The 72089-nt window shown below is 41.4% G+C and overlaps 2 protein-coding genes and 1 pseudogene across 3 annotated transcripts; all 3 read left to right on the forward strand.

The window, feature by feature from the left end:
• Nucleotides 1-4968: 4968 nt before the first annotated feature.
• On the forward strand, nucleotides 4969-6819 carry cimip5 (ciliary microtubule inner protein 5; the record flags this gene model as incomplete). The annotated part of the gene is made up of 4 exons (XM_080423592.1): nucleotides 4969-5027; nucleotides 5462-5543; nucleotides 5646-5747; nucleotides 6664-6819. 4 exons carry the CDS (start codon nucleotides 4969-4971, stop codon nucleotides 6817-6819), a joined length of 399 nt encoding a protein of 132 aa, XP_080279718.1.
• Nucleotides 6820-18320: 11501 nt separating this feature from the next.
• On the forward strand, nucleotides 18321-29934 carry LOC308082409 (adenosylhomocysteinase B). The gene is made up of 11 exons (XM_080424147.1): nucleotides 18321-18485; nucleotides 22130-22320; nucleotides 23020-23095; nucleotides 23323-23475; nucleotides 26156-26268; nucleotides 26560-26767; nucleotides 26901-26988; nucleotides 27189-27306; nucleotides 28194-28316; nucleotides 28686-28757; nucleotides 29019-29934. Exons 1-11 carry the CDS (start codon nucleotides 18458-18460, stop codon nucleotides 29148-29150), a joined length of 1302 nt encoding a protein of 433 aa, XP_080280273.1. The 5' UTR covers nucleotides 18321-18457; the 3' UTR covers nucleotides 29151-29934.
• A 37822-nt stretch (nucleotides 29935-67756) lies between these two features.
• LOC308081982 (kelch domain-containing protein 3-like) lies at nucleotides 67757-68826 on the forward strand (annotated as a pseudogene). The gene has a single exon. The product of its transcript is annotated as a kelch domain-containing protein 3-like (transcript).
• The last annotated feature ends 3263 nt before the right edge of the window (nucleotides 68827-72089 follow it).

Raw genomic sequence — 72089 nt, forward strand, 5'->3', positions numbered from 1 at the left:
GGTCAGGTTATTAGATGTGCTCTCTAGCTGGTCTCTCTCAATGATCAGGTTGTTATTGGATGAATTATCTGCAAAGGGAAAAAATTATGATGATTAACATTGTTAATACTTGCTATGCTCATGATGAGGTGATGACAAGCATCTGTATGGAAAAATTGCTTTGAGATGAAGAAAACTGTGCTATTATTATTAAAATGTAGGCTACAGTATATAACCACATTCTTTATCACACTTTGCAGATGCAAGCAATAATAGACACAAAAAGATACAGTAGAAAAGATTAACTCAAGGTTTGGGTTAATGCTGTGTTGACCTTTGTAGTTCCTAAAGCTAGAAAATATGAGGAAATAAAATCTGTAAATGAGTGATGTGTTAGTTTTGTGATATGGAATACTCACAGTGCACGACCAGACCTGTGATCACACCTAGCTGTATAAGACACAGCATCCCCAGACACACAGCAGCAACTCTGAGAGGCCTTCTCACTGTGTTAGAGCGTTGTCCTGCAATGGAAAGTAGGGGTGCAGCCACTGAGAGGGAAATAAATAAAAAGAGTCTAAAAGCAATGCTAGCTACAACAATCCAAAGAAAAGTGCTTTGAACTGACTAACATTCTCCAAAAGTACTTTTGTATCTTTACCACTTTGAAACAAAGAAATCACCATGACAACGATTCACAACTTTGTCAAACTCACCCTGAGACTGTCTTCCTGCTGTGTTCTGCCTCGTGTCCTCCTGTGGTCCAGAGACGATGTCGATGTCGTCCACACTCTCATAGATGTCGTTGTCCACGATCTCCCCCATCTCTCCCCTCTCCTCCAACTGTCCACTGTCCTTAGTGTCCCTCCTCTGTCCTCTGTCTCCATCTCTATGTCTCACCTTCTTTGTCAAATCTGGCATGGAATAAACATCTGTAGCCATCTTACTAGGATGAGAGACTTGAATTGACTACAAATAGGCAACTATGTTGTATATTTCTGTAATGTATTGATTAGCTATATCAAAATGTCAAAAATCTAAAGTAGTGTAAATGAGTTCACAAAATATGACCATGTCTGTGTGTGTCTGGTTGACACAATGCCAACCAGACAGAATGCAACAAGGAAGAACAACATGTAAAACCACAAACAGATGCACACCGAAACTCACACACACTGCACGGGTGCACGCGCGCGCTCACACACACACACACACACACACACACACGCACACGCACACACACACAATATGTGTGGAGAGAGAAGCAGTCAGTTTGTAGCTATATATAAATTATACCACTGGCTTCTATTTCAAATGACTTGTAGCTTGTCGCTTTGTTGCCTCTGTAAACACATCAGCTTTCCTACTCTCTGTCTTCTATAGGCTACTGTCTCCTTCTCAGCTTTCTGTCATATATTGTGGTTATTGATTGGCATGTACTGATACCTGTTGGAAGGACCACTTACATGCCTACTACTGTACATGTCTCAGTAGTTGTATAGACCATATTCACACGGCGGCCATATTGCCATTAAGTCAATGAAATGCCACCCCAGCTGCCACCCCAGTTGCCACAGCCACGCAATGTTAAATTCCAAAATGGCCGCCGTGTGAATATGGACTATGGCAGTCTGGCAGTACATTACAGAACTTACCACGTTGCACCCAGAAAGAGCCTCTCCATCTAGGCCTATTACTGTTATAACTTGAGTATATGTTATAGGCAATACTGAAGAAAACGCTTTTCTACTATCTCTCTTCACTGTCTCCATTAATCCATTCATAATTTGTTGTCTCCATTAATAATTGATTTGAATGAAAACATAAATGAATAAAACAAAAATGTTACAATGGGTTTGGAAGGAGGGGTCTGGTACCATTGATATATGATATTGATAAGATATTTAGATATTAAATAAAGCAACAAACTGTACTTAAAGTATAATTTTTAGGGATTAAAGGACATGTTTTGGAAACACTTGGAAACAAATACGTACATGCATACATATGTAGGTGCACAACAACACACACAGTGCAGAGGAAACAAAGTCTATACCACAGAATGTACGTGTGAAGATGACAGGAAGTGACAGACACACTTCTGAACTCTAATGTTCCACACACAGTGCAGTTACAACAGTAACCATAGCAACAGACATTTAGCTAATGATGTATAGATCAGTGGTTCCCAAACTTTTCTGGACCAGGGCCCACTTGAAAACATAAAAAACTTCCATGGCCCACCCATCTGACCACTTAACATGGAAGCTAATAGGCTGCCATGTTAATGGGTCAGATGGGTGGGTCTCATGCATTTTCAGAGCATGTTTAAATGTAATGATCAATCAATGATCGTGTTCCGGCTTGGATCAATGGAACTACCGTAGTATACTTTGACTTCTTATTTATCAGAGTTATATAAAGTATAAGTTTACAGTACAATACAAAATATATTTTTTTGGTGATAAGCATCAACATTCACACACATCTGTTCCTCACTTCCAAATTAAAGATGTAAACATTAACTGTGTCCTTAAAGCTAAATTAATTGCCACACTGAGCCTTAATAGTAGGTGGTTTGTATGAACGTGATTATGTGTACAGTTTTTGCTTCTGTACAATAAAAGTTTTTCCTCAGTTTCTCTACTAATTACTGCTGTTTAACTTCACAAAGCAGAACACTAAGCTGCAGTTTCATCAATGAAATTAAGAGAAATATCACAGATCCAGTTGTATTTGTGTGTACGTGTAGGTGAACATAACCTATTATATCATCCTTCTTGATCACATTTTGCAGTTACTGTATGTTCAGTATTGTTATTAGGCAGTCCACTTGCCAGTATGCCCTGCAGAACAAACAACAACAAGCATTTTAATCACATCCACTCAGTCACTCACATACAGTGACTTTGATAGAATTACAATAGAAAAACATCTAAAATGTCTCACTGTGTTGTTAGACCTTTTTTTCAATCCTCTGATGAATTCCTGATGATTTATCAATGGGGTGAAACATAATTAATGAATAAATCAGATATTTAGGTTTTCACTACAATCACAGAATTACATCACATGCATCGATGTGAATAGATACTTGGACACGCACGCACGCACACACACACGCGCGCGCGCACACACACACAGAACAGAACAGAACAGAACAGAACAGAACAGAACAGAACAGAACAGAACACGTCAGCAACAGGCCACAAACGTTGCACAATGCAACATGTTTTTTGAGTGGTGCCAGTGGTGTCTGTCTGTCCGTCCGTCCGTCCGTCCATCTGGTATGTTTGCGCACGGCCTCAACAGCTGCAGCTGATTGCAACACAAAGATGCAACCAGTTACACTAATCAAACACAATCAGGAGTGCAGGCACCACTCACTTCACAACTGTGTGTGATTTTTTTATTAACTTGATATCTGACTAATGTTCCGTAAATTAAATTACATTTACAGTACATCTTCAACACATGTACTGTACTTACTATTTTTCAAAAATTGCCAGTGATGACACTACTGTCTCTCCCACGGTGTAGGAGAGACAGACTGTCTCTCCTACACTGTCTCCCTCTCAGCTTTTACTGTCTGTCTCCAAACAGTTTCCCTTTCAGTTTTCCTACTGTCTGTCTCTCTCCACTGTCTGTGGGAGAGACATCACTGGGATTGGTATTTAAGATAGTCAAAGAGACATTTCCCTCAGTGCCCTCAATACCCTCATACATGTCAAACTACTTCTCCAAAGTGAGTGACACCCACAGCCACAACACTAGAGGGAGCGACCATGACCTGATACCACCCAAATTTAGAACAAACATGGGAAAGTTTCTCATTCTACTGCTCTACCACCAAAATGCGGAATACCCTGACACCATCCATTAAAGGATGTGCAACACTGGTTTCTTTCAAAATTGGCATGAACACATCTAAGACGAAAAGGGGGAAAAATGAAATTTTCCCATCTCTTTTGTACATACGGTATAGTGTTTATATATGGTAATTGATAAAAAGAAAGGTAAAAACATAAGAAAAGGATGAAATACATAAAATATTTAAACAACAGCGACAATATTAAAACACAGTACAGCTACAACACAAAAAGCTGTTACGGGTGTGGTGGTGTGTTGTGCTCATGTTTCTTGTGTCTCTCCAGGTACTGCTACCGGCCCACCCCCCCCCCCCCCCCCCCCCCACCCCCCCAAGAACAGACTTGGTCAGCAGACCTCATAGACCTTGTGGGGTTTTTGACATGTAAAAGCGGAGATATATACAGTACATTGGTGCCTGCCAACCCATTTAAAGATTTAAAAGCAAACATTAAAATCTTAAACTGGATCCTGCAACAAACAGGGAGCCAGTGGAGATACATGTATAGTAGGCAAGAATCAGGGAGATGTGATCATACTTCCACATCCCACTTTAACAGGTGAGCAGCAGCGTTTTGCAGTAATTGTAGGAGTGACGGGGATCGGCTTGGCTAATGGCAACATAACGTGCATTACAGTAGTTGAGACAGGTTGAAATAAAAGCATGGACACGAACTATAGTAATACACACGCACGCACGCACGCACGCACGCACGCACGCACACACACACACACACACACACACACACACACACACACACACACACACACACACACACACACACACACACACACACACACACACACACACACACACACACACAATATTGATGTACTGCAGACACATGTAGGTTTCTTCCCTTTCATACAAATAAAGAGAATTTGAACCTTGACTGAGAGAGATCTTTTGGGTATATCGATTAAATTCCTGCTTTGCCAGTGTGCAGACACACAATGAGTTACTTATAATCCCAGGAAGTGATACATTATGGGTGGTCACACAATCCCATCTCCATGGCGACGGTAAACAGATCTGTCAGTGTGAATTACACACAGGTGAAACATTAGCCACATACTGAGAGAGAGACAGAGAGAGAGATCACTATCACATATCACATACCGATGTCCACCTCAGCCCAAATACCCAAACCCACCAACCCTGTGGCTCAGGATGAAATCTGGTATGTTTTATATATTCTAGTATTTCTTACCATTCTGATCACTATCATATCTTTGGATTCAAACTGAATGTTTACAGAAGTTGATATTGAAACAATGTATGTCTTTGACACCTGAATCACCCTGTATACTGCCATGCTCTGGAAACCTGACTTGATGTTTGGAAACAAGGAAGGAACAATTTTCAACCACATATCTTCTTATAATACTTGATGTGGCAAGATTAGATCTGCAATCTTCAACCCATTGTTAGCTTGTACAACGGTTCTGGTTGGCAAGTAACAACATTGTGCGAAACAAAAAAACAGTAAATAATAATAAATTAGGCTTTAATACTATATAAATGCCAGTATTATTAAACTATGGTTTCATTTTGTGTCATTTTTGCGTGTGTGTGTGCGTGTGCGTGCGTGTGCACGTGCGTGCGTGCGTGCAGGAAGGTACACGTGCAGAAAGAGAGGGAGTCAGCCAAGATCTGGCCCAACAAGTGGGGCTTTCTCTCTGACGTATACCAAAAGGTACACACTACACACCCTTGTGTATAGAAAATATATGACATTTATTACATAATTCTCTATTATATCTCTATTATATATATTATTATACACATTATTGTTCAGAACCAGCGTGAGAGTGCCAAGCTGAGGGAAGCCGCCGTCAAACTAGAACTTCCTCATCATCTCCAGACACAGCCTCCACCACCTCCAGAGGAATACATTCATGTATGGAACACGTCTGTCTGTCTGTCTGTCTGTCTGTCTGTCTGTCTGTCTGTCTATCTGTCTGCCTGCCTGCCTGCCTGCCTGCCTGCCTGCCTGCCTGCCTGCCAGCCTGCCTGCCTGCCTGCAGCTTTGTCTTTTGATTTCACTGTCTATCTATCCATCTGCTTTTCTATAGTCTAAACTCTAAAGAGTCATCCACACCAAGAATCATAACTATTTTAATGGTTGTATTTATTTTTGCTATGCCTCTACTTTTGCTATCCCCCTCTTTATGGGCGGTGGGGACATGTTTTATCCATGCATTTGGTCAGACTGAATTAAATGCATGCATTTTCTTTTGGGAAATGTAGACTGTCTGATATGTTTGATATTTATGTTTGATTTAAAAATGTATGTTAAAAACACTTTCTAACAGTTTTCTGAAAAACGTAACATCTAAATCAGTGGCGTCAGTTCAGCAAAAGCTAAGATATGGCAAGGTTATTTTAATCCCAGAGATTAAAATAAGAGAGACCTAGGCTATCCTATCCGAAAATAATTGGGGGTCAAACCACCCAAAACCCCTGAAATGCATAGACAACTATGCATTATACCTATTACACAATACAAACACAATGGTCTTACACCTGCATTAGGCTACTATTCATGATTTTCTTATTTAAAAAAAAAACATACCCAATTGACGCCCCTGATCTAAATTAACACAGATGCTGTCCCGGACTGAAGGGGTAGACCCTGGTATCTCTTTTTTGGATAAGATAGCCGATCTACAAGCTCACCACTCGCTGCGTTGTGACGCATATTATGACATGCCCAGAATAGTATGGGGACACTAGGGTTCATGTGTGGTTCCAAAGTCCTAAACATGTCTGAAAGATGTTTACACACAGCAGCTGCTCTTTCCACTTTCCTCCAGGTTGACCCTTCACCTCCCGTACCGCAGACCACTCAGGCCCAGATTGGCTGGCGTTCCACCCAATCACGACTTCAGTTGGAGAACTACGGCATGGTGCACCATGGGAGAAGTAGTTTCCTGAAGGAGATGGGCTGGCCTAATGACGCCTGCAGCTGATTGGACAACTGGGCTCAAGATAACCTTCATTATGGTTCAGCTTTGAAAATAGCCAGATTATACAAAGCAGTTAGATTGGTAAAGCAGCCAGTAGAAATAGAGGCATGGCAGTGAGGTTTGTTGAATGATGACCACAGGGTGGCACTGTAATGCAGGAGATAAATATGTGGTTGATTGGTTTTCAGGATTTAAAAGACAGTCATCAGCCCTCTTTTCTTTTTTACAAGAGGCATCAATATACATTTTTCACTGCAGTCATATTGACATATTTAAATAGCAGGGTAATGTTTCATCTTGTTCAGGTTTTACCAATGATACATTACAAGGTACAAAGAGATGTCCAACACGTTTCAGACAGTTAAAGGTAGAAGGGCTCGGTACTCAACAGGGACAACTTGAATAAGAAAGAAAAATATCTGAGCACTTCAGGAGAGACTACCCAAATAAAATACTGGAGCACTCGACTGGTCTGCACGTATTTATTATTTTGTAGTGGTGACTGACGTTTCGATTGAGTCTTCCTTAGAGTCAAACAGAGGCTATAGCTAAGGCTCTGTTGCATTCAGGTCAAACATACTGTAGGGTGCTGCTATTGTGCATGTTGCAATGTAGCAGAGGCTTAATTAGTATCATTAATATCAGTAACACCTGTAGAGATAGTAATATTATTACATACTGCTTATGTCAATATATGGGATGCTGTAAAAAAAATAAAAAAATCTGCTGCAAAGAATTTCAGGATTTGGGTCCTTGTATCTTATTCTGTAGTATCGTTCCTGGTTCCTGTTCTCCTTGTTGCCTGTCTTGTCTCACCAGTCCTGTGATTAGCATATGTGTTCACTTGTGTCTTGTTTAGCTGTAGCCTATCCCTGTGTTGATTGTCAGTTGTGTTCACCTGTGTCTGGTTATCCCTGTGTCTATTTAAACCTCCCTGTTTTTACATGTTACTTACCCTTTGTGAGCTATTCACCATTTGATAAAAAAGAGTGACAGAATGACTGATTTACTTGATTAATGATTACCCAAAATGTATACGTACACTGAGTTTCCAATATTTATGTGGCCTGACTAAAATATTTAATTCTAAAATGTTAGCCCAAGATTTTGTAACCCATTTTTTCACCCAGTGCCAATTGTCTAAGTAATCCTGGGCGCTACACTCCCTCTGCCAGCCTAGGGAAAGCCTAGAGCCGAGCTCATGCCTCCTTCAATGCATGAGAGCTAGCAAGCCGCTTCTTATCAGCTGACGGGGGAGGTTCCCTGGTTAGAGTAGCGTGTGGAAGGAACATGTTATTTCAACCAGTTCCTTTCCCCTCCATCAGGTGCCCCGGCTGACCAGGGGGAGGCAGTATAGAGACCAGGATTACTGCATGTTTTTGTGAGGCTACCTACTGTACCCTAGGACACACGGGGAGAACATGCAAACTCCACACAGAGAGGCCCTTTCACCAACCCCACCTAGGGTATGGTGAAAAAAGGCCTGACTAAAATATTTTACAATAAACTTCTTCCGTCTTTTATACGGGAAAAAGGTTTTACAGGGAAAACACTATTATATAAAGACATTAAAATGGGACTCATGCTCCTCTGTGACTCTGGCTGCTGTAATATTTTGGGAAAAGCTGTCTTGTTTTGGAACACAACAGTATAATTCTAGAAGACAGGGAAGCCCTTCAACTAACTTAAAGCTCATTCGCAACGAATCAAGGATATAATTTTAAATCCTTCATTGTCTCTAGGGCATAATGTTACAAAATTTAAACATTAGAAAGCAATGCAATGTAAGGATGCTGACCGATTTCGACCCACATGGGCCCTTTTGTCTAAAAGGTCCGACCAAAAAAGTCCTTGCGGACTTGTTTCCGTTGGGGTCCTTGAATTAATTTCATAGACATATATAGTAGCAACCAAACAGTTCAAATCAACATAAAAAACAGAGAAAAAATACCATTATGTACAAAAAAAGCATCATGAAAAATAAAATAAAAGTATATACATAAAAAAAGGGGGAGGGGGGTCATCTGTCTACAGGGAAACTGGTACTACCTCCTCTTATGGCCTCCAGAAAGATGAGTTTTTAGGGCTGTTTTGAATGAGCCCAACGAACTGCATTTTTTGAGGGATGGGGTTAGGCTATTCCATACCTCGGTGGCCGTGCTGTAGAAGGAGATTTGCCCATGTTTGTTTTATGGGTGGGTGGTACCAGATTGTTGTTTACGCTCCCTCTAGTTTCGTGACTGTGGGTGTCACTAACTTTTTGGAGGTATTTTGACAGATAAGCGGGTATAGGGGGCATTATATTATCATACTATAATTTGAGTAACCTCTGTCGGTCTTGGTTCGTCTGTGCCCGATCAAACTGCGCATGCGTCGCATCCGCGACACACACGCTGGCTCTGTGTGTGCGCATGCGTCGCATCTACAGCCCCACAGCGTTACACTGTTGCACACACAGAACACTCGCCTCCGCGGCCATGTATGCACGACGTTGGGGAGGCACGTGTCAAATCAAAATGTACATTATTTGTGTTCGCGCGACGGCCGCGTATGTGTGTTCGCGACGGGGGACAGCTCTGGCCGCATGAGGGCGTGTGCGTGTGCGTGTGTGTGTGTGTGTGTGTGTGTGTGTGTGTGTGTGTGTGTGTGCTCGCGACGGGTTGCGTGCGTGTGTGTGTTGGCGACGGGGGGCGGCTCCGGTGGGGGGGCCGCAACGGGACACGCGAGAGGAGGGGGGGGGGCCTACGGGACGGGACGCGCAACAGGACGTGCAATAACCCCACGTGTGCAACTACTTTTGCCTGCGCACCTCACCGGGTATGGTCTAGTTATATAGAACCTGAACCAGAGTCAACAGCCAGTGGGCAAACGGCCACCATTGACTGACAGGGGGAGCTAAGCTAAAGAAGGGCTACACCTTTATCCAATATAAGCTAGAGGCAAACACACAGCAAACATGCAGCATGCAAATGGGAAAGGAGCACCACCGTGAAGAGAGGTGCATGCATTCACGTCAATAAAACAAACCTTCTGGGACAGTGGACTAGTAGCCCTATCGTGAACCCCTGCAGCAGATCGGCTGCAAGACAAAACATAAATCAAACACTGAAATAAATAGCTCAAATAACAATACTAAAATCAACCCTAACAAAACAGCAGTGGCGATCTAAAGGATTGGAATTTAAAATAAACATTTAGTAGCCCACACTACACAGTCAAATAACCAAATTATCAAAATAAGTTAAGTTTACCTGAAGGTGCGTTGTCATAGCCCCTCGCCACATGAGCTCATCATCCTAATAATATATGGATCCATATAAGAATATGTGCGGGTTCATGTATCCTGTTGGCAGCAGTGGCTCCGGTAGAGGGTCCACTTGGGAAATAGAAGGTTACCGGTTCGATTGCCGGCTCGAACTGTTCCATCCTGATGAGCAATTTTATACCTTCATCAGCGTGTTTGTTTGTGTGTGAATGTAATGTACATTGTAAAGCACTTTGGATAAAGGCACTATATAAAGGCACTATTTACATGTATTCTCGCTCTTCAGTTTTTGAATCATTATGATAGGATTGCAAAGAGACAGGAACGTGTTGGAACATAGTGATTATGTGGTCGACACCCTATTGCATCAGTGTGGCCTTTCTGTAGACAGCTGATTTATGCTCCTTTGTATGACAAAGAATAAATGGGGGTTAACTGTGATCTGTGATTATGACAGTTTCAACTCCTGCCACAAAACACATCACCAGTAAAGATATGGCAGTAGGCAGTGGTGGAATGTAACTGAGAACATTTAGCCAAATACTATACTATACAATACAATTGAGAGGTACTTGTACTTTACCTGAATATTTCCACCTCTTGCTATTACTTCCACTCCATTACATTTCAGAGTGAAATATTGAGCTTTTTGCTCCGCTACATTTAACAGATTTAGTCACTACTAGTTGCTTTGTTTTTATAGGTTAAAGGTAGGGTAAGTGATTTACTTCGGTTAAAATAAGTGTTAAATATCTCTATATTCTGATAGTACTCATTGCTATAGAGTGTTTGTTCAGTAAAAGGAGTCTCCCATGTCTCTCCAGCTCTTATTATAACAGAAAATGCAATTTCAGTGCTCTCTCCTGATTGGCTTAAATGTTGTCACCTACCTGAAAATGTACTATATTCTGTGTACTAAAGAGCTGGAGAGACCCCTGTGACCGAACAAACGCTCTGCAGCAATGATTACTATCCAAATATAGTACTTTAACTTTTTTTTACAAAAATAAAAAGATATCACTTACCGCTCAGTCATTAAAATTAGCGCAACCCTTACCAGCTTCAACATTAAACAGATAAGCATATTAATGATCAATATAGCCCCAATATTCATATTCATATTCATATTCATATTCATATTATGTAATTCTGAAATTTATATTTTGCATAATGACTACTTTAAGTATACTTTGATGCTAATACATTTGCACTTTGACTTAAGTAAGGTCTTTTACTTCCTTTACTTACTAAAGTATTTTAACACTGTGGTATTGATATGTTTAGTTTTATATGTTTAAGTCAAAGATCTGAAAACTCCTTCCAGCACACAGCAGACTGTGTAGTTAAATATAACACTGTTGAAATGGATCTCCCTGTTGGAATGCATTGAAGTTATCTGCTGTAATGAGAATAACATAGGCTTTGGCTGGCAACATAATGCATTTGGTTAAAACTGAGGGTGAATCTTTGTTGCCAATCTTTGTTGTTTGATCATGTTTGATCCCTGCTTCTGGTCAAACTGAATTAAATAAATGCATTTCCTTTTGGGAAATATAGACTGTCTGATATGTTTGATATTTACATTTGATATAATATCACAATTTAACAATTTAATTAAAAATGTATGTTACCCACATTAACCCTGGTGTCACTATTTTGGGTAAATTAAGGCGGCTTTCCATATACATGGACTTACCTAGCCCCACCCCACACCGCCCACCACAGCGACGGTTTCCACTACAATGAAGTGGGTAGAGTGGTGTGTAAGTGGTACTAAACTGGTGCCTAAAAAGTACCCAGTCTTGGGTAGGTCTGAGCTGGGCTAAGCAGGGCTAAAGCTGTGATAAAGCTGATTGGTCGGCTCACAGCTGTGTCTGTCCACTCAGGTCTCTGTAAAATGTAAACACTACGGTAGCAGTGTTGCCATGTCCACTTATTATAAGCGACATTGGGCTTATTTTTCTGTAAAGTTGCTTGTAAATATTGGTAGTACTTTTACTCCACTACAATTATCTGAAACCGTATTAGTTACTAGCTACTAGTTACTTTTCAGATATAAATGATTACATTATAAAACATACATTAACCACTTAAGCCCTATTTTATACCTAGGCTATTTGAAAATAGCCGATCTACAAGCTCACAACGCATCGCATCATTGTAGATCTGCTATTTTCAAACATTTTAGTACTTACTTTTGGTACCTTAAGTACATTTTGATACCAATAGTTTTTGTACTTTTACTCAAGTAATTCCAGACTTTCACTTGTAGAGTGCTTCTACATTGCAGTATTGATACTTAACTTACTTAAGTAAAACATTTGAGTACTTTTTCCACCACTGCTTGTTTCTAAAATGTAGTTGATTATTTGGGGCTTTTTTCCATACGTTGTTGAAACCAGTGGTTCTTAAACATTTTCATGTCAAGGACCCCCAAATTAATATGTATTTGTCAACATTATATATGTATATATATTTTTTAAATAGCAGATGCACACACTCACAATGCGTAGCATCGCTACGCGTTGTGAGTTTGTAGATCTGCTATTTTCAAATAGCCATAGATAGTCGCTTCTTTTGGGATTGTTTTCATAGACCTGATTGCTTATTTTTTTCTGCTAAACCTGGCAACAATGAACGTGCGACGATACACGCTAATAATTTTTATATAAGTGATGGCAACGTGTTTAGACACCACACAGGTCTTCCCAACAATAGCGAAGATTAAAGTCAGGGTGAACATGGCCAAATAATAACTTAAGAGCCAAACTAGCTCTGAGGAAGCACGCTAGCATTTAGGCTAACCCTGTAGCCTGAGGCTAAGTTGGTGTGTTAAAGAAAGGGGCGTTGATTTCCTTCGGGAGGGGAGGGGAGGGGAGGGTGGGGATTTTGCGAGTGGGGACTTTTGTGCAATGGAAACGCAAGACATTTTGAAGCGGTGCGGTGCGGTTCTGGACTGTACTGGACAGTGTCGTGCTTAAGCTGTGATGGAAAAGCGGCTTTAGTCAACATTTGTCCAAATCTTTCAAAATGTTAAAAAAATATTCTATAAGATCTACAACAGATCTACAAGCTCACAACACGTCTAATTTAGCTATTTGTCAAGTTAAGTTACTACACCATCCCCATTTTCTTTTCACAAATCGACCCCTGTATGAAACGTCACCTCACGTTGGAAACCCCACACTGTGAGGGGGAATACCAAACGGTGTACTTGCTGGTGCTTCTAAAGGTGAGAGGTCAAACTGTTATCTATTACAACATGCCATGGACATGTCACCATTCACTGACATAGGAAGCGTGTCTCGTCCAACCATGTTCCACTAGTCTCGCGTTGCCAGACAACTATTCCACAATCTCCGGATGCTAGTAGAGTCTGGAACTACACCTCCCGAAATCTGATAAAGGAAGCTGTCATCTGTTTGTCATTTCCTTTCACGAAAATATATTTAAAAATATACTATATTCTATTTTTTATTTTCCGTTTCTGATAAGCAGCAACCTATATAGCCTTCGATTATTTTGATTTAAATTAGGGCAAAGTTGTGCGACTGTAAAGACGAAGCAGAAGCGGGGAAGAGGCGTCACACCCGCTTTATCCTCTGATCATTTTCAGACCCTCCGTGCTCCAGACTGACGGAACCATTTGAAAATTGTGGGAGGCAACAGTCTGGCTCATGAGACTCTCTACACTGAGAGAGAACCTTTGTCTCGTTCTGTATGAGCAGAGTCACAAAGAAGAGAGAGAGAGCGAGAGAGAGAGAGAGAGAGAGAGAGAGACTGTTCAACTCTTCAGAGACTGTTAAATTACATGTTAGAATAGCTACTTCACATTATTCAAATAATTTAATCTATTAAGATAGCATATATATTGTTTAGTTTATTCAGATGCTACTCGATGTTCAACTGGTATCCTATAGTTTCTTTGTAGCACTCAAACCCAAAAACCCTATACCTTGACATACGACAAACAGTGGAAATAGACAATTTCTCACAACGCTATTTCTGCAATTTCATTTGTTTTTCAAAGACATGCCCATAATAGGGATGCCAGGTTGAAAGTGTTTTCTCTGTACTCTACTTACATCACTGTCACCCTGTCGTTTGTTGACAAAGGTTTGTGGCCTTTACTGCACTTTGTCAGTCGATCTGGATATGCCTGCTAAATGCCTCGTGCGTGCATGTGTGTGTGTGTGTGTGTGTGTGTGTGTGTGTGTGTGTGTGTGTGTGTGTGTGTGTGTGTGTGTGTGTGTGTGTGTGTGTGTGTGTGTGTGTGTGTGTGTGTGGAGGCGTTGCTTCCTTTACCCATGATTGTTGTCCGCTGTGTTCGACAAGTATGCCATCTTTTGTTTTGTATGTAACAATGCTCTGCTCTACATGCACTTTGTAACTGGCTGTTTTCCCTTCATCTGACTGCACTGGCAGTGTTTATGTCCTTTGTACATCCTGTACTTCTTATCATGTGGACATAAATAAATATCTCAAATGTGTGTCCTGGCTATATTACAATATACCTCAAGGCCTGGTCCAATACAGCCACACATAAACAAAAATAATTGTCAAATTCCATCTGTATGTGTTGTTGTCTTAAATGACCTTGTTCTCCACTGTTGCCTGTAGGCTCTGGTTTGAACCAGGTCACCTGCCTGTTGGCAGCAGACTCAGACTTTGATCCTTTAGGATTTTGGGTGTAAAAGTGCATGAGTACTAGACTATAATCCTCCCTCTTACCAAACCTCTGGTGCCTACTTGGGTGGAATTTTAAAAATGTCAGAGTGCAGAGTGTTAGTAATGGCACCGACTCAGTAAGGAGGCTTTTTTGTTCGTTGTGATGAAAATTAAGGAACACAATCATAGCAGTCACAGACCTAAAAAGAACCAGAGTTAATCACATGAATCCTAGCGTCCCTATTCTGGGCATGTCAATATGTGAACATTTGGCAAAAACAGGCGAGCATTCTCTGACAATAGCAGATCTACTGTATAAGCTCACAATGTATTGCTATATGCTGCATTGTGAGCTGCTATATTGGAGATTTGATGTAGAGGGGTAAAAACGATGGGACCAATATAGTAATAAAGCATATAGGTTTTATATCGTTAATACAGTATTTCATTTCTAACCCAGAGCCATGCAAAGAGAGCCATACAACTCCTCACACTCCAATCTAACCAATTACCAATCTAAATTATCATTATTTATTTTACAGCAATGAGCCTTTCAATAGTTCCAGCAACTTTGTGTGCATGCACCTGGTATTGATCCACATATATGCTTGTCTTTGATTAGGCTTTGAATGTGTGACATCACACCACGCAAACACGGACATTATTGCTTTTAGAAATGTGCCACCACCAGGGTTTTCATGGTTACGTTTCAAAAACATATTAACCACACAAAACATATTATGATTGTTGGTGGAGTGGGTCTTTAAAATGTTTTACTGTTTAAAATGTTATGCTATTTTTTGGGCCAATTTCTAAATTTCAAGAGAGCAACTCACATTAACACTGCCATTAAAACAAATATTCTTTTTAATTTGACACATTCTTAAAAGCATGCACGTTTGCATACTCCAGTGCTTTTACTCAAATGTTACTGAGCACCTTTCACTTCAGTAGTGGAGTAATATTTTACTGGGAGTGTCTAGTGACTTTGACTTTGACTTTGAGTTCTTTACTTACTTTATCCACTACTGTACGTATCTCATCCAGCCCACCATCTGAGAATGATCCCGTCCAGTTCCCTTTAACATATGATATTCACCATTGAATGTCAACTGGTTTACATGTTGTTGTTTTTTTTCCAGAGATCTTTGCCCCGAAGCAGACCAACCCCAGGTCCACTCCCCAGGGGTCACTGGAGCTAAGGGTCAAAGCCAGGGTTGAGCAAGGAATGGCATGTCTTTCGATTCAAGAGTCAAGATCAGTGCACGTGACGAGTACGTAGTACGATTGATGCTACCTGTGCTTACCATACTATTCATTTGCATTACTCTCATTGACAGTTTGTGCATGTGTACTCAAGGTGTTGCTCAGAGTCAGGATGCAAAATACAGAGTGACCTGAATATTATATCAGCTGAGCCAACATCTCCTGAGGGGTCTTATTATTCCAACTCTCCTGTATGTTCCCAGGGTCCTATGTTCCGCAGGTTGCATGCCTGCACCATTGCCAACCTACTGTATGTTTTTTTGGGGAGCGCTCACAGCAGTGAGGCCTTGAGGCTCATGAGGCGAGGCTTGGCCATGGTGGATGGAATAGGTTATCACATGAAACAAAACGAGCACTCCCTCCACACCACACGCCCTGTGGAACATAGGACCCTGGGAACATACCGTAGGTATGTTCCCCTCCTGAGACTCTCCTCTCATCTAATATGGGACCTTGGCTTTAGTAAGATAAGCTCATCCTTAAGTAGGTGGCTAATCCACCAACACGCACGCACGCACGCACGCACACACACACATGCATGCAGGACAGGTGCTGCGGTGCACATACAATCAAATCAAGTTGATTGGTGTAGGGTAGGCCTTAATCAGTGCTAGAGTCTCAAAGGGATTTACAGGCCCACAACTAATTAAACAAACAACAGCCCCTGTCTTTAGACACACAGTAAGGCATGAGACCCCCCCCCCCCCCCTAAAAAAGAAGAAACCTCAGGATCATCAAAAATAATTTACAATTGTGGGAACCATGCACACAGCACTTTTGAGAACCTCAAGTGTACTCTGACCAATGCATGAGCAATGTTTACCCAATGTACATACTGTTATTATCTTTCTTGCTGCTACTCTTTAATATTCTTTATTATTGTATTGCAGCTATTCTTTATTATTTGTTTATTACTATTATCGCTGCTGCAAAGTTGAATTATCGCTGCTGCAAAGTTGAATTTGACTCTTAAGTATCCATTATCATTATGTAATTTTGAAAAAAAGGAGACCCACTTCCATGGTGGACACGTGCCGACTGAGCATACGCTCTCTCTCTCTCGGTCTCTCACACACCACCCACACACACACACACACACACACGCATGCACCCACGCACGCACAATGCTTTACAAAGGGCATGTTTCACTTCCAGTAGACTTGTTGCCTCTGACTTTACCTGGAGTGAACTAGACACAGCTGGGGACAGCCACCTTTAAACATACCTTCACCAGAAAACACACAATACATTAAACACACTAGTTAATAAACTCAAACACTCACACAATAAACACACATGACATGAAACACAATATTTAATAAACTCAAACTAAAAAATTTGCAGAAGTGCTTTCCAAGGCTGGATAACAGTTGTTCTAACTACAACTGGGAGATCTCACACGCGCGCGCACACACACACACACACACAGTCACACACACACACACACACACACACACACACACACACACACACACACACACACACACACACACACACACACACACACACACACACACACACACACACACACACACACACACCCCCACACCCCCACACACGATCTCATTCACCCCCCCCCTACATATCGCCTTGTCATTGGCTGACCCTCCCCACCCCTGTCCCGCCTTCACCAATCGCTTCCATCTCATACGGGGCAGGGACTCTGTCAGCCAATAAGCATTATTTGACAACACCAGCTCATGAATTATTCTATAAAAAAACACACGTTATGCGAGGCAGCTTTGTCCCATCGTCCGGAGGGATGAGTGCGCTTTGATTGGCTACTTGATTGTCAGGGAAACCGCTGGCATTGAAAGCATAAGAAATGGCAAAATTAAATGATGGAACAATTTCACAGTTCTAAATAACATTATTGAATACTCATTTTCCATATTTTAATGATAAATAAATAAATATTTATTTAGTGATTTGAACAGCATGTAGCTATCAATTCTTGTATTTTCTGTATGAAGTTTATATGAATCAAATAAACTACAGTGAATTGTTTGTGAGGAGTTTTACGTTAAACAATTAAGCCCTATAGAATATTATACTTTTCCTCTTCTTTTTTATAGCTTATTTTGGGAGCTGTGTTGTGTTATTTTCACAATTTTTGAAAAAAAAAGTCTGAAACAAATTAGAATAAAAAGGAAAAGAAAAAAAAGAAGATCTGTCCAAATTCTGAACTCCCAAGTTCAACCAAAAACAACGAGCCAATCACAGGGCGCAGGAGCAGGAGGCCGTCCCTCCGGACCATGGGACGCAGACAGAGCGGTGCCGGGTTTTAGAATAAAGCGAGTTGACATGTGAGCGTTCCTCCCTCTTTAGCCCAGGCACTGTACACACACAGCCGCTTCCCTCCTTCCTTTTCCTCTCCTTCCCGCACCGGACCCGCACTGCAGAACCAGCACCAATACTACAGAAACCACCCAAGAACCAACCATGTCCGAGAAACTGCCCTTCAAAGTCGGTCAGTATGAAATCCCTCCATGCGAGCAGGTTGCACTTGCACATATTAAACCCATAGTTGCGACGGTTGTCTGTGTTGGCGACAAAGAACAGATCTACAAGCAATCGACATGTCGCCTTGCGATGCTTCGATTGCTTGTAGATCTGTTCTTTTTGGCCGAAAGCGAAACGCTCGTGTTGCTTGCACGCAAGCACGTGGTGAAGGAGGAGCGGTGTTATTATATCAATGTCCCCTCTTTGTTGGTTTATGGTTTGTTATCGTTGTAAAACATAATATTGTCCAATTAGGGACGGATTCAAGTCGGTTTAAACCCCTTATCGTTTAATAAAGTTATCTGTAAAAGAATGAATCAAACCGCTCCTGCAAATCTCATCTTAAAAAGGAAATAAGAGGATATTGGTCAATGTAGTGTATTTGGGCACGGAGATCCGTTGCGTTGTAATGACTAATGCTTGTTTTGGAAACTACAATTCCCATCAGGCTTTGCGACTGTTTTTTTTTTCCTTTTCAAGACTGACGGGCACAGGCAGCCACTCAAGTGTGCAAATAATACAATGTACCAGACTGTACAGACACACTGCAAGAGCACGTGGTGTACTAATCCAAATACTCAATACTGGTTATTGTTTAAACAGTTTTTTTTTAATTTGTATGTGATCTCTAGGAATTAAAAAGTCTTAATTTCTTAGTTTCAACTTTAGTAATCTCTCAAGACAGATTTGCAGCCAGCAGCAAATTCAAAGGAAAACTTTTCCCTTTTTTCCCCTTTTTTTCCCATGGGTTCTCAGATTGCAACTTTAGCATAGGCATTCTATTCAGAAGAATTTGATAGAAAACACTGCAATAATTTGCCTCTTTGCATTGCTGTGTTAAATTGATTGATTACTTTATTAACAGTTTGCAAAACAAGCACAGAAAGTACAGCTCTATACAAAGGGATGCACTATGGCTTGTTTCCATTGGGGTCCTTTGTATTCAATTCATTGAAACATTTAATGACGGACAAACATACAATACTATGCAAAAACATCATATAAACGAGTAGTAATCAAACATAAAAATATGTACAGTAAACCGTGAGGATTAGCTCCATATGTGCCCTCAACCATCTCTGTAGCTGCGGGACTTTGTCACATAGGGTTTCCATCCAGGACTGTGGGGGGCTGGGAGAAAAAGTTGTATTTATTCTTTACAACGTATCACACATTTGAAAGAATTGACAGGATGTCTAGGGATATCTGTAGTAAACATTGGGTGGTGAAATGATATTTTGCTGTGAAACGGCTGTTTTAAATTGAATTTGTACAGCCTGTGCCAAATTTCACACAAACACGCTCCCATTCAGAAGCAGTGTCCAGGCAGTGAAGAAAAGCAAGTTTTGAATGGGAAATTCTGCACAAGCTGTCAACAAATAAATAAATAAAAAATAAACGCTTGTTTCTTAGCCGAATGTGAACGATTGTAGAATACACTGATTTTGATGCTATATTAACACATTTAGCTGTGGACCCCCTGCAACCCCCTCAAGGAATCCTTGGGGTACCCGGACCCCACTTTGAGAACCACTGGGTTAAAATTACCGTATTCGCCTAGTCCTAGAGGTCAATGCTATGTGACTTAGTCCTGGAGTAACAGTGATGGATGAGGGCTACGTGAGGATGTACTGTCTGTTAGAATTGATGCCTTCCATTATTGAGATAATTGATCAGAGAATTGCCATCCATCTACAACTATGACTATACATCTTTGAGGAATGGCATTGTACTTATGATGAAAAAAAAATGAAATGACTTCGCCTGTTACATTTCCATTACCTTTTTGTTAAAATAGATGACTGGAATATAAGACAAATGAAACAGTTGGAACAATGGGGTGACTCCAGCTCATGATCAACATGTATCAGCTGGATCAACCCGGATCAGCATCCAGTCTGTCCGTTCTGAGTAATGGGTAGTTTACTAGTTTTTCCAGTGTATCAGAGTAAAGGCTAAAGAGATCACTGGGAGGCCAAAGTCTACATGTGTCCCTGTCACTGGCTACTCTCACTGTGTCACAGTTCAACTCTAGCGGTGTTAAACAGGTCGAGTGCAGGATCATTCATTCGTGCCACATATTTACTATAAGCAGTTTATCATTCCCTTGTTTCTCTGCAGCGCATAGCACACATAGACAATGATGGCCCTAGAGGTCTTAGGGTTGCATGAATCCTCAAAAGAAACAGAATTGCAATATTACTGTAACTGTACTTTGCAAATCGCAAGAGGCTGCAGTTTTATCCTTTCTTTGCAGACAAACAAAAATGACAATTTTAAGTCCCTTCTAGGATTATCCCTGCCCTTCTATTCCCTTTATGTTCCATGTATTCATGCATGTAGTTTTAATGTTCCATGTATTCATGTATGTAGTAGCACTAGCTATGTGTTGCTTTTAGCTACAGAGCACGAGGGCGGTAACTCTGTCAGTCTCATATTGACCTCACTGACCTGACGTTTGGCTTCCCTGATCCAGTCCCTGTTTAGTCGTTCAGGTTAACGCCGGTTCAGTGCGGTTGGCTAACCTGTGTGTTAATGTGTGTGCACTCACCCGCATGACACACATGCACGCAATGTGTATTTGCTCTCACTGTCTGCTACTGCAGAGTGTACACAACTGGCTGAAGGGAATGATGTAAGGGCAGCAGTTGGAGATTGAAGGCTGTTCATAATTTGTCTGTCTTTTAGTTGACCATTAATCTTCATACAAAGTGGGATTCATTATTTAATTTAGTTTTTGGCATTGAGAATTGGAACAAATTGCATTTCTCTTTGCTATTTAGGGTTTGTAAACAAACAAATGTCCAAATAAATGACTGAGTGAGTCAGAGTGACTGGTATCAATAATCAAAATAAATGTAGCTACTACAGCCAAAACGAGTCCTATAAGTTTTACTTTGAAAATGTCTGAACATTTAAAAATACAAATAAAAATGTTGCCCTAAATGCAAAAGCGGTATGCCAGAGAGTGTGGACTACCATGTAGAAATAATGACGGTGTAATTTCATCAAGCTGTGTTTTTTTTAAATACAGATGAAAGGAAACGGATGGAAATGGATTATGCAAAAAAAAAATGCCATTAAATAATTGCGACGAGGCTCTTCGCCCCCCTTTCCTACTGTGTCTGTGTTGTTTATCCTCTAAAGTAATTCAATGTTCTGTAGGGACTCAACCTCACTCTCACCTGGGGCCCATACAGATAACAGATGAAACGATGATATTTAATTCTGTCTGTCTGTCCTACTATCTTATTTACACAGACGTATTTCACGGGTTCTGGTTTCCAAACGCTGCGGCTCGGTTCCAGATAAGGTTCTCAGAACCTAATCTGGGCCCTGCTCAGGAGGTGGCACTTATTCGGGGTTCTTGGAATCCAGAACTCAGAACTTATACTTTCAAGATTTCTCTAAAATGCCAAAAATAGCAGATCTACTGAGTTTAAGAGTTTTTCTTTTTTGAAGAATGGAAACTTAAACAATTACAGAACTTCATGGATTCTGTAACATTTCAGGTTCTGATCTGGGTTACCCTTTGTAGTAGATAAGAGCTTTTTTGGTCTGTATGGTCAGTCAGAAATGCTAATGGTCTTGACTCTCTCTCTCTCCCCGTAGCTGACATCAGCCTGGCTGAGTGGGGGCGTAAGTCCATCGACATTGCAGAGAATGAGATGCCAGGTCTGATGAAGATGAGGGAGAAGTACGGAACGTCCAAGCCGCTGAAGGGAGCTCGGATCGCCGGCTGTCTGCACATGACCCTGCAGACTGCCGTGCTCATCGAGACCCTCACTGCCCTGGGAGCTGAGGTACTGTGTGTGTGATGGTGGAAGTAGTTTGGTGGCTGTTGTAAAATAATGATTCAATATCAGCAGATTGTTCTGAATGAAATTACAGTTCATGAACCACATGAACCTATTCTGTGCATGTCAAAATAGGCTAACATTCAGCAAAAATGTATTAACATTTGGCAAACACAGCTCATCTAAAAGGTCACAAAGCGTCAAGTTGTGATATGTTCTGAATGAGCTTGTAAATCAGCTGTTTTTGCTATCTGATGTAGAGCAATGTACATATAGGGTTTAAGTGGTTAAACTGGCAAATCAAATAATTTATTATGGAGATATGGAACCTAATATTGGAGCTAAACCGATATATTGGTCTAGTCAATATATGGGCCATTATTTAACTTTTTTGGCGCCATCAAATTGGCAATTATGTAGCCGATGATTTTTTTATTTTGCGCATTTCATTACATGTGAACATTTTCAAAAGTTTGCAAAAATCTTAAAAAATACAAGCTCACAACAACACATAGTGAGTTTGTAGATCTACAATTTTTTTCCAGAATGTTCGTCTAATATGACATGCTCGGAACAGTGACGCTAGGGTTCATGTGGTTACACCAAATTTATACTCTAACATCGGTTACTCCAGAGTTTAAATTAGATGGTTGATTCTGTGATTCTGATTTGTGTGTGTGTGTGTGTGTGTGTGTGTGTATATAGGTCCAGTGGTCCAGCTGTAATATCTTCTCAACTCAAGATCATGCTGCCTCTGCCATCGCCAAGACTGGCGTCCCAGGTACTCTCATACTGTGTGTGTGCATGCATGCATGCGTCTGTTAGGACACATCACTGATTTCGAAGAGGTGCTATGAATGCTAGTTCTTCAGAGGTGCCACCGACGTCAATCAACAAGAAAAGAGTCGCCACTCACACCAAATATGTACGGTATTTATTTAGCAGAACAATAGTAACAATCCTCATCCCTCCATTCTCTGTCTGGTTCTCCCTCTCCTATGTGTGCAGTGTATGCGTGGAAGGGGATGACGGATGAGGAGTATGTGTGGTGTATAGAGCAGACCATCTACTTCAGAGACGGCCAGCCTCTCAACTTGATCCTGGATGATGGAGGAGACCTCACAAACATGGTGCACACCAAGTATCCTAAACTACTGGCAGGTAATAAACACAGACACACTGTCAAACGTGCGTGCGCAGGTCCACAGAAACGGGTGCCTGACAGTCTCTGCCTGAAGGCTGCAGATGTTACCGGAGCTGTTCTCCGAACTCCACCAATCAGAAACATGCTGCTATACTTTAGGATTGTGGGTAGTGTAGTATTTTGTCCATGACATGACAAATTAAACGGATAGACCACATACAGACGTGTAGCTCCAGGAGCATATATAGCGTTGTTGTACTACCATGTTGCTCGTGTCTACATTGGATTGTTACATTACACCTGTGATAATACAATCCTCTATCCATCCTGTCTTCAACAAGGGGTCCGGGAGCCCTAGGGGGTCCTCAGAGTTACTACAGGGGGGGGGGGTGCGCCAAATGTTTGTGTGATAGCTGATGGGAACATTTATTTTACATTCACCACTTGAACAAAATATATATTCAATTATTAAAGGTGCACCGTCCCAATTGGAGCCACTAAAAGCGAAATGGTACACAAATCCTACAAATGGTTTCCTAAGTGGGTGCCGTCTGATCTCGCGAACGTCTCATGCGAGAGTGTGTTGCTGGGACAGAAAGGTCGATAATAAAGTAGATTTTCTCCTGATTTGTCCCTCTGAAAAAAAGCCATTTTAGTTCAGTGGCCATGGGGCTAAAGAATGGTCAGATGCTGTGCTCACACATTCGCTATTCGATTGGAAATAATGGACTCAAACCTCCTTCCGGTCTCCTAAAAAGGCGGCCACTACTAAGTAAACCGGAGATGGCATGTCTTTCTGGGTTTTTTTTTTGTCTTGATTTGAACCGTAGCATATTTATTGAAGGGGTAACATTTGCTGAAAATGGCAGATTTACAAGCTCATAACGTGCGATGTGTTGTGAGCTTGTAGATCGGCTATTTTCAGTGAAGAGATTTGGTGTAGAGGGGAAAAAATAGCAGACTAAGTACAGAGCCAAAAGTCACGTTTACAGAGTATTTACGTTTAAGTGGTTAAATGTCTGGAAATGCACATTAACCTGTGTGTTCTCGCTGTGTCATGAAGAGGCATACAGTATGTGTAGGGTCTATGTACACTGGAACCCCCTCAAACACATGGAGGACTCGCAGATAGAGACAGACCCGCACACTGATGTGCATGTCTCACTCAAACGCTCACATCCAAGTGTGTTGGAGCATGGAGTCATTTACCATTAGACTAACATCATATAGAGCAGTGGTTCTCAAACTTTTCTTTTTAATTTCAAGGACGCCCTCCTCACAGACTTGTAAGGGTCCATTTAGAACCCCCCTCATGGAACCCTGGTGTGTGATTTGGTGTTTGTGATGGTGGTGCTCCAATTTGATTTTAACAGATTGACATGTCCCTGTTGTAGAGTAGGGCTGCCAAACGAATATTCGATATTCGAATATTGGGAAAATATGTATATTCGAATATGAAAATTAATATTCGAATAAAAAAAAAATATATATATATATTTGACAGGGACAATACAAAAAACAATGTAGTTATACAAACAAAATATATGTTTTATTGGATCCGAGCACTTGATACATTGTTTTTTGTACTGTTTCTGTCAAAAAGAAAAATAGATTTTCTTCTTTTTTTATAATCATAATCATAATATTCGAATATCTGCACATTTTAACACATTGGGTGCCAGAGGTTTATTAAAATATTATACGTTGAGTGCCTGCATTTCTTCCATCCACTTGCGTTATACGTTTCGTGCTGTAGAAGCCCCGACGCGGAAGTGCATGTAAACAAAGCGTGCGTGCGAGACGGCGGAGGGTCCCGACTAACGCCTGGAACAATAATATTTCTAACGCGATCCTCCATTGCAGCGTGATCGCCGATCGAAAACGGCTCGTTTCCACCACGTTAAAAAGAAATGGAGATATTAAGCTTTTAGTCAAGGAGTTAACATTGAAAACGCTGACCGGAAGGATTTTTGACATGGAGCCAGATCCAGCCTCTTCTTCTCAGAAACTCCTTGGGTGATGTCAAAGTTTCGTTTTAGCGCCCCACGTGGCCCACATGTATAAAAATAGAATTGGGTCAAAAACGGTCCGGACCGTTTTCGGCACTTCTCGTTTGGATCCTCAAAAACGGTCCGGACCGTTTTTGGCATTCAATGTGTTAAGACCAATATTCGAATATCATTTCTGAGAAAAGTTGACAGCCCTATTAGAGAGACAGAGCTGACTGTAGGGCTCGACTGTAAGCAATGATATATTATATAAACGTTATAATATATTTATATCAACGTTTTTTATGTATTGTGCAACTACGTGGCATATTTGATGTCTAATATGTAATGAAGCCTTCACAAACAAGCTGCCGTAGGCAAGCTCCGAGTGGTTGCATCTCTCCTGTCTGTGTCTGCCTGTATGCTCTGTGGCAGTAGTCTCACAACACAAGCCACCCTCCAGGAGTTAGAAACCCCTGTGATGAGGGACCATAAATGCATCCTATCACAAGGATTAAAACCCACCGCTACCAGCGCTGACGGGCGGGGTCTAGCCTTCAGAACTCACAGTTCAATGGCAGAATGTAATGGCAATTGTTTTTTTTTCAGTTCCACCAATCCAAAAGAAAATGGGTTGGACTCTCTGTGAAGTATGTAGCCACCTTAAGTCTGCTAAATACCTACATTGGAATTATGCTGTTCTCTGCAGGTATCCGTGGCGTGTCGGAGGAGACCACTACAGGTGTTCATAACCTGTACAAAATGATGAAGAAGGGAGAACTCAAGATTCCAGCCATCAATGTCAACGACTCCGTCACAAAGGTAACCACTCCATGTCAAACTATTGTCTTATTGTTAGTCTCATTGTCTCTTATCTGTCCTACACCGTCTTCCTCTCAGTTTTCGTGTTCGGTCTCTGCTACACTGTCTCAGTTTTCCAACTGTCTGTCACTCCTACACTGTCTCCCTCTCAACTTTCCTCCTGTCTGTCTCTATTATACTGTCTCTCTCTCGGATCATAAAATTAGGTGGACTGACCATTGTGGAAAAACTCCTGCTGCTTTTCACTTAACTTTGACAACCTGTATGTCTGTCTCTCTCTCTCTCTCTTAGAGTAAATTTGACAACCTGTACGGTTGTAGGGAGTCTCTGATTGACGGTATCAAGCGTGCGACTGATGTGATGATTGCGGGGAAGGTTGCAGTGGTAGCTGGGTACGGAGATGTGGGGAAGGGCTGCGTTCAGGCACTGAGGGGCTTCGGAGCCCGCGTCATTGTCACAGAGGTTGACCCCATCAACGCCCTGCAGGCGGCCATGGAAGGTATTGTGTGTGTTTGTGTACCCCATTGATGACCTTTTTCTGTCTCTTTCTCTCTCCCTCCCACGGTCCTGGTTGCTTTGTCTCATCATTCTTTGTGTGTGTGTGTGTGTGTGTGTGTGTGTGTGTGTCTCAGGTTATGAGGTGACCACTATGGAGGAGGCCTGTAAGGAGGGTAACATTTTTGTGACAACTACAGGATGTGAGGACATCATCTTGGGAAAGTAAGGCCTCATTTAGACTGTGTCGCAAGCTGAAAATATCAGATCTAAAGGCTCACAATGCGACGTGTTGTGAGCTTGTAGATAAACTATTTTCAGCATGCTACACCTTTGTATAACGGAGTATAAATTAAGCATTAGAGACTCACATCACCTATATACTGTATTACTAGAGCGTGCGTGTGTCTGTGTGTGTCCTGCAGTCACTTCAGCCAAATGAAGGATGACGCCATTGTCTGTAACATCGGACATTTTGACTGTGAGATCGACATGGCCTGGCTGAACGATAACTGTGCTGAGAAGATTAACATCAAAGCACAGGTACTGTCACTCACTCACTCACGGTTTTATTCTTGAACCTGTGACCCAGGACAGAACTTAGGTTTTGGAAGACGTCTGTCTTGCTTTTGGGGCAGTTATTATAACCGATTGGTGCACCCATCCAATGTGCTTAAATGAGTGGGGATGAAGTGTCTTGCTCAGGGAGACTTTGACAAACCCATCTGCTGGGTGAATGCAGAAAAGTAATTTCCACCTTGGGATGATACAATACTTCTCTGCCCTCCAGTGGACAGTGTGAAGAACTGCTGCCAATTCATTCTCTGGTCCATTGACAGTGACCTGTGTACAACCATAATTCTACTATAAAATGAATAAACCTCTGGACACATTACCATGTGAAGAGAGTGACGAAGCCAATTTTTAACTTTTCCCAAATTTAAGCTGTTTATTTGCTTTTGTAAACAGTCCTCGAGAACTGTGGTCGGATAGTCAGATGGACGGTGGGTGGAAATGACGGGTATGGACTAGTTCTGTTTCTCCATCAGTTTGTTAACATTTGGCACAGTGGTTCTCAACCTTTGGGCTGTGAATGTAAGTGGGCCCCCAACTAATTGGCAAAACACTTAATATTTCAATGATAATATGACTAATTTAAAACAAAATCGTATAAAAAAATAAAAGAATCTTGTCTTTACAACTTGAGTAAAAATGAGTTTTCGTTGTGATGCAGATAAATAGGACCTTCATGTTAGTTCCATTGAGCCAAGCCGGAACACAAATAAACATGCTCTGAAAATGCATGCGGCTGCTGTGTTAAGTGGTCAGAATGGTGGCCTGTGGACACTATTGAGATTTTGAAGTGGGCCCTGATCCAGAAAAGGTTGAATCACAGTTTTAGAGTAAGTTGTCTATTGTGTCGTGTGCAGGTTGACCGTTACCGGATGAAGAGCGGTCGTCACATCATCGTGTTGGCTGAGGGCAGACTGGTCAACCTGGGCTGTGCCATGGGACATCCATCATTCGTCATGAGTAACTCCTTCACCAACCAGGTACTGTGTGTGTGTGTGTTGATATGATTGTCCTCACAGGACTGAAAGATGAGGGAAAACCCAGGGAAGTGAGGAATTTAAAGGGGCTGTTTTTAGCTGTAGGTTATGTTTAGGTTAATTCACCTACAGGAAGATCGGCAGGCAGGGGCCATGCGGCACTTGTCAGCAGTGGTCCCTCAAAGTGTTAAAGTTTTCCAACAGAATGTGTAGACCTTGTATATCTGTATTTTTTTTTTTGTTTTTGTTTGCTATTGAAAAAATTAAAGAAACGCCTATCACATGCCCACAATGGGGACAGGATAATTGTTTCTATGTCTCATACACCTGTACAGGTAACATTTGATTAGAACTATCTTTATTTGTCCCCAGGTGCTCGCTCAGATCGAGCTGTGGCAGAACACAGACAAGTACCCGCTGGGAGTCTACTTCCTGCCCAAGAAGGTCAGTGGTCACGCCACACGCATCACTTCCTGTAGAAATAAATGTTTTTAAGGGCAGGGCAGTGCTGGTTTTCATTCTCTCTAATCATTTCAAATGGAATAAGTAATATGGTAGGCTTTAGAGGTTTCCCTCAGTTTACCTCCCACCCTCACTATGTATATCTCCACCCTTTATATATTCACTCATCTAAAACACTACTGCTCTTTCTCTCTCTCTGCATCCCTCCATCTCTTCCCCTTCCCTCCACATGTCTCTCTCTAGTTGGATGAGGAGGTAGCAGCAGCTCATCTTGACAAGCTGGATGTGAAGTTGACCAAACTGTCAGATAAACAGGCCAAGTACCTGGGTCTGCCTCGCGAGGGACCCTTCAAACCCGACCACTACCGCTACTAAACCTGGCTGGGTGTTGGGGGAGAGTGTTTATGTTTGGAGACATACTGTACCACTCTTGTGTAAGGTTTCAGGTTAAAACTTAAAATCAGTTTTGTTTTTGGGAGTCTGAAGTTGTGATTCTGTTGTTTGTATTTGCTGATGTTTTCCTCTGTTCTTCTCGCTGATGTCTGGCCCCTGATTTGTAATTAAGTTGCTTGCAGTGCCCCGCACCATGAATAGACGATATACAAGCTCACAACGCGTCGCTGCGTTGTGAGCTCAATGCGTGACACCGCCACACAACTTGAGTATAAATCAGGCTTGACTGTGGCACCAAGTGCTGCTGTTTGCATCTCCTGGTTGCTCTTTGTCGTCATTCCTTCTGATTTAAGCAATATCATTTTTTTTTAAACGCTGCCTGATGGCTTTTGTAGTCCAGTTCCCCCTGTCTCGAGCCTTGCAGATGGTAGGTAACAAACCCAAAGTGCTGGTATAGTCTCATCTCAATGTCTTAATTACAACACATCACTGCTGCCAAAGGACTCTACCAAAGCACATTTGTTTTTGCCTGGCTTTAAAAGGACTGTTTCTCTCTCTCTGATCTGTTCATTTCCTTTTTGTAAGACTTGAACTTGAACAGACAGGAACATGGTAGAACATGTGTAATGGTTTTGTGTTGTCGTTCAGCTGAACTCTGGCCTGTCACGTTCTTCCGTGGTCGGGTTCAAAACGGAATGAGGTGCAGATGGCTAACATGATAAACGGTTATGTCATGTAAAAATAAAAAAGGATAAAGAAACCAAAATTGTGAGGCTGGAATCATTGATGACTTGAGTGTCGATGTGATGATGGTGAATTAAGAAATATGGTGCCGGTTGGTTGGAAATGGGGTTGAATTTTGGTTGTTTAGCTCAGGAGTCACTGCACATACTGTACTCGTCGACGACATGATACTTAGATTTTTTTAAAAGCGATTATTCTACTTTTTTTTAATTGTTTGTCGTAATACTGTACAAGACATTACATTTTCACACATTGGCGTATAAATACACCTGGGAAAATATGCTTACAAGTGCTGCATTTCAAACTTGAATTTTATAGCCATGTGAAAAACCTGAACTCCAAAAAAAAAACCTCCAATATAAATGCTCAAATTGCCTCAAGTCAGTGGGTTACAGGTGTTACCAATGATACAAATTAAGGCTCTGTTCCATTTTTGTAGCAGTCTTTGCATGCGAGTCAACATGCGCAGTGTAGCAGCAACCTGACTTTAGACCATGGGTTTTCAACTGGTGGTCCGTGAAGGTATTGCATGTGGTACCTGACCATGCATTTAATAATGTAGGAAAGTGAATATTTGTATTATATTTTATTTTATCGACCACTAGTTTAGAAACAGTATGATGTATGATGACGGATCAATGTTGTCAGTTACTTGGAAGTCGGATGTCAAGAACTTCCACAGAAATGAGAGTTCGAATTTCAAGGGAAACTGTACTGGTTTACCTGGTTGAGTCATCAGTAGGAAATGTGCCCATATCAATCGCATGTGCTTGCTCATTGTGGTAGAGGTCCAGAAGTATAGTTATCCAGTAGCTCTGGTCCATAGCCTAGACAGTAGAGTTCCTCTCTCCTTAAGGCTATGGTACCGATGAGCCAATACGACCGCACCACAGGCTACATAACCTGTCGTCGGGAGTAAAAATAAGATACACTTTCGCTACTCACCAAAACAAAGACTTTTATGGAGTTGAAAGCCAACTCTACTAAGTGGGAGCACTCTGAGCCCAACCCACCCCCCCCCCCCCCCCCCCCCCTGTCTAAAATACACTTTTTGGCCAATATGTTAAATAATCATAGAGGTATAATGGAAAAGAATCCACGGGACAGACACTACTTTTTTTTTTTTTTTTTTACTTAGCCACACCATCACGGTGCCAACTCACTACTGCCACACAGGTCAGATTAGATAGGTTTGATTATTACAAAACATACATTAACCACCAGCCCTATATACATTTCGGCCATTTGAATATAGCCGATCAACAAGCTCACAATGCGTTGCGATGAGGTGCATTGTGAGCTTGTATATCTGCTATTTTCAAAAGCTTTTTATATTTTATACATTTGCAAACTCGTGAAATTGGATAATGAATACTTTTACTTTTGGTACTTTAAGTACATTTTGATACCAATACTTTTGTACTTTTACTCAAGTAAATTTAGATTTGTTTTTACTTGTAACAGAGTATTTCTACATTGCAGTATTTTACTAAATAAAAAATGTGAGTACTTTTTCCACCACTGCCCTTTTCTGATCTTTGAGTATCTGCCCCTCCAGTGGTCTCTGCACGGCCCTGCTTCTGGTCCATTTGGTTCCATTTGTAGTTGTACACTCTGTTATAGGGGGTACTTAAAAAGCTTCAACCACTGCTGTAAAGGACAAGTGGGGAATACTGCTCCAAAGTGTTAGCAGCAGCATAACGGGTACAGAGAAGCGTAAAGCTTGGCAAGATTTAACCATGAACAGTTTTACAGAACAATGTGCAATTGCAGAGGTTGAAATGGTTTGCAAAAATAAGCCAATGCAAGCACTGAGGCACAGTCCTTCCATCTGTGTAAGGCTCTTGCCAGAACACTGCATTTACACCTCTGTTATTGGTTGAATACAGACATTTTGGCTGATTGAATGGACTGCCCCTGTCACACACCTGTTGGCAAGCTTTTCATTATACCACCTTGACCTGACTCTGGTGAAGATGGTTTGACATTGAAATGTTAGCCTGTCTCTTTGTACTTAGCACCTTTAATAAAATTGTCTGTGCTGCTTTAGTGCTTTCTTTCTTATCTGAAGGCACAGTTTCTCCCCCACGAGAGAAGGGCAGGACCACTTTTATCTGACTTTGATCATAGTATAAAAGGAGCATACTAAAGACATTTTAAATTAAAGGACGTCTTCAGTCTTCACCCATTTTTGAACCATCGTCATATAATTGGTCCTCACTAATGCTCATGATAATATGGTACAATGTCTTTCTACTCAGTCTGTGTCTCATAGGAGGGCTGTGGACAGTTCAGAAATCCACCTAATAGTGACATCATCGTTGAGCATATTTCAATGTTTTTATTTCGATTTTCATTAACGCAAGAACAATTATCGCTTCCATTATAGAATGCTAACTTTTTAGGAATAGAAAGCCAGCCGTTCCTATTAACTTGGATTCCCCATTGATGATGTCACTGGTAGGCGGATTTCTGAACCGTCCACAGAGAGATTATAATGAGCAATAGCGAAGACCAATTACATGAAGATGGGTTGAAAATGGCTGAAGTCGTCCTTTAGGTACGAGCTGCTGTGCGGCCCTCACACCTATGTGGCACCGCCGATCAGACCAATATGTCTGAGTCATAGTGTCAGGGGCTTTGTCAGAGTACCTGTTGTTCACGTCTACCTGTGTCTCTTTTAGGCCCATATATGGAGATCCCTGATGTCATTAGTATATGCCCATAGTCCATACCCTGTATATTGGCATGCCCATATACTGTATGGGAATATTTGTTTCATATTGGTTGGATCGGTGGTTCTGGACAACTGAATATCCATATCCTTGCTGTCCGGCAAAAAACTCCATTTTGACGCTTTTGCATTTGTTTCCATAAATCAGGGCCATTGAACACCCTTTACGTATGTGTGTTGGTAAAAAAAATATTGAACCAATGAAAAGTATTAAAAAGCGCTTCTGACAAAACCAGCTAACTCCATTGGATCCTCAAACTTTTTGCTAAACCAGCGAAGTCCACCGGAGTTAGCTGTTTTTTCTGACTCCAGGCTCCACCCCCTTTTGACCTCCAACCTCATTGTGAGCTTGGAGTTCCATTCAGCTGTTCTTATCAATGATGAACAAAACCTCCTAACTTTTTTTCATTTCCTGTTATCTGGTTCCTGCCGGACAGCAGAGATATGTCCATATGGACATGTATGTCGGTCGATTCGGTGGTTCTGCCCAACCGCATATCCGAACGAGTCGGCGGTGGGAACTGCACTCCCAGGTGTGTGCTGGCAGGTCGCTCAAAACGAGAGCGAATACCAACAGAAGCATATTGGGGGATTTTGGCAAAACCTTGGTCTGTGCTACCCAGACGTTTGTATATAATGCCCGGATTAACAAGTTAAACAGAAAACCTTTTCCATGAGTGAAGCATATATATATATATATAATATATATATATATATATATATATATATATATATATATATATATATATACTCTTAGGATTTAGATGTATCCTTGTCAGAGAGTATTGCTATTGAAGCATTCTGATGAAGACCTGCGAGCAGACATGCGTCAATCACAATGTTGTGTTGTGTGCTTGTGACGTGACACGCACACGACGTGACACCATTATAGGACGAAGCTTGAGACAGAGACTTTGGGAGAAGGGAAAACAGAGATCAATTGAGCAAGTAATTAATCATAATGAACTTTTTATTGAAATGGTGGAGAAGAAACTCTCCTGGTTGTCCTTCGGTGTCTCACCACTAGATGGCACTGTAGTCCTGCTCCTCCACACCAGTGGTTTTCAAACTTTTTCATGTCAAGGACCCCAAAAATGATATGTATTTGGCTCTGAACCCCCCATCTCAAAAATATTTTGTGCCAGGGATTTAAAAAAAATAGCAGCACTACAAGCTCATCGCACGGCACCGTGCCGCCCTATGAGCTTGTAAATTTGCTATTTTTGAATAGCCAAAGTATAAAATATGGTTAAAGTGGTTAAAATGATTGTGACGCTATATTAACTAATTATGCTGGGGACCCCCTGGTACCCCCCAAGGACCCCTGGTCCACACGCATATAAATGAATAGTAACTGGATTCTGCCAAGCCCCGCCTGGCAGAAGTCTCAGAAGGCACACCTGCCAATCAAAGTGACTACTAGCAATCACAGCGCGTCCTTTCCGGGACTTGGTTGAATCATATTGAATAACAATATAACGCCTCCCACACACACAAAGCATACAGTACATCTCCTAGGGCAGTGGTTCTCAAAGTGGGGTCCGGACCCCCAGGGGTCTTTCCAGAGGGTCCCCAGCCAAAGTAGTTAATATAGCATCACAATCATTCTAACCACTTTATCCATTTATACAGTATGTTGCCTATTCAAAAAATATTTGGGGGTCCATGGTACGAAAACCTTTTCAAATGGGGGTCCGTGGCCAAATACATATCAATTTGGGGGTCCTTGACTTGAGAACCATCCTAGGGGGATAGGGGGGTTTATATATGTGGACCAATAATTTAAAAAAGTATTTGTGTTCAATATAATTCAATTATGTGTTCAATACAAACAACCAAGAATCAAGAGTGTTTATTTGTCACTCACTCATAGAGGTAGAGAAGTAGCAACATGTTGGTGTGATATGAAATATGATAAGATAAATAGGATCAAGATAAGGTAAAGTACAGGTAAGACACACAATCTAACCTAAAAAAAGTACTTCAGTGTGAAGTGGGCGGTGTGGTCACAGTGGTCATCACAGTGATGGAAGAAGTGATCAAGAAACCATAACTTTAAAAAAACACATTTATGGTTTTTTTAAAGTTATGGTTTCTTATATAGGGCTATGCACATGTGTCATGTTTCGGTGTGGTGTGGTCACAGTGGTCATCACAGTGATGGAAGTTCACTTAAAGAAAAGTAATATTGTGGACCAACCATTGTGCACCCCTAACTTAAAAAAAAACATAAATGTGTTTTTTTTAAGTGCATAGTCCTATTTATAGGGCTATGCACATGTGCCATGTTTCACTAGCCAATCACAGTCCTGAATAGACTGTGATTGGCCAATCACAGTGCAGGGTTAGGGGGGTACACTGGTGGCCAATCACAGCGCAGGGTTGGGGGGGTGCAATGTCCAAACCTCACATATAGGGGCGGTTTCACCGCCCAAAAAAAGAGGAGAAAAAAAGAAGGAAAAAAACCCTCTTAGCAGCAATTGGGAATGTGGGGGAGGATAATTTATTACCAAATTCATTAGAATGGGCTGTTGCTGTTCACCAGATCACATTATTTGCACCAGACCTCATTATTTCCATCAGAGGCCAAAGGGTAATTTGTTAATTTGACTCTGAAGTTCTTTGAAAACCTGTGGGGCTGCCCATTATTCCAACGGAGCAATAGTCCAACAAATGTTAGGTTAGTGTGAGCTTAAGGGGTCCACTTTAACGTATTGTGAGCTTATAGATTGGCTATTTTCAAAAGAATATGGAAAGAATGGGATTTAAAATATATATTTTTTACATTTAACATTTTAACAACACAAATCTTGTATGGGGGTCCCTGGCTGGCACAAAATATTTTCAGATGGGGGTCCGTGGCCAAATCCATACTATAATTCATGGAATCTCTGTGTGTCTACTGTATCTGTGTGTCACTAGCCTCGCGTGGCCAGACAATATCACACGACACACTGCTGCCGACGGCTAAAGTGTGATGCGATTTTGCAAAGGCAGATTCGTCTGGAACCAGACTAGTGTGTCACACTAATGTGTACATATTAATTTGGGGGTCCTTGACATGAAAAAGTTTGAGAACCTGTGGTCTAGGTGACAGCAACTAGTCGTCTATGTGAAGTTGTGGAGTGGACATTGGATGTGGTGTTTCTGGCAGTCTGGCAGCAGTAGATATTGTCAGACATGCATTGGAGCAGCCTTTTGTTTTGACTCTCAGATCATTAAGTGTGCCCCAGGGCTAAAACCAATCATTGAATACCATCTGCATGTCATAACAGTTTTTTTTAATGATTGCTTAAGCCCGATTTTGACAATGCAACAAACAATGTATATTAAAAACTCAATTGTGTCTCCATATGGCACACACGTGGTTCCTACCACTGATTCTTATTCTGTTTGAAACAGTTACACACTGCTGCTGTGCTCAGTCTAAAACTTTTCTACTTTTGTAATGATAAAATCTGGGTTTAATCTTTTTCAGATATGTCAGAATAAAGTATATATTGACCACCAAACACAACACAAAAGACTGATGAAGATGAAATTAGTCAATCATCACATCCATGTGTTTCCAAAGGTTGCATTTTGCACTGAAAATTAAAACACCAAGCACATTCTATAGCAGGAATTTCATGGAAGCCATGAGGGCCATGCAAAATGTCGGCGAGTGTTGACCGCATAATCCACATAAAGTAGACTGACACTGGTATAATCTGAAAGTAGGTCCATATATCCTTATATCCTATAATATATAAGGACCTATATATTATAGGTTCTCCTCAGGTAGGCATAGCCTAGCCCTAGGTGCCAGGGCCGCAAAAGCCTGATCGCCTTGAGTAATGCGAGTTTTAGGAACAATGGCATGATGGTATTGGTTGGTGGCAGGACGGTCAGAGCTTTCATGTGTACCAGCTGCATGGTTTTCAGCCAGGAGGCATCCTTCATTGATGTTTCACTCCTTTAATTTCAGAATGGAGTGTCCCTGACCGCTGCTCCCTGCAGCTGGACAGCTGCCTTTTTTTCCTCTAATACACTCAGTAGACCAAAAGTATGTGTTCGATGACTCTGAACTGCCTTTTGCACCAGAACATTTCACAAACCACGTCCCCATAGTCATTGGTTACGCTGTCCTCACTTTGGCTAGGTGGAGGTGTAAATTTTGACAGAGCTGGAAGGTGATAACCAAGTTAGGTGAATTGTCTATCAGTCTCTTTCAGACAATAGAGTCAAGACCCAGAAGAAATCTATTCTCACAACATTTAGATTCTCACACATTTTTACATCTCTTGATAACAAGTGTGGAATTCCCTGACCCCATCCCTTAAAAAATGTGGTTCACTGGCTTCCTTTAAAACAGCCCTGAAAATTGACCTTTCAGGAGGCCAAAGGGGGAGGTAGTTTAAGTTATCACTTCTCCCTTAAACAGGCAACCCCCCCCCCCTTTTTTCCCCTACTGTGTACATATAGTGTTTTATATTTGTGATGATATTGAATGTTTGGTGCTATTTTTTATATGTTGATGAATTGAATACCTAGGAAGGACCCCAATGGAAACAAGACCACAAGGAATTTTTTGGTGTTATCCTTTTAGACAAAGTGTTTGACTGTACTCGTGCTGTTTTACATTTCTGTCTAATAAAATATTCAATCAATCCAAACACCTGGGCTCTGCCAACAGGCCTTAGGTGTGTGTGGTGGGCTATGTTTGATCAGATATCACCTCACTACCTTTCCACCAACACAAATCGAAAGAGAGAGCCTGAGAGAGCTTATAAGTAAGTTAATACTGCGAAGAAAGCAACTTTATGTAAGATAGTGACAGTGATAACTAATAAAAACCTGATCATTTATCAAAGGGTTAACTTTGTGGACATCCATAAATTATTCTGACCACCGCTGCCTGATAAAACTGTCCCCAGTGAGCTGGAGAAAGTTCATGTACAAACAGAGCACAGCAGAACTAGCAGCTATAGCAGCACAGAGGACCCAAACCTTTTCGCTCGAAACTAGTGAAAATAGCCGATCTATAAGCTCACAACGTGTTGTGAGCTTACGCGTTGTGAGCTTGTTGACTGGTTATTTTCACTACTATTATTATTATTTATTTATTTTTGTGGGATTTCTTATTTTTGTTTTTAAATGTATGAAGTTCTTTTGAAAAGATTTATGAACTTTTTTACATTTCTGAAAATGTGTGATTTTTCTTTTATCTTTTGAAATAATAATTTAAAAAATGGTAGGAAACGCACATTATATTATTAGATATTATTTACTCACAACCCATAAAAATGTGCCCGCGACCCACAAATGTGTCCCGACCCATACTTTGGGAGCCACTAGCAGCAGTATGAACAGCCCAAGCTGCATTGGACTTTCCAAAACACAAGCTGCCCCCCGTAAGTTACTGTAAGTTAACTCTTTGCATGTGTTGCTGTAGTGTTGGTAATGGCTTAACTACAACCACACTGCCTCTGTGGAGACTGACACAGCGGCTCTGTGTGCTGCTTTGATCTGCTGGATATTGTATCCCCGTATAAAAAGCAAGGCATGTTGCTGGGTCACTGCGCGCATGGCCTGTCGCTGTCCATCAGCAGTGGTGCTGAACCATTTGCTAATAAGTGACATGTGCTGTCCTTGGTTTGTCCATTGTAGCCTATTGAGACTATAGCATATCTGTTTTCTTTTGCGTGTCCTTCAGAACATGCTTGATTTGCGGCTCGCTTGTCTCAGTAAGTGACAATTTGTGTGTTTATTTTGGTATCAGGAGGGCCCCTCAAGAGGCCTCCGCCCCCTCTGTGTATTTGTGCGTCAGCAGTGTGGCAAAACTCACACACGATACTGTATTTCGAGTTGTCTAACTGTGCATAGATTATTTAATATTAACAATAATACATTGTATTTATAAAGCACTTTACATTCACGAAAACCATAACCACTTGAACCCCAGTATCCATATTCTGGGGGAACATTGGCCAAAAATTGTGTGTTGCAGTCCAAATACAGAGCGGGTCCGGTTTACTACGTCTAGAGTGTTTAAGTGGTTAAAGTGGGCACATGTGGTGCAGTTCATGTTTTTGGTTCACATACCGTGATGAGTTTGTGTGCACCCTCATAAAAAAATGTAATGCCCTTCTACAGATTTCCTTGTTCTGGCACCAGGGCTGTGCAATGACACAAACAGGCTAGGGAGCTGAGCGTGCCTCAAGGCCTCACTGTCGGTGCGCTTGCCTTGTTGTCAAGTGATGAGAAAACACACAGGGATGCGGGCGTGGGTGGTTAAACCTCTCTGGAGCAAAAGACGCCTCCGAACAATTAGCAATTTAGGCGTTTAGCAGACGTTCTTATCAAGACCGACTTACAAGTGCGAGATCAGAGTAAGCATGAACTTGAGTCAGCAAACAACAAGGTAAATAGTCACAGAAAAGAGAAAACAATGTTGTGGCTGATAGAAACAAGGAAACCAGGTAAACAATTAACCTATAGCATCTGTCTAAACAACATGCTATCTAAATAAAAAGGTTAACAAGTGAACTAGTAACCAACATATATCTGCATAGAAAAAAAACTAGTATATTTTGAAAAGAGGTGACAAGAAGGCATACAGAGGGGTGCTAGGGGGTGAGGTTGTATCTGAGGAGGTGAGCGCTAGGAGGTGAGGTGGAGTGTGAAGAGGTGAGTGCTAGAAGGTGAGGTGGAGTGTGAAGAGGTGAGTGCTAGGAGGTGAGGTGGAGTGTGAAGAGGTGAGTGCTAGGAGGAGGTGGAGTCAGAGTCTTCAGACTGCGGTGGAAAATTGCGAGTGAGTCTGCAGTTTGAACCTGAGTATTACAATGGTTTCTCTGTTCCCTGTTACAGAAAAAAACATGTGCAGTCCTTATGGTTTGCTTATCTACTACAATGAGAAGTAATGCACAACTTTCAACTCTTGTTTTCTGCTGAAGGCCATAAACCATCTACTTAAGTAAACCCTAACCCTTAATGTTAAATGACATTGCTAATGGTTGGTTGTGTTTTTTTAATTTTTGTTCTGAACATTTTTGTTTTTTATCAATCATGTATAATTTACTGTGACATGCAATATGTTTGTATTGTACAGACCCCAAATACCAGGGGACAGAAGTGCCGAGCTGAGCGTGCTCTACTGTCAATAGTTTCAGAGAAGGAAAGACGGTTGCAGACTCTTAGTGAACGGTCTATAGAAACAGTCCGCAGTCACAAGTTAGTGAACGGTCTATAGAAACAGTCCGCACTCACAAGTTGAATTTTCTTTTCTTTTTCTTTTATTATTTACCGCAGCAGCAGCAGTCTTTGACAAACGGCCGCGTTTGGGCTACTCAGGCCTTCATAATATATAGGTCACATTTGCCGAGGCCGGGCAAACGCTGATGAAGCTCTGAGTAGCCGAAACCTGTCCGTTTGTCAGAGACTGCTGCTGAGGTAAATAAAAAAATCAAAGACAATTCACCTTGTGAGTGCGGACTGTTTGGCCTCTGGCTGCGGCACCCCTGTTGCAAAATGGCGTTCAAAAAGGAGAACATCAGGGAAATAGCCAATCTACAAGATCACAATGCATTGCTATTTATGCTGGAGACATGTCCAAAATAGGGACACCAGGTTGAAAGTGGTTAAACTGGCACAATAATCTTATGAACTGAATTGTTTGTCTGATGTAGGATCTTGTCTTATCTTTGTATTGCAGGTGATGCAAATACTGAACTGAACTGGAATGGTGGGGAAAACTGCATTCAAAATTTTACCTTCAAACTCTTCTCAGAATGTTTAATAATGTAGTTTAATTACTGACATGCTGCTATCCGACTATAAAACAGAAAACTGTCTTTCTTTCTAACAAGCTAACAACTTGTCTCATCTGTGACTTTTTGGCAAGCAACACCGTTGTACCGGGTATGATCGAGGCTTTACATTTTGTGATTCACTGCTGGGTCCTGCTTCAACAGGTAGTTGTGCTTATGCACGATAGTGTAAAAAGCGTGCGTAGTGCGTACATGTGTTCTACACCATCCCTCTCTCTGGATCTGGGGGAGAAGAGAGAGAACCTAAAGCTGCAGTTAATGGACTGCGATCAGACAGTTTGTTGCAAGTTTAGGCTTATGAAATAATACTAGGCTGTCATTCTCGATCACAGGGGATGCTCTGTCAGTGTACTGACTGAGCATTTACTGTGGCTCGATCCTGTGATGATTGATGTGTCCAAAGCACTCGGCGAGGAACCCAAAAACCCTTACAGTGACGTTCAATGTCCCGTGCCACAGCATCATACAAAATGAAGCATAGATTTGGTTCAGCCCTCAATATATTTGGAATAGGAGGACGTAAAGCCCTTGCGGAACATGTTAAATCCCCCTGTCTTCACATTCACAGTGAAGACGATGAAGAGGAACACCATTTTACTTCATATTGGCGAGGCAAAAATCCTAATCTGGAGAAAGTATTGAGCATTCTTCTCCACTGGTTTTCAAACATTTTTCATGTCAAGGGACCCCCAAATTGATGTCTATTTGACTGCGGTATTTGGTGAGCTCCATGCCCGTGCCTGTCTGCTCGTGCACTGTGCCGTGCGCGGTCATGAGTTTTACACAGACACACATGTGTCATATTTATACACGTTTGTTTGTTTGTTTGTTTGTTTGTTTGTTTGTTTGTTTTGTTTGTTTCAACTCAGAAACCACCACCCGCGTTTCTACAGATGGATAGAGAGGACCGACAGACAGTGTAACGTCCTGACACATCCCCATAAGTCTGTGAAAGTCCAGGAATGGGAACCAGGTGAAACATGTGTTCGCCCCCCGGCCCTGTTAATCCCCTGACGGCATTGTCAGAGATTTGAGTATGTAATCATTCCAAGGGGGAAGTTACTTTCTGCATTCACTCAGCATCTCTGATGAGCGCTGACGGACACTTTGACACCTTGACACTTTGACACTTTGACACTTTGACAGGAAGTGAATGAAGTGGGATGTGAGAGTGATGTTTCCTGGACATCAAGTCGATCTCTCCATCACCCTGGATTTTACACGCCATCTTAAGCAATGGATCAATCCCTGCACAAAATAAGTGCAAAACATACAAAACACAAGTATAGCCATTAGAATGCACACATTGTGATTGTAACTAGCGTGACTGAAAATTCGATACATATTGTTGTTGTTTTTTAATGCTTACCTATGTGTTTTCAATCCAGATGACGCTGATGCTGTTTCCCTGTCAGTCCATTTGTGTCTGGCTTTAGTTCTTGTGCGGTAGCAATCCGTAACACAGCGTGGAGGTTGTCATCTCTGAGGCGTGATCTGTGCTTGTTCACATTCATGATAGAAAACATGTGTTCACACAGAGGTGCTTCCAAACATGGACAGGCAGCTCGAAGTTTGAGCGGTGGCTGTAGACATCCCTGATTTCAGCTTCATGGAACTTTGCTCACAGGACTAATTGATTGAAATCTTTATTGACACAGATGAACGGTTGCACTGCATGCCGTCAAAAGGATGAACAACACAAAAACGCTAGAGAGCTTATTTCCATTGTGGTCCTTTGATTTAAATGTGGAAGGATTGGCAAAGACGGCAAAGGTTGAGTGATGTGCTTTGAAGTCAGTGGCGCACCGATCAATTCATTAATCAACAAATCCACTTTGGTAGCCAATCGAGCACATGAAAATACACCTGCGACTCAGGTTCTGAGGTTGAGATGCTTCAACTGACAGGAAAGGGGGCAAGATTGTCATGTTAGGAGTTGAGACTTCCATGTGCGCAGTTTCATCTGGAAAGCTCTAATCCAAAGCATTACTGTTATGACCTGTGTGTGCCGCTGGAGTTAAATATTCATGCATTCAGTGTGTGGATAACAAAATGTATTGTGCAAACAATATTTTCTGCCAGCTCTCGCCACATAAAATGAAGCGCCTTGCAGACTGGATTCGACCCATGGGCCTTGAGTTTGACACGTGCACTACTAGATTGTGGAACCCTCCCCTCCCTATCAAATCTGCCCACTCCATTTAAGACCAGACTCAAGACTCTATTCGCTAGCGTTTCTATCCTCCTGATGTGGCTGATTATCATTGTTTGTTATTCATAGTTCTTACTAACTATGTATTTGTGCCTTTGAGCTACCTTGTTTGTTTGTTTGTTTTGTATTTGTGATTTTAGCTAGCTCCTGGTCTGTGCAGCACTTTGTTTAAGTTGACTTGAGCACCCCTGCCCCCACCCCGGCATGTCTGTGTTTTATTAGGCTGGCCCTAATCCTCTTTCCTGTTCCCTGGAAGAGCTAAGATCAAGAGGAGAGAGGAGAAGGGGAAATTGTTTGATGCGTGTGCTCTCAGATGGAGTTGCTTCCCCTCCTTAACGAGATTGTTGTGATGGAGTGTTGTGTCTGGTCAGCGTTTATCCAGCTCATTATTTCTTAGCGGCTTAATTGAGGCCTGCATTAAATCTTGAACGCTGCTGACGCGCGCGTCAATTCTCTCGGCATATCTCTCTGTCTCTCTCTCCCCCTCTCTACCTCTTGCCATTCTGTAAAACCTTAAATTGGGAGTTTTGTTATGATATGGCAATAATGCGCATAACAAGCGTAAAGTACTGTATGCATGTACATTTGATGGGCTGTCATTTGAAAGGAATTATGGAGGAGTGGAGGTCACGCATGAAATACTGCCAATGAGTTGATCACAGTGTGTGTGTGTGTGTGTGTGTGTGTGTGTGTGTGTGTGTGTGTGTGTGTGTGTGTGTGTGTGTGTGTGTGTGTGTGTGTGTGTGTGTGTGACAGCTGAACCCTAAGCTGAACACAAGGGTCCCTTTTCTGGGCATGTCATAACAGGGAAAAAAAGGAGGGGGCCAAGTCTGCCAAGGCTACGTCTGTAACGTTACTTCACCTGTTACTGGATGGCATAGCAGCACAATGTCAAAATATGACAGTTGACCACAGAAATGAAAAGCACACTCAATGCAAGCAGGGGGTGTTCTTTCTAAAATCTGGGAATGGTTTAAATTAGAGTGATATCCACAGTGGGCGAAAAATAACAGAATTACCTGTATGGTGTCCATTGAAAGCCATACTCTGCTCAAATTGGATTTGACCAGCTTCATTATAAGGACCTCTCTTTCAATGAATGAATGAATGAGCAAATCAATCAATCAATCAATCAGAAAAAAGAGAAAAAAGGTAGGAATAAGCCTCTATGAATGTATGATTGTACTGCTGTTGAACGTTGTCTGTTTTTTGCTACTGCTGCTGTGTTTATTAATTTTCTCTGGGTTTTTATGTGAGTATGGCACAGCGGTTTGACTTCTGTCTCTGTAAGGATGATGTGAAATAAAACAGGTGTTCTATACTGCTGCAGATGTTATACCTGTTAGTGTTTCCTAAACACTGGGTCGGGACCCATTTTTCATCCAAGGACCATCCAATTATTATTTCAAAAAGTAAAACAAAAGAAGTGTGTGTGTGTGTGTGCGTGTGCGTGTGCGTGTGCGTGTGCGTGCGCGTGTGTGTGTGTGTGTGTGTGTGTGTGTGTGTGTGTGCGCGCGTGTGTGTGCGTGTGTGCGTGTGTGCGTGTGTGTGTGTGTGTGTGTGTGTATGTGTGTATGTGTGTGTGTGTGTCCAGTGTGTGTATGTGGGCCCTGTAATATTCCTAGCATGCTTTTACACATGGCACTGTATGACTTTTGTCCTGGTATGATGATGTATGTAGTAATGGGGGTGGGGGCCCACACAAAGGATAGCCTAGGGGCCTGTGACTACATTAATTCGCCAAAAAATAGATTAAAAAAGCAACACAGCCACCGAAATGTTGAAGAGAGCTCCACGGATTTAGGAGATAAAAGGGCCTTTACTTACCCAACCCCTGTCTCTGTCTCTGTCTCTGTCTCTCTCTCTCTCTCTCTCTCTCTCCCCCCCTCTCTCTCTCTCTCCCCCCAACATCGAACAGCACCATCCATTCTGTTCGGTGGGAACAGAGCTGTAGACCAGATGGCAAAGAGAAGCAGCAATTGTCTCTGTCCCCTACTCGCTTGCAGACACTCCACTGCTTCACTTTCAACAGCATTACGCCACTCTATACATATAATTACTTGAGTCATTTTTTTGACATTTCTTTCCATGAAGTCTTGAACGAAGCTTAGAACCAGATGTGATAGAAACAAAAGATAATACTCCCTGTTCCATCTCTTGTCATTTAGTGACACATGTGCAGCTATTATGTGCTAATCATACCTTCTTGGTAGTCTGCAACTCAGCCATGCTGTCATGTAGACCATGCAGTGACAGTCTTATGCAAAGGTTATAGCATGTTATTTAGACAGATGCTAGAGTTCATGTATTTATCTGGCATCCTATAGTTTCAATCTACAGATATTTTTTTAAATATTATATCGCTTCGACTGATGCTAGGTTCTTGGTTACTGAGACACAGACACTACACTGCCTCTTTGCATTTGATGTATGAGTTTACCTTGCTTGCTGTAAGTCGCTCTGGATAAAGAGCGTCTGATAAATGCCTAATTTGTAAATTGTTCTGTATGTGGGAAACGTCCTATTGGCACGCAATTATAATACATAACAATAACAACTCAATTATCACACCTGATTGATATTAAAATTATTTTATTGGTACATCCCATTATAATAGTAAAAGAGAGTAAAATTATTGGTTTTCAGCTCCTCTGCATTGCAGCAACAAGACAAAATACCAACACTACAAACAATACAATACAATACAACAATTGCACAAAGTAAGGTGCCTTTGTTTAGGTGCTGTGTGCATGGGGCCCTCTCTCTCTCTCTCTCTCTCGATCACTCACTCACTCACTCACTCACTCACTCACTCACTCACTCACTCACTCACTCACTCACTCACTCACTCACTCACTCACTCACTCACACTCTCTCTCTATCTCTCTGTGTGTTTGTGTGTGTGTGTGTGTGTGTGTGTGTGTGTGTGTGTGTGTGTGTGTGTGTGTGTGTGTGTGTGTGTGTGTGTGTGTGTGTGTGTGTGTGTGTGTGTGTGTGTGTAAACATAATATGTGTATGCATGACGTTCATATCATCACACACCATACAAACAATACTTCAATTTTCTGTGTGCGGCACTACAGCTAGATTACCTCATTTATTATGTAATAACACCTTTTTATTATTAGTTATTATCTTGATCCATCCTGTACATAACCAGTATAACCGGGTGGCTCAATTGCCACATAAATCAGCCTTTTTGTTGAATAATCATCAAGACAATTCCCATACTAGCTTTGTTGTGAACATGCACAGCTGGCTCCTCTCAAATATCTAGAACAAAGGGAGGAACGAACAACATCACTGATGAGGTGAAAACCACGGTGAAAACACACAGCAGGCACACACTTATAGCCACACACAACCTTTTTACTACAGAAAAAATATACCATCCTTACAACATTGCAGTCTTCTTCAGATTATCAGGCTATGAGTGTGTGACTGCTAGACCGTAATTACAGAATTTCTGAACATCATTTGGTCATACATGCGCCCATAGAAAAACTAACGTTTAATCTCTATTTTCTTCGATTGAACCTTTCTGTGCTCGATCGATCATGTCCTTTACCAAAAATAAAAACCTAACAGAAAATAACAAGCTAGTTTTGTTATAGAGTCAAATCCTTTGTGCTTATACTCGGGGAGTATACAAATGGAACTGGTTGCAATTGTACACTCACATTTTTGCAGATTGTTTTGAAGGTCCTCAGCATTGCGGGTTGGCAGTAGCAGATGGTTGATTGATTGATTGATTAATTGATTGAATATTTATTAACGCCTTGCAAACAGTACGACGGCAGGTGTAACAAGCTACAGTATGCTAAATGGATAACACATTTCCATAGTGGTCCCAAAACTCAGCATTGCAGGTTTGGGACCAGTTGCAGATGGTTTTGGAGGTCCTCAGTATTGTGAGTTGGCGGTAGCAGATGGTTTTGGGGGTCCTCATTATTGTGAGTTGGCAGTAGCAGATGGTTTTGGAGGTCCTCAACATTGTGAGTTAGCAGTAGCAGATGGTTTTGGGGGTCCTCAGCATTGTGAGTTGGCAGTAGCAGATGGTTTTGGAGGTCCTCAGCATTGCAGGGTGGCAGTACCAGATTGTTTTGCATGTTCTCAGCTGGTTTTGAAGGTTCTCAACAATGCGGGTTGCCCATTCGGCAGTAACAGACTGTTTTGAACATGCGACACTGGCAGAAGGCGCAGAAGTCACAGCACACATTGTCGGGAGACTTACAGCTGCCCCACAATGGAACACAGTTAACAGGAGGAGGAGGACGCTTCTTCTTCACCCTTATCTTGTTTTGCTGTGGAGAAGGATGGATGGATTGATAAACAGAGAGAGGGAGTAGAGATACATCAGACTTCACAAGCAGAGGCTGTACCAAGAGCCAAGATAAGTAAAATGATAAACTAGAAAAAGAGCTCCTCGGAGCATAGGTCTTCGCCAGGTCAGGTAGGTGAGTGTGGACCAGCAATGTTCTGAATTCGCCAATCAGGATGGAATGTGAAAAATCGGACGGATCCGTCTTGATCACTTGACTATAGAGATCATGTGTACCGGTTTGCGTGATGAATCAAGTTTTGTAAAAATATGCCTCCTGGTGGCGCTATAATAGGGCAATTTTGAAAGGGTGGCATTTGTTCCTCAACGTAGTGTGAATGTGCGTGCAAAGTTTCACGGCAATCGGACACTGCGTTCATGATTTGCGGCATTTAGTTCAATACGGGCCATTCCTGCAAACTTTAGATGTCAGTCGTAGCCAATCAGGATGGAATATGAAAAATCAAACAGATCAGTCTTGATCTCATGACTATAGAGATCATGTGTAACGATTTATGTTAAATTTGGATACAATCTGAAGGAGTAATATCCAAAAATGTGTTTTACATAAGTCGGCCTCCTGGTGGCGCTATAAAAGGCAGATGTGAAAAATGCAGGGCAAAGGTTTTTCCTTGACCTGTTGGGAGTGCGCATACAAAGTTGTAAACAGATCAGTGCAGTTAAGGGTAAAAACACGAATTGGCCTGTTATAGCGCCACCATGAGGCTGATTTGAAAAAAAGTCAGTGGCATTTCTTCCTCGGCCTAGTGGGAATGTACGTGCAAAATTTCACGGAAATTGCATGCAGTGTTCATGATTTGAGGCATTTTGTTCAACACGGAGCACTTCTGCAAACTTTGGAAGCCAAATCAGGATGGAATCTGAAAAACCTGTTTTGTTTAATGACTATAGAGATACTGTGTACCGATTTGTGTGACGTTTGGACAAAATCTGTAGGAGTACTGTCAAAAAAAATTGTTTTGCAAAAAGCGTTCTCCTGGTGGCGCTATAACAGGCCCATGTGAAAAATTTGGGGCAGAGGTTCTGAATTGGCATCCAGGGAGTGTGTATGCACAGTTTCGCTGCGATCAAGCCAACGGTGCCGGAGATTAGCTGTTCACAGACGGACACACACACGGACACACGGACACACACACACGGACGGACGGACGGACGGACAGGGGGAAAAACATACTCTAGTCTCGCCGTGCCTTTCGGCCTGGCGGAGACAATAAAACTGCAATGATTGACAGACACATATATAGAGAGATAGGTACAGTATATATAGTATTATATATAATATACTCAAATATAAATGTTCTTAATACATTAAACTGCATAAACATAGATGTTTACACTCACCTTTTTTGCTTTCTTGTTTTTTCTTTTTTTCACCGATCTGGGTAATTCTGAAAACATTACATTTTATGAACAATTAACAATTACACTTCTGCTAGCATTCATCCGAAACAATTTCATTTGTATGTAAAGCTGTTATACATCAAAATATCATCACTGTGTTAGGCTGCTTTTTTTTTTAAACTTTTTCTTTGGAGGGCTGGAAAAGCTTATGTTCAATATAACTCAACCTTGTCCAGAATCAAAGAATTATAAAAGCACAAAAATTACTACCAGATTGTAGTATGAAGTCAAAGTGAAGTAGCATTTTAAAGAGGACTTCCAGTTTGTTTAACACCACATGTACCATGTGGTGTTAAATACTGTTAAATGCTTTAGTCGTTTGTTCTATACAGTTGTATATACAACAGTGCCTTTAGGGACAGGGTTAGGGTTAGATAAAGCATCAGGATAAAAAATGTAATGCAGCCTTGACACAGTAAAGTACTAGTGTTCATCTTATTGAACCACTTAAGCCCTATTGTATACTTAGTTGTACAATGGTGTCGCATGACGAAAATAGCAGTTCGCAACGTGTGTTGTGAGCTTGTAGCGCAGCTATTGTCACTCTTTTTGATAGCTTTTAAAAACGTGTGAACATTAAATGAAGATAAAAAAGATGAAAATGTTTGCCCGTAATGGCTTGCCCAAAGTAGGGACGCCAGGTTGAAAGTAGCTCATGAGCTCCAGGACTGTAGTAAAACTCAATCGCACTCAAAGGCTGTGACAAAATGCAGCTGAGATGCAGAGTGGGTGAAATTCCTGTCACTGCGTGCAGCACAAACAAACTTACCTACAATGACAACAGATGGCGAGTCTGCTTGCTGGCTCATAGAGAGTGAGTTAGAAGTTACATTCCTATTGGAGGAGAATCTGTCTTCGTGGACCATGTGGGCAGACACCAGGAAGTATCCTGTAGTGTAGAGGGTCAGGGCCAGGCAGACTAGCAACACCCACGTGTGCATCTTTCTCTGTAATAAAGATAAACATCATCATCGTTATGAATGACTTAGGCTCTATGCACAGCAGCCATATTGGAAAGAAATTGGGCCTCTTCCTTACTTCCTTCCTTCACATTTGTATACTTTCAGACTTATGGGGGTCCTTGAAATTTAAAAAAGTTTGAGAACCACTGTGCTACACTGAATGGAACATAGCCTTCATTAGAATCATTGGTAACACCTGTGCAGGAATTAAGGAAGAGGCCCGATTTCTTTCCAATATGGCTGCTGTGCATAGAGCCTATTCAGTGGTTCTCTCGCTCTAGTGTGGCTTGCATTGCCTTCTAGGGTTGGTTCTACAGAATTGCCTAGTAACAGGTGTGTTGATTACATAAACAGATTAACGTCACCAGTTGCAATCAAATTGAATCGATAACAAAGGGGGAAGCGAGGGGTGGTGAAAACGAGCGCTCCTTTTTCAATTTCACTGGTTTTCCAATGTCCCTGTAACATATACATACTGCGTTGTGCGGTCCCCCCCAATTCTGTACTGGTTCCACTTTTGTTTGCTATTTGCATAAACAACTTTGGCTAAGGTGTTTCTAATGCACATTTTCATTTTTACGCTGGTGGTATAGCCTACTGTCATTTATTGCTGTGGTGCCACTCTTGCTCAGCCTGTTGAGTATTTGCCATTTGCTTTTGGTGTCATATAATGAGTGATTGACTTGAAACTTGCGCTGAAATGCCGCAAAAACGAAACTGATGTTGTTTCCCAATGCCAGAAAGACATTAGCTTCTCTTCCTGACATTGTGCCTTTGAAGGGCAGTCAGAATGAATTAGTGTCACAGTACAAGTATCAGTAAACAACAGGGTAAATAGTCACATAAGTGGAGTGCAGAGAGAACAATGCAGTGCCTCAGATAAACTAGGATACCATGTGCTTTTAATTTTTTTAAATGTTATTTGATATTTTTGTTTTTCATGTTGTTGAAACTTTGTGTGCTCCCTAAAAAATTAGATATTGTGTGCTCCCTCAAAAATTAGATATTGTGTGCTCCCTAAAAAAAAAATTGTATCTCAACAGGATTTACCTGTATAATTGAGGTTGTTACAGGTAAAGGTGTTTTTTTTATTATGCTTATTTTTTATTTATTTTTTACAAATTAACAAATTGAAAGCTCCTCTAATCATGGGCTTTAGTTGTATTGTTCTTTCTCCTCAGCTGCACGGGCATGCGTGCGCACGCGTGTATGTGTGTGTGTGTGCGTGCGCCTGTGTCGTTTTGTCATGATTGATAGTAGGTCAAATGCTAGTTAACCACCACGCGTGTATGTGTCTGTCTGTCTGTCTGTCTGTCTGTCTGTCTGTCTGTCTGTCTGTCTGTCTGTCTGTCTGTCTGTCTGTCTGTGTGTGTGTGTGTGTGTGTGTGTGTGTGTGTGTGTGTGTGTGTGTGTGTGTGTGTGTGTGTGTGTGCGGGGTGGGGGTGAAGAGAGAGGGCGGTAAGGTAAGAACAAAAGGTGGAGACAGTCTGTCAGACAGAGACACACAAAGAGAGCGAGAGAGAGAGAGAGAGAGAGAGAGAGAGAGAGAGAGAGAGAGAGAGAGAGAGAGAGAGAGAGGGAGGGAGATGGAGAGGTTGAGCATTTCTGTGAAGTAAAGGCCCTTTATCCCTTAAATCCTTCAAAGACAGGAAACTGTGAATATGTTTTATTCATTTCTTGTACGGCACTGAAACTTAATTATTGCGTTTTTGTTTTGTTTTAGCTTTTTCTTATGTTCTATTCTCTTACATTTACATGCCTACACACATATGGTATATATTTTACACCCAAAACATGGACATGGATGGACTGTAGAGAAGCAGTGCTATTTAGAGGTTTAGTGCCTTTTCCAAGGACTCCTAGGTTTAGTGTCCATGCACCTCTCCCGCTATCAGTCCACACCACACACTGTGGTCCGTCCTGGACATAAGACCAGCCACCCCGCCAGTTACAAAACCAAGTGCATATGGACTGAGCTACAGCTACCTACCGCCACCCTGGACTGCTTTAAAAAGAATGGCTTATAATTAAGTTACACCGTTAAGAGAAGTACAATGAGACAAACACTAGGCATATGGTTTAAACAACATTTCATTGATCTTTTTTTTTTTTTACGCTTGGAAATGAAAAGAGGACTACATGAAACATGAAAAAGTGCAAAGAACATGATGGGGCGATTTTGTAAAAACAAATTTATATCTGAGAAAATTAAATAATAGTCTAAAGATATGTTAAGACCTATAATGTTTTATTAATGTTTGCTGTATATGTTTAGTTTTAGTTTTAGTTTTCTTTTCTTTTTTTAAAAGAGTGATTTTCATAGAGAAACAGAACCCAACAAATCAGTGGATAGAACAATTAATTTTGTTAAGACTGAATTAAAGAGCGCTGTTGCTAAATTCCGTTCAGATCCTCCGTTATCTGTAAACATTTGTTATCTCATTGAATAGAATAGTTCTATGTCATGTCATAGAATAGGATAGCATAGAATATATTTTATGTAAAGGTTATAGAATAGAAAATGATAAAATGTATAATACTGATTTTATGCAATGGATATTACATTACATTATAGTCGTTTAGCAGACACTGTTATCCAAAGCGACTTACAATAAGTGCATTCAACATAGGTAGGGAACGAAACTACTAATCACCAGAAGCATTAAGTGCATTCTCTTCTAAAACAAGCAACCAAGAGTATACCTAGCACTAAAGTAAAAGTGCAATATATCAGCTACCTACTTTCATAAACAGATGAGACAAAATAGGAAAATCAAATGAGCAAGAGCTAAAACAAATAAGTGTATCGAATAAACAAGATCCAATAAAACAATAAAACAAGAGTTCGTACAACTAGTTAACAACAAGTAGGCAAGGCGAAGAGGAAGGGTAGTGTTTCCTGAAGAGGTGGGTTTTCAGCCTGCGGCGAAAGATGGGCAGTGATATAGTGATATAGGGATATAGAATAGAATATTAAAGAATATAATGTGTGATGATGGGTGTGCTGTAGGACATAACATATATGTTTATTTAATGGTTATAGAACGGAATCGAATATTTTGTTTTGTTTTTTACGTGCAGCTTTTGTACTGAGGACTTACGTGTACACTCTGACACACACACACATGCACACATGCATGCACGCACGGCACGCACGCACGCACACACACACACGCACGCACGCACGCACGCACGCACGCACGCACGCACGCACGCACGCACGCACACACGCACACACGCACACACACGCACACACACACACACACACACACACACACACACACACACACACACGTGTGCATAAAACAAAAGTGTTGTGAGAGAGAGCTTGCTATCTTCACTGTCAAACAATAACTACAGTTCAAAAGTACTCAGAGTAAAGTTTATCTCAGAGAAGAGTCTCCCTCAGCAATAATAATAATAATATATTTAATAGCATTTTCATAGAGACCGCAGCACCAGATACAAGGTCACATCCGCAATGAAACGAGAGGGAAAGAAAGCACAAGGGAAGATATCAGTTGAAACTAAATGATCACGTTGCTCCACAGAACAATGACCGCAAATGGCATAATAAAGTGCGTTTAGATCATTGTGTTATACATCATGAACCATCTAAACATGAAGAAGCAGCGTGCACTTTTTTTATGCACCGCATACCTGGAACAAACTGCAAGTCTGCTACAACGCTGAAGACCTTTTTGTTTCTGAGTAAAAAATAAAAAAAATGTCTTGACTCTTTAAGAACTGTTTTGACAATTATAATACATTTAAAATTATATATATTTTTTTAAACTTTGCCTTAGTGCCATTGATGTTTTGTGGTAAGTACTTTAATTTGCCTCGTTGAAATGTGCTATATAAATAAAATGTAACTAAAATGTAAACTAATCTTATCTAATCTAATCTGAAGACATAACACAAAATAATGTAACAAAGTTTACTTTATCTTAAAACATATAAAAACATTTTAAATGATGTAAATACAAAAGAAGAAAAAAAAAACCAATACATTTAAATAGAATGGTGGAAAACATAGTACTTTAGGAGTTAAAAATTGAATCAAGGCATAGGATCAAAGTGTTCTATATTTTAGGAGAATAATATATCAAAGCAGAACTCTAACCTTTATTTTAAGTTTTTACATACAGGTATTTACTCCCCCCCCCCCCCCTAGTGAAAAGCACGGGACTGAATGGAGGTCATAGACCTCCTCCATCAAAGCCCTGTCCGGGTATTTGATGTTCAGTAGAAACTAGTCCTCCGACATCTGACATTAACTCTGACGGACGTGAACCTATGATTTGGATTTCCAGCTGAATTGTTTAGGGCCAAAATAAATGTCTGATCTTCTGCTACGTTGTGAACTGTCCACACCTGTCAGGTCGTATGGGACAGGTCTGTTTTCTGGACCCATGGGGTCATAAGTAAAGCGTTCAGCTTTTTTGCACCACATTATCTGGAACAAAGTCCCAGAAAACTGAAGGTCGGCTGCAACTCTCAGTTCTTTTAAATCAAAGCTGAAGACCTTTCTGTTTGACGCTGCCTTTTATTGAGGTTTTATAAAATAATTTATTGAGCAGCACTGGAATTGTATTTTTTTCATTCATTTTTCCCCCTAGATTTATTTGACCTTTTGCATTTTTCTTGTATTCCAAATGTCATTTTATAATTATCTTTTGTACTTTGTCTTAAAGCTCTCAATGTTTTGGATAAACTTTGAATTGCCTTGTTGTTTAAATGGGCTATACTAATAAACTTGTCTGGCCTTATACACTAACTGGCATCAGTTTCTGATTTACGTTCCGTACTTTGCAGTGCTATTCTGAAAAGGAAATTTGATTCCTTTTGAAAAAGTGTAAACATACTTGACCGATTCTGACTCAAAAGTGGGCTTCGGATAAAGGACGGATAAACATTTAAGCTCAGACGGCGTTGCTCGCTGACAAGAACAGATCTTCAAGCTAACAACACACTGCATCCACGTTGTTAGCTTCAAGATCTGTTCTGGTTGGCAAGCGACACTGTCATGCGATGGAGTATAAATTAGACATTCAATTTCCTTGCATACATTTAGTGTCTGTTGAAAATAATTACGGACATATTCACAAATGTATTTCAAGTCAATCAACAGTTTTTGTTTAGTTTTAGTTTTTCAGTTGAAAATACTTTTTGAGGCACTCTTGTTAAAATTAACTGATTTTATACTGCTTTATACAAAGTACTCATACTGATTATACTTAACTTTTGTGTAATACAAAGATAAATGGCACAGTTTTTACTTTGAATAGACTTTGTAATAGGCTTCTTTTCTTAGATGCATACGGTACCTTACTATACCCTTTTTGTAGAATTAACAATAATACATTTATTTTGTCTATTTATGTTGTCTTTCTCCTGTACATCTATCTGTAAACTCCAGGAATCTCTGTATGTATTGTTTGCATGTCTGTCCTTGGTGTACTGTATCTCCAGAAGCGTTCATCCGATGTACTTCGCACTCAGACGTATTTCTGAGGACTCACGGAAGCACAGGGTCGAGTGGGAAGTCCATTGGATGAGAGCTTCTCCAGAAGCGTAACGTGTTCCCGAATGGCCATGCGTTTCGAGCGGCAGCCATGCATGCTTAGAACGGGCATTGCACTAATTACTTTTGATACACCTGTACCCAACCCTGTACTTGTTTTTGTACGTTGCTGTATTTTTTACTTTGTCTCCCTTAATTTACACTTTTTTGTTTGTTTGTCCCGTGTCGTGTGTTTTCTTGTCCTTCACCTGGCCGCTTTACTGGAAAAGACGAGTATCGGATAATAGTTCTCATTGAGCTTACCTTGGGATGGTCACAGCTTTCCCAGTCTCCCTCTTTCTCTTCCTCTCTCTCTTCCTCTCTCTCTTCCTCTCTCTCTGCCTCTCTGCCTCTCTCTCTCTCTCTCTCTCTCTCTCTCTCTCTCTCTCTCTCTCTCTCTCTCTCTCTCTCTCTCACTTGTAGGTACAGTAATGCTCTTTTGACCTCTCTCTCTCTCTCTCCTCACTCTTTCTTTGTCTGTCTCTCTCGCTGTCGTTTTTGTGTTCTTTGTTGCACTCTCTCTCTCTCTTCCTCACTTTATCTACCTCTTTTTTCTCTCTCCCTCATTCCTTCGTTGTTCTGTCTATCTCTGTCTCTCTGTCTCTTCTTTTTATGCCTATTTTATCACTCTCTGCTTCCCTCTCCCGCTGTGTCCATTGCCCGTCACTCTCACTTGTTATTTAAACAAACACTTTCTCTTCCTTTGTCTTTTTTCATCCTCTCTTCCTCTCTCTCTCCCACTCTATATCTCTTTCTCTCTCACTTTCATTCACTGTAAATCTGTCCTTTCTTTGAATCTATCTCTCTCTCCCTCTATTTAACTCTCTCCTTACTTCTCCACTTATCTCTTTCTGCCTCCTCCCTCTTTTGTCCTTATACTCCTCCCTCTCTTAACCTCTCTCTCTCTCTCTCTCTCTCTCTCTCTCTCTCTCTCGCTCTCTTTCTCTCTCTCTCTCTCTCTCTCTCTCTTCCCGTAGTCTTTCCTTTCGAGCAGTCATGTGACCTGCTGTCAATAAAGAAGACAATGCACACACGCATGCACGCACGCACTCACACAAACACACACACACACGCACGCACGCACGCACGCACACACACACACACACACACACACACACGCACGCACGCACGCACGCACGCACGCGCGCACACGCACGCACAAGCACACTCACACGCGCACACACACACACACACACACACACACACACATACACACACCCTGTCTACCTGTGCAGTCATAGGCCACGTTGTGACCCAAGAAAAAGTGCCGAGAAAATGAATTTCGTTCCCACGTCTGGGCACTGCTTTTTTAATGCATTTTTGCATAGACAATACCCTTGTGGAAATACCGCACAATATCTTGCTGTTTTTGTCAGAAGCCAAAAATGTATATAAATGTTACAAAAAAATTAAAATCTTATCCTGCTGGTTTTGCTTGTAAATGTATTTATGTTCACATTGGCAACACAAATTTTCTCTGAGACAAGTATTGGTGCATTAGTATACTCAAATGTGAACTTAGACCATGAAATATAGCACATTTGTGAAGAAAAACGCTTCAACTTAAGTGATTGGCACCCAGCATAATTAAACATACACATGATAACATTTGCTAAACACAGATGTTTCATGCAAAATGTCAGAGCCTACTGTGTAATGAAAGGAAGAAAAAAGAAGCAGCACACTTTAAGCCAAAATGGCTGAAATCAATCAAAATGCTACCCCGCCCCCCTAATTTGGAATAATGCCAAAAACAGACTAGACTAAAATAGATGCATTAATTCTCAGAATCAGTACAAAATATGGTATACCATACGATATTATGTAATACAGCATGTCACATCTAAGATCTGGATGATTTGCCTCTGGCAAACAAATATATGTATATATTGCTATAAAACGATTTATAGGAAAAATACATGTAGCTTTAGTTCATCTTAAATGTACATTGTAACATGTAATATTGTATAGCTATGTCAAGCAAAGTTATGAACAGAGTATCATTACATCAATAGTGTTTGTTGTAGAGAATATATGACTCTATTCAATTCTCTATTACTCCAGTAGAGAATGTATTACAGTGAACAGTTTTTATATGCCATCATATTAAAAGACACGCTCATGGTGTATTGAAAATATGACTACACGTACTAATAAATAGTACCGACTTTAAACGCTGATTATTAAAAAACTGCAGGATAACACATGGAGAATGTTTTGTTTCTTACTTACTACCAATAGATCTTTTTTATGAAGCAAGAAGTATTTAGTGCCCCTGGTATGGGAACGAAAGTAAACGAAAAGCGGCCTGGCCACACGGCCTATCAGTCCAATGATGTGTTTTCAAACGTTTAGACTGTTCAGCATGTCCAATCCTGACTCAACTATGTCAAGCTCCTTTTCATCATGTAGAGATTGTGTTTGACACTGTGTTTGATATCACAACAAGCTAGTATGAACGGTAGCGGCGTTTCTACCTCTCTGTTTTTGTAGATTTTTTATATCACAGCGAATAGGCCTACATGAATGCTGGATGTGTTTGTGCTCCAGACTGAGATGCTTAAGTTGGCTGTCGATTTCAAAATAATTGTCCTTCTTGGGTTTGGCCATAGAAAGATTTTTAAAAAATCCCCAAAACTTCACAATTTTTCATAGGTTAAAAACGATTTCAAACGTTTTCTTTTTATTAAGAAATCCATTAATTAAAGGGGAAAAAATACTTTCATCTGCTATTTTCACTAGTTTGAGTCCCCGGGGAGACATAACATTTCTTTTTTAGGTCTCGAGCTATAAAGTATGGGAACCACTGCTATAGAGGATCTGTCGGGATGACATGCCCACCTAGCGCAGGTGTCTTGGTGGTCCAAGGAACTCTTGGATTCTGGGTGTCTGGGTCCGCTCATAATGTCCACATCTGTCCTCCCAGGACACACCCAGGGTCTGTTGTAGGCAGCAGATGTAGAATGCCTCAAGTGCTCTTATATGTGCCTTTGGTATTTTATAAGAAACTTTTTATGCTACTATCTTGTCCAGAACTCCCTTGTAAAAGATTTCTGAATCTCGTTAGGACTATTCCAGGTAAAATATAAAGGTGGGGTGGGGGGGGGGAGACCTGTATAGCAATGTGGACAGACAGACTGCTTTACCGCTTTAGTGGAAACTGTCAGGTTTCGGTTCTAGAAGACCCTGCTGCAGGTAGGGGGCAGCACTTCCAAGGTACTGTAGGTAAAAGAAGTACAATATTTGCACACCTACAGAGACAGGTGCGTAGGAGAAGACCAAGGGTCGAAGGATGGAAGAAAACACTCCCCCACACACTGTCTTCAGACGCAATTTTTTTTGGAAAACGTTTTGGTCGTTAGACCTTCATCAGGTTAATTTTGTTAACCATGATCCTATTAACGCTGTTTTCCCAATTAAATATATTTTCTTTCCAAGGTACAATAGCTGAAATATTTGATGACTGTAAGCTGCTGGTCATCAATGGTGAAGACAGGCACACACAGTTGAGTGGATTGTTGCACCATGAGCTGTGTTTTTGAAACATTGGCTTTGAGACTGCATGATGACACTGTAAATGGAAGAAACCGCATTCAATTTACACAGGGAACACACAGGGATGCGGACAAGGAGAGGAGAGGAGAGCACAGTCTTCAGTGTACAGAAGCTCAATACAGAAGTACAGTACAGTACGTGTTGGGTTGTAATTTGGGTTGTGGCATGGAGGAGGGCCTGGATATTAACCCATTCAATCCACAAAATGCATCTACAAAGGTCTTCTAAATCCTAACTGGTTTCTGAAAAACTTATGTTGCAGTGGTGCTCAAACTTTTTCATTCAAGGACCCCCAACATTATATGTATTTGGCCGCGGACCCCCATCTCAATGTTTTGTTCCAGGGGACCCCCTCCCTCAGAAGCAAAGACTTGAGTTACAAATGTTAGCTTTATTTGTAACTCAAATTTTAGCTATAAAATAATGGTTATAGCTGAAATCTTAAATGACACAGATGCGTTCCCGGATTGAATGGGTTAAACAGATGTACATCCAGTCAGAACTGCATATGAACTGTCTGTGGTTTCCACACCTTTATGTGAGAGGAGAGTGACTGCTGGGAGGAACATGGTGACATGTCTGTGACACTGTTTCTCAATCTTTAAGGGTTTTCACATTTGTCAAAGTGAAATGAACACAGAGGATCTTACAGTGTAGATTGGAGTCCTAGAGATAAAATAAAATGGTATCAAACTATTTAACTCAGAGAGTGTACAAATGGAACCAAATGGGCCCATCTTGGACTGCTGGTGGTTCCCTGACCCCGATGTTGATCACCAGTGGACATGTCACAGCCTTAATTTAAAAGGAATTGTTATGCACATCCACCTTGGTTGCTGATGCAGGACAATAAAATGAACTAGTGAAACTGAATAAACAAAGTGTCACATGCCTGATCCCTACTTATTGCAGGGCATTTGAGTGGCGCAGAAAGTCTGCTGATGATTTGGCTTTTGTTTTGTGTTCTGAGAAACAAATGCACAGCCCTCACTAGAAAAGGTTTTTCCCAGGTAGTGAGTATGTTTTTATATACAGTATGTCTGTCATTGTTATTGTCCTGTATTTGTTGTTACTGGCAAAGCTGTGTAATATTTATGCCTCTTGGCCAGTTCACACTCGTAAAAGAGACTCATGTGTTTTTGTTACTGGTAAAAGGCTGTGGGCTGTGTTCGGTGGAGGTAAGCCGGGCAGGGAGGGTGATATTTGTCAATGCGGGGCGGCACCTGTCAGCAGGGAGTGTTGGGTGGGAGTAGTATAGGCCACGTCCTCCCTGTGGAGGCTACTCTCTGGCAGGTGTGTCAGTAGGGTACAACAGCAGAGACAACACACACAGAAATGTGTGCGGGGAGGGAGCAAGAGTAGCTTCCGGTGAACAGTGGTGAATGCCTCAGACAAATCAATGCATGCTACTATGTACAAATGTTGGTGTTATTCGCCACACGTTTCTTGTACTTTGCCTGGCCACAAAGATCAGGTCATTAGTGCTGTGGTCTCTTCTGAAACCACACTGTGTTCCTCTGGGATGTGGGACATTAGTTTTAGTTTTTTTATGGGGTAGTCAGGGGCAAGATTGGAAACGTTCAGAAAGTAGCAGACTACAAGCTCACAATGTGTCGCTCCACGACGCATTGCGAGTTTGTAGCCTTCTATTTTTGCAATTTTTGAAGGTCAGCAGAGCAAAAATATTGGAAGATTTCATATCAACCCAAAATATTAGTCTTATAATATGAAGAATTAAGGTAATTTTGGTATTATTTTTGTTAGTTTGAGTTAGTTTTATAAACCCACAATACAAGTTTCAGTTAGCTATCAATTTTTTGTAAAGCCTTGTTCTTATTTATTTTTTCAGTTAACCAAATGAACGATAGGCAACCTCCGCACACTCAAAACTGTGCAAAAAAAAAGATAATTATAATAATATAGCAAGCTTTCGGTCATAGATTTCAGGCATGCCTGAAGAAGGTATAGACCTTCTTCAGGCATGCCCGAAAGCTTGCTATGTAAAAAAATTACATTTTAATCACATTTTGCACAGTTATGAGTGTGCGGAGGCTGCCTTTTATTACTCATTTGGTTTCCTTTTGGCTCCAGCGCCTCACCCAAGTCTACTGGCAGATGTTTTTTTCACTATAATTTCAGTTAACTAAAAGTTTTAACTTTCGTTATTTAGTTTTAGTTAACTATAATAATTAATAACCTCCTCCTCCTCGGCCAGTGTCTCTGAACCAGCCATGTTCTCGGTGAGACAACATGAATCAGAACATGATGGTCTGATATTAGATTACTAATTCTAACACTAGGTTGCTAATTCAATACTAAAACAGATTTTGAAGATAATGAGCGTCGCGCTTGGCACAGACATGCACAGAGCAAGTTCTGTCAGGGAACTCAGTGCAGTTGTTGGCGGCCGACGATTGGGCCGCCTGAGCTCCACTCATCCAATCACACACTCATTTCATTCTCAGACCTCTCCATTTAACTGGAAGTTTGCACTACTCATCCCTGCTTGCTTTTGCTGCTGCTCATGCTGATGCTGCTGCTCTCACCACTGCTGTCTTGCAAAAATAATTGCTGCTCACCCTCCACCACCCCAGCTACCACCTGTCGTTTTGGATCTGCTGTTTATGTACGGCGCTTTATCAGAGTACCTAAAAGCAGATCCAATTTCATTGCCAAACCATAATAAATATATTGCTCATTTTATATTCAATCAAAATATCGAATCCATTCATGAGTTGTCCTGACAGAAATAATGTAATGGTTAGGAGCTGTGGTACTTCGTGCTGTGGTGTTCATTTGTGTTAGGATTTTTATCTATGATGACTCCTCTGTTTCCTTTTGATTCAATATATTGAAATGGTGGAACGATCTCTATTGGGTTTTGGGGTGGATGGCGCCGTGGTGGAAGCAAAGATAAGCATGTCAGACTGTAACTCTGCCTCCTGGTCCAGTTCTGGGTGGTCATCATGAGATCATGACATTTTAGCTGACGGTTAATTGTAATAGAAATGTGATGCGATGCGAGAGTGGCAACACCAACTCGGGACTCCTGAATCGCTGCCCTCCACACCGTCCTGTCTAGCATCAGGGTATTGAGCTCTGCAGTGTTGTTGGCTCCGCTGTCGCGCCCACTAGGTGGTGTGCCTCTTTCCTTTTCTTCCCACATTGTCAGTTAACTGCCATACAAATAATTGCGATTAACAATTAATGAACAAAACAATGACATTCCTGTTGGCAGATATGACAAATAACTTCAAATATACCGAAATTACTGACAATGACCGGTAATGATCCAAATAAATAATGTAGCCTACTATGGCCAAAACAGGCCATATCCTGAATAATTGTATACTTTTAAATTGCAGATCTACAAGGTCTTATACAGGCAAATGGAAACTAATCGTGATTAGCTCAAATAATTGCGATCAGGCGATTATGTAATAACTGTGACAGGCCTAGTCATGAGCATGGTTCACCAATAAACTCATCCATATTTCTAGAAATGAACCTCGCACCATCCGGGTGTGAGGTTCATATTGTCGGATAGTCGGATGCATATTGTCTCTCCTAATCGGGCCAGGGTTCCCCCTCAAAAGCGTGCCAATGATTTATGAAACCCACGTTATTATATGGAATATGAGCTCGAAGCTCCATAATAGTCTCCATATGTGTGCAGTGTTATCGTGTATTTCTATTTTGATCTTATCTGCTTTTATATCTAATACAGTACAGCCCAAACACATTTCAATACTTCCGAGTGTGCAGGCACACGCACACACATAAATATAGACACAGTGGATGCACGTGTGCACACTCTCTGATGTCCAGAGAAGTGGAGAAGAGAAAGAGGTCATATAATCAATACGTCTACAGACAGAGGTCGTATACTCTATATTTAGAGACAGGCTGTATGTATACAATATGTATATGTACTGTATATATATCGAGGTCATTATGCTCAACGTTTACATCTATATGTCTAGAGACAGAGGTCATTATACTCTATATGCGTAGATAACAGCGGCAGGCCCAGCGCCACAGCAAATAAATAGGAGGGTCACTTGACTTTCATGAGGGAGCACAGAGACTCGTCCCAGCCGGTGCACCAAAAACATGAACTGCACCACATGTGCCCATTTTAAGGTTTTCATCAATGAAATGTGCTTCATAAATAGCATTTATTATTATTATTATTATTATTATTATTATTATTATTACAATTATTATTATTGTTGTTATTATTATAACAATAACAAATATGCACAGTTAAACACCTTACCACACCACTGACGCACGAATACACCGATGGGACAGAGTTCTCTTGAGAGGCGCTTCTAATATCTCCTATATATACACACACAATTGTCACTTACTGAGCCAAGCAAGCCACAAGACAAGCATGTTCTGAAGAAGGACACAAAAAAAAAACAGGTTGCCAGTCATGATACAATGGACACACCCAGGGCAGCACACATCCCTCTACATGCATCGATTAGTGAAAAGTTCAGCACCACTGCTGATGGACAGCGACAGGCCATGCGCGCAGTGACCCAGCAACAACACTAAAGGGATAAAATATCCAGCAGATCAAAGCAGCACACAGAGTCCCTGTGTCAGTCTCCACAGAGGCAGTGTGTTTGTAGTTAAGCCATTACCAACACTACAGCAACACATGCAAAGAGTTAACTTACAGGGGGCAGCTTGTGTTTTGGAAAGACCACTGTAGCTTGGGCTGGCTTCCATGCTGCTGCTAGTGGCTCCATCCGCTGTAGGTGCTAGCTCCCCTGCACTTGTTCTGCTGAGCTTTTTACATGAACTTTCTCCAGCTAACTGGGGGCAGTATCATGGTCAGTATCATATCAGTATCATGGTCACCATGGTCTGACTATACTACTGACATGATACTGATATTATACTGGCAATGATACTAACAATATTGACATGGTGCTGACCATGATACTGACATGATACTTATCCTGATATTGACATGATACTGACATGATACTGACATGATACTTATCATGATACTGACATGATACTGGACAGTGGACAGTGGACATGATACTGACCATGATACTAACATGATACTGACCATGATATTTACATATACTGACATGATACTGACCATGATACTGACCATGATACTGATAATTACACTTGTCCCAACAATATGAGACATTATTACATTTTGAGCGGCTACGCAAGGTTCTTAATGTAACACATTATTACATTATGCAAAAGTCTGTTATTACGTTATGCCCCTGAAATAAACATTGACATGCTGATCAGCAGGTGAAACTCTCCTTTGCTCTTTACGCCATCGCAAGATGGGCACAATATTTCATTAAAAAAAAACACACAATCGCACTCACTGCTTGATGACTCTGTTTTGTTTCATTCTGCGAACTAATTGCAATGCAATAATACACATCAGACTCATTGTGCAAGGTGTCTGTGCTTAACAGTTTTTATCAGATCGCAGGTAAAATAAAATAAACACAAAAATACGGAGTAAGTCTGAAAGAGCCTTAACCCTTTAATCCAAAAATAACCAAAACTGATTTTATCCCATGTAGTAAACTAACTACAGAGGGAACTACCATAAGGGAAACCATCTGGATTCTGGTCTTCTGCATTGAGTCCAGGGTCATCCAAAGTATCCCCTTTGACCAAGGGAGATATTAGGCTTTGGGTTTCAGCCACGGTTACTCACCTACGGTACATAAAGTCACTGCCGGGGCAAAACCTTCTCCATATTTTCTTATTGTTTTTCATAAATGAATGCCCTACTTCATCGTGCAAGAGTGACATGTGGCCGATCTACAAGCTCACAACGTGTCAGCTTACATTTTTATTAAGTGAAACTGGTTAAGTCTGTCAGTGCAGGTTTCATAAATATTTTAACCAATGAAAATGGCTAACAAGAGCTTGTGACTGAATAATAACTGCACTGGATCCAGTGGAACACAGGTCCTTTTTTATTTCCACCTGACAGCGACAATAAGAATGTATATGGAAACTCTTTGCTCAAGGTGAACAGTGGCCTACTCCACAATGTGTTCATGGTCTATTAGCTCAGTGGTTCTCAACCTTTTCAGCCTCCTACCCCCCCCCCCCCCCCAAAAAAAAAAACTATTTGAACTGGGGACCCCCCAAAATAATCATATTTGAACTGGAGACACCCCACCCTGACAAGCACTTGGAATTGTAAGAGTCTAGGCATTAGTTTGAGTCAGTTCCAATAGATAAATGTTGAAATGAAAATAGCAGACCTACAAGCTGTTGTGAGCTTCGTTTTTATAGTTTTAATAATTTAATAATTACTTTTAATGCAGTAATGGTATTTTTTCATTTAATTTTTTAAAGGTATTAAAAGTCTTAAAAGTTCTTAAATTGTCACTTTACTGTCATCTGGGGACCCCCCAAAAATCATGTCGGGACCCCCATGGGTGTCCCGACACACAGGTTGAGAACCACTGTATTAGCTTACGCTCTCTATAAGGATTGCTTCTCAAGACACATAGATGAGTATACTATAAGGCTTAAAACACCGCCCAGCAAAGTCCATGTGTAACTATTTTACTATGTAATGATCCGCTGCTCATAACTTCAATCATATTTCCCCCCCCTCCTGTCTGAGTCTTTTTGTCTCTATTTTGAATTGCACTGTAGCCCTCTACCCCCGCCTCTCCCCTAGAGACTCGCCCTCAAATGATGGGGTTCACGGACAGCTCAAACTGTCTCTCATCCATTCAAGAACCCTCCATGTTCTAACCACATTAACAACAGCTTCCTATATACGTATATTAGAGAGAGAGAGAGAGAGAGAGAGAGAGAGAGAGAGAGAGAGAGAGAGAGAGAGAGAGAGAGAAGCTACACATGTTTCCGTTTTGGAGAAAATAAGTGCAGTGCATGATTGTGTTGGTTGCAACATGAGAGGTGATGGGAAGGACAGGCAATCACATGAAGACACAAGTGTCTTTATGTAATTGCCGAGTTATGTGGTGTATTAGCATTTACACACATGCACGCAAGCATGCACAAACACATGCTTGTCATAGGGTGGGTGATGGCTGATTTAAGCAGTCACACCTGGCCTCAGTCGAACTAATTGGACTCAGAATAAAGCCCTGCAGATGTGTCAGCTTCCCTGTGCACTAGCTCCATATTATGGGAGAAAAGGGGCGGAGCGTGATGTCTGACGCGTGTCAAGCGTGAGGTTCAACATTGATTAACCTTAAACGGGCGCCAACCAATAGGACAGAAGCTATTATGCTTTGACCCCACTTGGCAGCCATTTTGCTTGTAGTTTTCTTTCCGTGAGCCAACACTCAATTCAAATGAACTACACACCAGAAAACCAGTACTCATGCTGGCACTGCCCACAACCCCGGAGGATATGAGAAATAGATGCGATGTTACATCTGCACCAATGCCTTCTACTTCTGTTCCACTTACATTAGGGAATAGGTTTAGGGTTAGGTTTAGGGTTGGAAGAGGGGAACATGTAGAACCAGGGGAACATACCTCATTTAGCTGAAACTGTTCAGTATAGCCTTCTGTATAAATTGCCCTGCTCTTCACTCCTTGTCAGCTCCTAGTAACCTGTTGTGCTCTCTGAACCTATAGAACCTAGAACCTGCTTTAATTTGCCTGATTCCAGTCCTATCCGCCTGCTTTGTTTTTGTTGGTTCTTTGGACCTCAACTCGCATCGACTAGACTGAACCGTGCTTGCCCAGTCAGCTCAAACTTCGGCCTGGCTTTTTCTTGGGCCTGATCTCTTGTTGTCCTTTCATCCTGGCTGTCATTTTGAATTTATCCTGCCCCTGAGTCATGAGTCTGCACTTCGGTTAAATTAGCCTATTAAACTTAACAACCAAGGTTGGCCACGTGTCCCAGCAGCCTAGCTATGGGCCGGGCTACCAGCCCCAGTGGGATGGGAACCATCCAGTGTCCTTGGGGGAGCCATCCCCCACACATTCAGGGCAAGAGACGGAGCGGTCATGACAAGTTCTCATCTGGTCTTGTATCTTATTTCCTTGCGGCTGGCTAGATCGAGTGCAATGGGGTAAAATATACAAATGATCAGAAATTTAAGGAGACCTATCTTAACGTACTCTGAACACATGTAGCCGTTTCTTGCCAACGTGTTAACTTTAGGATATAATATAGCCTATAGCACTGCTAATACACGTCATTGTCAGCCATTTGATATGTAATGAAGTTCCCCAGATATTGTTTTATTATAAACACATGGCACTTGCCCTGGCAGATACAAAACTGGAAAGTTGACACTCTTCTTTGTAGCATTGTATATTGCATAGGAACTTTGATTTGCTGAAAGTTCAAGGAAACATGCTTCCTTGGCAACGTATGATAGCTCATAACACCGTCACACGGCTAAGGTTATTTTAAAACACAATAGAATTTTAAAAATGATAAATATATCTAAACTAAAATTACGAAAACTCGAAAAGGTCACCCATATGGTACTGTAGTTCAATGGTTCTCAAAGCAGGATGGGGGTTCCAGGGGGTCCCCATGCTAAATTAGTATTTAATAGAGCATCAAAATCAGTGTAACCATTTTAACCCTATTGTATACAGTACTTACGCTATCTTTGACATATCAATCTTGAAAAGCTGTTCAATTAGCATACCGATAGGGTGGGAATTGGTTGTGATCCGTCGTCAAAATGACTTGTGAAAGGCTGTCCTCTGAGTCAGCATCGGACGATCAGGTATCTGATCATGCATTGATATGACAAGTTGGGAATGAGAATGTGCACATTACATGCAAATACACTCCTCTGATAAAGGATCTAGCATGAGGCATTATATCCGATGTAGACAAGAATAGAAAGGGGACGAAAGGGGGACAGACTTTTTTTGGCTGGGGCCGGGGGACAAAGTGACCATGCCCATGTATGGAGAAAACAGATACAAAGCCTCATGTAAGCCCGACCCCTTGGGTCTGGCAAAAACATATATTAAGAAACACGCTTCTCGATTATTAAATTAATCAATAGAATAATTCTAACAGTTCTAATAACTTCAGAGCTTGCCCGAGCTGGGGTCGCTATGGCAATCAATTTGCCCTGTATGGGAGATCAACAAGGATAGGCTTCCCTGAATTAACCAAGCTTTCATGTGACGTTTGTGCCGCTGTACCGATATAAGTGGTAACGTGTGCAATACAGCTTCATTCTTTTATAGAGGTGTACCTGATACATTCCTGTTTTAAACACAGTGATGGTGTGTGCCATGTTGCGCTGGGCGGTGCACCTGAACAGAGTACCAAAGAGAGATTATCATGCTACTGTGGCAGTGGGGCAAGGTGTTCTCCTTCGGTGGGTACTGTTTTGGAGAGAGCTACATGCACGGTCAGATTGATGTGCATGTATTCAACACTGTGTCCTTGCTCTGGATGAAGTCTCCCACAGTGACAACTGGCGGGGAATGTCCCGTCGAGGTTCCCTCCATGCACTGGGGCCACACAGTTGTGCTGATAGATGCTCTCATCTACATGTGGGGGGGATTTAAGTACTACAAAGGGTGTATGTGCTTTATGCATTTGATATCGACACCCACAGATGGTTCAAGCCCAGGATTTCTGGGACTGCTCCAGGGGCGCGATACAACCACTCAGCCTGTGTCTTGGGGAAGCTCATGTATATCTATGGAGGATTCAACATGCTGACTGGATGCACTGACAATGACATCCACAAGTTGGACTCGTCTTTAATTAACACAGAGACACTCCGGAACCTGCTTCATTGTATCACTCTGCTACCATCATCGGGACAAAGATGTTTGTATTTGGGGGCCGAGGGGCCAAGTACCACTACAACAGCATCAGAGTGTTTGACACAGAGACCAACTGCTGGCTGAGCACGCCTTCTGCACAGCTTCTTCCCGAAGACCGTTGGAGTCATTCAGCCTTTGCCTACAATGGAGAGCTGTACATATTTGGTGGCAACAACTTGAACCAGAGCCTCAATGATAATCTGCGGAGATTCAATCCAGAGACCTTCTCCTGGAAGAAGGTTAAGCCCAGGGGGAAAAGCCTGTGCTCATGGATGTCTAGGATGTGCTGTTGTATGGTGGGAGATCGTATCGTCCTCTTTGGAGAGTACACATTGACACCCGATGACCTGTACATCTTGGACTTTCCAGATCTGAAGACATTATGCAAGCTAGCAGTTATTCAGCACGATCTGGAGCAGTCTGGGCTCCCACACGACATCAGGTGGGCACTGGCAGCTATATCTACCAACAGAAGACAAAAAGATGACAATGGCAGAGAACAATTTACAGACAATGGAACAGAATAAAAGGAAAGACGAGATCACGTCCGTAAAGAGACTGGGGGGTAAAGTTCCTGCCCACCACTGCAGAGTTTATGGGTTCGAATCCTTCTCTTGTGCATCTGGCTTGACCCAGGGTTTCAACAATTAGAATTGGCTGGAGACACAGGAGGGAAGCTGCATGGCAAGAGAGATTGATCTCTCTCCTATACCAGCTTTAAGAGGAGCATTTTGCAAGCAGGATTGATACAGTGCGATAAGACATTTGAATTAACATCAATAAAAGGTTACTTTTGCTACAGGTTGGTCAGGGTGCCTGTTCAGCAGGGAGAGCTAGGTTTGATGAAGTGAAAGTTTGACAACAGTACATGTAGTACAGTCAAAAGATATGTTATAAGAATAATACAAAATGCCCTGGGGGGCTTGTTTCCATTGTGGTCCATTGTACTCAATTAATCAGTAAGACATACAATACAATACAATACATATCGGTAGAAGTTGAGCAAATATGAGCAAAAAAACACGTTTGTCTTTCGTGTATTATATTAACACACAATACAGTTTCAGTTAGTAGTTTTTTTGGAAAGCCTCAACTACATTTTTATTTCAGTTAACTAAAATGTATTTGTGTTTTTTTGTTGATAAAGTTGTGTCGGTTTTTATCAAACTATTATAACCTTGACAGGGTCTGTGCGTGCGTGTTTGTGTGTCAGTCAGTTTGTACCTGATGATTTGACAAAATCGACAAATCGAGCCTTACTATACATGTCTCTAACTCTGAGTGTACAAAATGGTCCAATGATTTTTACTGACCAAAGTCCGTTCAGATGATCTGCTATTTTCGCTTAATGTTTGCCCCAGAATAGGGAGGCTATGTTTCTTTTTTTTCAGGGACCCCTTAGCTGAGAGAGAGATGAAGCAGGGACCCACACTACATATTGTATAAAATTGTCTTGCAGATTAAACTTTTTCGTAGATTTCATATAGCTTCATAACTTGTTTGACAGCACTATCATCAGTGTTTTTGTCTCATTTTTGTTTGTATGCTTATATTAATATGTTGGATTATTTTCAGACATTTAACCACTTAAACCCTCAAAACTTGACCTTTGGCTCTGTACTTGGATCGCTCTTTTTTCCTGCTACACGAAATCTCTTCTCCTAAAATAGCAACTCGCCCCACCGCAACATGTTATGAGCGTATACAGTAGATCAGCTATTTTCGTGCTGAATGTTCCGCCCAGCGTTCAAGTGGTTAAATGTAAAAACATTAATAACTAGAAAAAGTGCTCCTCGGAGCACAGGTCTCCGCCAGGTCAGGTAGGTTATTGTGGGCCAGCAATGTTCAGAATTTGCCAATCAGGATGGAATATGAAAAATCGGACGGAACCATCTTGATCACTATAGAGATAATGTGTACTGATTTGCATGATGTTTGGACAAAATGTGTAGGAGTAATATAAAAATTAAGAATCGGCCTCCTGGTGGCACTATAATAGGGCAATGTGAAAAGGGTGGCGTTTGTTCTTCAACGTAGTGCGAATGTGCGTGCAAAGTTCCACCACAATCGGACGCTGCGTTCATGATTTGCGGCATTTTGTTCAAAACGGGCCACTCCTGCAAACTTTGGAAGCCAACCTTAGCCAATCAGGATGGAATGTGGAAAATTAGACAGATCCGTGTTGATCACATGAATATAGAGATACTGTGTACCGTTTTGCGTGATGTTTGGATAAAATCTGTAGGAGTAATATAAAAAAATGGGTTTTGCACAAATCGGTCTCCTGGTGGCGCTATAACAGGCCCATGTGAAAAATGTGGGGCAGAGGTTCTGAATTGGCATCCAGGGAGTGTGTGTGCACAGTTTCGCAGCAACCGGGCCAACGGTGCCTGAGATTAGCTGTTCACAGACAGATGGACGGACGGACACACGGACACACAAACGGACAGACAAACGGACAGACAAACGGACGGACAGGGGGTAAAACATACTCTCTCGCCATGCCTTTCGGCCTGGCGGAGACAATAAATAAATAAAGTTCATATCACAAAGATTTGCGTCTGGATAGATTTTCCGCCATCTAGAATTTTCTTCAAAACATAATTTTAGCTCCTCCTCCCACATATTTTGTCCAAATTTCACAAACATCGGTACACATAATCTATGAACCCATGCGATAAACATACCCAAGCGGAATTTTGATAGTCCATACCGTTCGTCCGTAATTGCCTTCCAAAGTTAGCGGGAGGGGCCTGTTTTACAAAAAAGGCCAAAAATCACGAACGAAACGTCTGGTCAATCCCAAATTTGAATCAAATGTCAAGGGTGGTTTACTGAACGAATCCCCAAAAGCATTTCCACTTTGATCCATAGGGGGCGCCACGAATGCACAAAATGTAACTGTTTGATGCAAAAACATGATTTTTGGGGGGATCAATCTCTCTCAAAATGAAAAGCAAGTGATCTCAGGAGTGACATGGCGATGTCATTGGCCCGCTACATTTGTGGGAGGGGCCTGTTTCTTTGGTGGGAGGGGCCTATTTCCTCAAATCAAAACGGCACGTGTCACTCACGAATGCAGGATCCGATTGACACCGAATTCGAATCACACGTCGCGCGGCCTCCGACGGTATTCCTCCAGGCGTATTCCTCGAGTCCCGGCGGCCGCGACCGGCGTCGGCGCAACCACACTTTGCAATTTCCCAGAATTGCAACGCGTCTAGTTCTATGTTGTTTTCCCCAGCTGTATCTCATGTGTAATCAGCCCTCATGTGTGTATTAGTCTTGTTCCCCAGTCAATCCTTGTCAGGTCATTGTTTGGTATTGCATCATGATAGTTTGTTTGTGACGTCTGTCCTGACTCCTGTTCACCTGTATTAAAACACCCAATAATGTGTTACCTGCCTGGCTGTTCTGCGTTTGATGTAAGCTATATCTGTTCTCACCATACCAACACGTGACAACTGGCTTCTAGTTAGAGGGTGCGGGTGGTAACGTTTGTTATTTTTTTCTGCCGTGTACTTGATGGGTTGTGAAGTTTGACACATAGCAGTTGAGCCAGTAGGCCAACTGGCACTAATGGACATGACGCAGATGTTTCACATTCTGTCTGTCATTCAAAACTATTATTTGTACATGACGCTCTGTGTGCCACTAGAGGCCTAAGACGTTTTTCCTCAATCGCTTGGATATATTTCTTGAAACTCTAACCTCATTCTCTAAACGTTGCCTTAAAACACCACACCATTAAGACAATTGGACAATGCACTATTTTACTTCACACTGTGTT

The sequence above is a fragment of the Gymnoscopelus braueri genome, assembly GCF_963280865.1.
Source record: "Gymnoscopelus braueri genome assembly, chromosome: 3".
Classification (NCBI taxonomy): Eukaryota; Metazoa; Chordata; class Actinopteri; order Myctophiformes; family Myctophidae; genus Gymnoscopelus; species Gymnoscopelus braueri.

Excerpts from the sequence above, each read along its gene's own strand:
- LOC308082409 (XM_080424147.1), top strand. The coding sequence starts at position 18,458 with ATGTCCGAGAAACTGCCCTTCAAAGTCG. Across the intron at positions 18,486-22,129 it reads GAAACTGCCCTTCAAAGTCG|CTGACATCAGCCTGGCTGAG; the intron begins GTCAGTATGAAA and ends CTCTCCCCGTAG. Across the intron at positions 26,989-27,188 it reads GAGGACATCATCTTGGGAAA|TCACTTCAGCCAAATGAAGG; the intron begins GTAAGGCCTCAT and ends TGTGTCCTGCAG.